The sequence below is a fragment of the Cnephaeus nilssonii genome (genome assembly GCF_951640355.1).
Source record: "Cnephaeus nilssonii genome assembly, chromosome: 8".
NCBI classification, from domain to species: Eukaryota; Metazoa; Chordata; class Mammalia; order Chiroptera; family Vespertilionidae; genus Cnephaeus; species Cnephaeus nilssonii.
Genome location: NC_137079.1, coordinates 10986507 through 11058595, shown reverse-complemented (window position 1 = coordinate 11058595; position 72089 = coordinate 10986507). Strand labels below are relative to the sequence as shown.

The following is a 72089-nucleotide window of genomic DNA, read 5'->3' as shown; positions in this document are numbered from 1 at the left end:
GCCATTGGCTATGGTACTACCAGATGGTGTCAGCACTTCCAATTGCCTTTGCTCTGGTCTGCAGTGAACCTGCCTCAGTCTCTGGAGCTAAGTTGGCACTCAGTGGGCAAATGTAATTGTAATCCTACTCTCAAGTCAGAAGTAAAGGCCTTTCCCTCTACTCCCCTTTCCCCTCTGCCTGTAACTTTAGCATATGTTAGTTTTCAATTACTGTTGTTACAAACCACCACAAACTAAGTGGCTTAAAACCACACAGATGTATTATCTTGCAGTTCTGGAACTCAGAAGTTTGAAATCTTTTTTCCTAGGTTAAAATTAAGGTGTAGAAAAGCCTGAGTTCCTACTGAAAGGTCTAGAGAAATTCTGTTTCCTCGCATTTTCCAACCTCTACAGGCATCCTACATTCCTTGGCTTATAGCCCCTTCCTCCACCTTTAAAGCCAGGAGAATACAGTCATGCCACACCTTACTACAAGGATGCGTTCTGAGAAATTCATCCTTAGGCAATTTTGTTGTGTGAACATCAGAGAGTGCACTCACACAAACCTTGATGGTATTAGCCTTCTACACAACTAGATTGCTGGTATAGTCTACTGCTTCTAGGTACAAGCCTGTACAGCATGTTACTGTACAAAACAACATGCAATTAAATCAAGCACAAGAGAAAAAGATGCAATCAAGAGATGTGTAAACACAAGATGTATGAGGCTGCTGCAAATGTAGCAGAGCATACTGTTTACAGCAAACGTTTTTTATATAAGTATAAAGTACACTCTAAAATAAGAATAAAAAGCATAGTATAGTGAAAACTAAATCAGCAACAGTCATTTATTATCATGTATTATGTACTGTACATAATTGTATGTGCTATACTTTTATACAATTGGCAGTGCAATCGGTTTGTGTACACCAGACTCACCATAAACATGAGCAATCTGACATCACAATGGCTATGACATCACAGGTGATTGCAATTTTCCGCTCCATTATAATTTACGGGACCACTGTGTATCTGTGGCCCATCACTGAGTGAAACATCCTTGTGCGGCCCATGAACAGTACCATTTCTTTCTTCTGTCCTTGCATCTTGTCTGCACTCCTCTGGGCCATCATCTCCATCTTCTCATGCCCAGAAACACCCCACTGGATAGTTTTTTTAAGCACAGGTAGCAGGATATACAGGAGTGAGTACTGCTCAGTGTTTTCAGACCACTTCAACCAGGCTGGAGGCTTTTCTTATCGGGCCTCAGGTTGACATCACTCCATTGTGTAATCTCGAACTCTGTGGATGCACATTTAGCTGCTTCAATGACCTGAAGTCTCTTTTATGGGGCATGAGATTAGAAGAAAGTAAGCTCTATCCTTCTCCCATAGAGAGGGGATCTAGGATCCCGAGGGCATGGATTAGTCTCTCCAAAGAAAGCCTCCAATTTCCAAAGAAACCTCCAGCTACTTTGACTTTAACATGGGTTCACCTAAAACAAGCGTAAAGGCAAAAGCTATATATATTTTTTACAACTCCTTTGCAAGTTTAACATAAGAAAAAAACGAGGTTGGCCCATAGATGATCTTGTTCCTCTGTGAAATCCTAAAGAGAGGAGTTTGAATTTAACATCCTGTCACATATAGTCAGTTCTGCTAGAATGCTACATATTTATTCCTAAAAATCACCGCGTTATGCAAAAATGTGCAATAAAAACCACAGGGCTTACGAGTTTATGAACCTAACACTTAAAAACTTTCTCAGTGACACACTAAAAAATAGGACCTAATAAATATAGGAGCACGGTTTTATACTTGTTAAATGGTTAAGAACTACATAAATGCTACAATAAATATGACACTTGCCAGCGATAAAGACCTGAATTTGCTTGTGGATATAGGCATCAGAAGGATTGAAACTTGTGAGTCATTGTGAGGTGGTGACAGGAGGGTAATCAGAAGGGGTAGGAAAGGGGGGAAATCAGAAGGAAGGTTGTAATGCCACACGTGGCTCTAAGTAAATTCTGTGAATGAAGACAGTGGGCAGATGTTGGTGATGGGGGTGGGGATGGAGGTGGGGGACATTGTGCATCCCTGTGTGACTAGGCTCAGATGAAAGCAGTTTTCTATGTCCACCTACTGCTTCTTGTGGATGAAATCCGACACTAGCAAAGGTGAGATTTTTGGTATGCTCAAATGAAATGGCACAAATTTGCATTTTCAAAGCAAGCTTTATAGCAAAACTGACTGCATTTTTATATGTGTTCTGATCAGATCCTCCTGATGGAGGAATACCAAAGGATGCTGGCTTATCAAGCTATTGATCATTATGCTGTTTTCAGTCGTCCGGCAACGTATGGTGAGAAATGGAAGTCATTCCCCTACATTAAAGGCAAAATGGAGAAGAAAGTGTGAATGTGTCTCAGAAAGACACAGGATAAAATGCAGGAAAGGAAGCAGGCAGTCATAGCATGAAGGGAAGGTCCACTAGTGGGGAGAATCCTGGGGTCAAGCTGAGGGAGGAGTCAGTTCTGGATGACAGAGCAATGGGATTTTTAGTGCCACTTATTGTCTACCTTCTCTTGCACTCATGCTGCTTCCTCCAAAGTCTTTTCCTCATCATCTTAATAACAATACTACCAATATATTCCTGTGGTTTTTTTTAAAGGAGCCGCTTTAGAAATGTTGTCCAGGGATCACAGGGACACCCCCCACTTCCTGTACCCCATCCTCTCTGCTTCCTTGCCATCACTTCCAACTTCCCTAGCTGGTTGATGCTGGGCATGGCACCTGTTTTAGCTATCTATCTCTGTAAAAGGAAAAAGGCAAAATAATCTTGTGTCTCTTTTTAAAAAGATCTTTTTAAAGGGCACTAAAAGTAGAAATTTATACAAAGTGTATTCTTATAAATTCTGGGGATTATTCTTTCTATTGATTTATTTCTTATGATTCCCCCAATTTCTAATCAGTTTGGCCGCAATCCACCAATTTTTATTAACATTCTAAAGGTAAACATGTGTGTCCCAAAATGTTGACACTTTATCCAATTATACCAGGTGGTCAAGAACATTCTGATGGACATTTCCATCTGCCAATGGGCAAATCCTCAGCCCTATTGAGAAACTATTGGTTGTTTCAGGATCCAGAGTTCTGATCTTTGGCTTGAAATGTCAGTGGTATCCTCTGGTTACTTAATAACCAAGAACATGACATTTTACTATAATACTTTGTTCTATAATTAAAATTTGCTGTCATTTTAAAATCTTACATTTTATGCCCCCAATAAGTAAAGTACATTTGTTTTACCTGAGTTGGTCAACCAAATGCAGAATGGAGAAAGAAAAGAAGGGAACTTAAACATGGGAAGAAAAAAAATGGAGTCTATTATAACATCTTATTCCTTCCCACCTATTTTTTTTCCTCATGGAAATTATTTATGAATGAATTTAATACAATAAAATACTAAAGTGGTCCAGTATTTCAATGACTTATCTTGAGTCAAATGAAATTTCAATAGACCCTTATTTGAAACTCTTCCTTTCTTCTGGTCTGCTGTTTTTTTAAGCTACACTGATTATTTTTTTTCTAAATCTCAGTACTTGACCCTATGTTCTTGATCTTCAGTCTTTACTAGAATAGAATGGTGCTGTCTTTACAACTTCAGTTATTATGTATGTGACAATTGCTTTAAAACTACTTCCTCCAGCCCCAACTTGTCAAAAGAACTGACTTTCTGTCTCTAACAGCCCAAGGATTCACTGTTCTTTCTACATTCATGTACCACAGTGTCACTCAAAGTCAAATGCTCCATTTAACAAACTGGACCTTCACCTAACTAATTTCTATTGAAGAATAATATAGAATGGTATTTAAAAAATAGGCTTTGGAGTTAGCAGAGCTGGGTATGTATCCAGTTCCCTTAAGTGTGTGGCATTAGGCGATGTCTTTAAATTTTCAAAAGTAGTGTAAATATTATGCACAGTACTTGGCCTATAATAAATGTTTAATAAATGGGAGAAATTATTTTCCACCTGGGACACATTATCCCAAAGAGTATAATCTTATTACAAAGAAAATACATATGCATAAAAAATCCTTCAAGTCAAAGGTGTTCTCTTTGCCTTGACCTCATAAACACTTCAAAGAAGGTTGAAAGCAGTGGCTCAGCATATCTCAGTGAGCTTGCTTATCTAAGCACTTAGCCCTGGTGATCACTGACTGGGTTAAGAGCCACATTACAGGCCCCAGAGGACCAAGCTTCCAGGAAAAGGGTAAGGCTCTGACCCCCCAATGCAGAGTCAAGATATTGTCCATAAAGTGAAAGGTAACTGGTAGAGATGAGAAGAGGTATATAACATGAAATCTGCTTCCAGCAGCAGAGTACTCAGGGACTATTAAGGAGATCCTGAGTCTTCCACAGATTCTTCTTTTTAAAGACTTATCCTTAGCCTCTCCCCTGTGGGCACTAATCCTATATAATAAAGAGGTAATATGCAAATCGACCCTCACGCCCTTGCACAAGATGGTCACCCCCATGTGGTCAAAGATGGCCGTCACAAGATGGCCGACAGGGGAGGGCAGTTGGGGGTGATCAGGATGGCAGGGGAGGGCAATTGGGGGTGACCAGGCCAGCAGGGGAGGGCAGTTAGGGGTGACCAGGCCGACAGGAGAGGGCAGTTATGTGTCAATCAGGCTGGCAGGGAAGTGGTTAGGGGGTTATCAGGCTGGCAAGCAGGCGAGTGGTTGGGAGCTAACAGTCCCGGATTGTGAGAGGGATGTCTGACTGCCGGATGTCCCCCGAGGGGTCCCAGATTGGAGAGGGTGGAGGCTGGGCTGAGGGACACACACACCCCAGTGCACAAATTTCATGCACCAGGCCTCTAGTAAGAAAAGAATCTAATTACTCATCCAATTCCTGAAGAGTTAACAAATACAGCTTTGTATATTCAGTATGTGAAGGATTTATTTTATTTTGTAACTAAAATAACAGTTAAAAATTGCACACATGGGCCAGACCACCTAGATTCAAATTTTATCTCTACTACTTGTTGGCTCTGTGAACCTGGTCAAGTTACTCAACTTCTCTGTACTTTACTTTCTCACCAGGAAATAGGAGGTAATAATGGTAACTATCTCTCTGGATCACCGTGTGGATAAAATGAGTACTTGTATTTAAGCATTTAGGACAGTCCCGAGCAAAAAGCGCTATAACGATTTGCTTTCACTGTTATTGCTATTATCATTGTATTGCAACACACCTCCTTTCTCAAAGCAATCATCTTGCTAAGGATAGCAGAAAACAATTTATATGTCAGGTATGGAGCCTGAGCAACCCTCTGCTTGATAGGATTCTTTGTTAGACAAGGAAGCTTGCTCTTTTCAGCTATTCGTATATCAATTGTATATACATATGTGTACAGAAGATGAGTCCTGAAGGGATGCCAACATTGGGCTGTAAAAGGTATCATTAAGAACCAAATTTCACTGCATCGATTTTTATTCTAAATTAGCTTACAAAGCTGCCCTGACCCACGGGGCAACAACGCAGACACCAGAGACGAACCTAAGAGAACGAGACAAACAAGGGACGCGAAGAATGGAGGCAAGACAAATGGGTTCTGATCAAGCCTCAAAATTTTATTCTTACAGCAGTGCCTTATATCCAAGTCAGGGAGTGGGAGGTGGGGCGCGGGGAGTGAACTGTGGACCTATCAGTGCTTGCCAGCAGGGGCTGCAGGCAGGGGAGGGGGTATGAGGAAGTAGCCGTGGGTGCACGTGGTTTCTGGAAGGGGAGATGTCTAGGAGGGATGGGGGCTGAGCGGGTCATGTGGAATTTGCTAAGGTCGTAAAGGGTGCTGACTATAGATAAAGGATGGGGCGGTTGAAGGGCAGGTGTGGTGGTTGAAGGGCAGCTATGCGAATGCTTTGTCCTCAGGCATGAGGAAGTAGGCCTATGGTGAGGACCAAGTTTCCATGAGGTTCTGTTTCATTAGCTTACTAAAATAATGTTAGAATTAATTTGTCATTGACTCTTGGCTCCTGACACAAAGCATATGCTATAAAGCACTTTAAAATACATCCATTAATAAATTAACTACCTAACTCACAGCAAAGCTTCCCTCTACTAACATATAGGCAGACATCTCATTGCAAAGAGGTGGATGGAATGGCCCAAGGTTAAACATTACTCCAATACTGGAAAAAAGTACAAAGGTTCCATTGGCTTGTACAAACTTTACTTTTATCATCCTTCCCTTTGTATGTATAATGAACATTATGTTATACAGGCAAAGCCAAACAGTATCAGAGGATGTTGCCATCAGATCTTAAATACAACCCCAAATGGTCGTCTTAGTTTGGAATATGGCATAGAGAGGGAATATATGGGACTGTATCTGTATTTACTCTTTGACAAAAAAGTGAATTTAAATGTATAATTAGGCATTTTTAAAACATATTTATGTTGCCTTATTACAGATAATTCAGGCCCTTTTAACTTATTTTCTCAGAACTGGAGTAGCTTTTCATTCCCTCTACCCTCCACCTTTAGGATGACTTAAAAGTCTGTAACATACACCCCAATAAACTCAAATCTAAGAAGATACATGGAGAAAAGACAGCCATTCTAACAAGCTTTTTTACCAGCTCAGAGGCTACAGGAATGGTCTTACTCCCAAATACTCTCAAGTCTCACGGAGCTAATAAAAAATAAGTCGAATAAGCTGGAGAAAGGGGGATATAAATGAGAGGATCAAATAATTTGCCAAAGGCTCTGATTTTTACCATGTAGACATAAATATCCAGTATTTTCATATATATCCATTTGTGGAATGAAGAGAAATATCTCTTTCTTTCTCTCTCGCTCACACACACACACTTGTTAGAATTAGTCTGTGCATCTCAAGGGTTGAGAAAAAGACTCAAGGGCCCAGCTGGCATGGCTCAGTGGTTGAGCACCAACCTATGAACCAGGAGGTCATGGTTTGATTCCTGGTTGAGGCACATGTCCAAGTTGCATGCTTGATCCCCAGTGGCTGCTGTGCAGGAGGCAGTTGATCAATGATTCTCTCCCATCATTGATGTTTTTATCTCTCCCTCCCTTTCCCTTTCTTTTTGAAATCAATAAAAATATTTTTTTAAAAAAAATGACTCAAGGGTAGAACAAAGGAGAAGGAGACTAAGTTGAGCAATTTCAGGGGCATCCTGGTCTAAAAAAGACAGCGGCCAAATCCCACTCCTGATACACACACACACACACACACACACACACACACACACGCACGCACGCACGCACAAAGACAGCAGCTTTGGAGGAGGAAGAGCATCTTTAGCTATTGCAAGCTTTTCAATTTGCTGAGTTACCCAGTGCTATCCAGGTTGCAGGAATTAAGAAAGAGTTAAAGGGCCAGAAGCAGTTGGCAAAAGACTTGGGGAGATATATATTATATATACTTCTGTTAAAGTTGTGAAATATTTAACAGAAAAAGAAAGCACATTTCATGAATTGACATGTACAGATTAGCTTAAAAAAATGCTGGAGAATTTCAAGAGCAGCGAAGAAGGGGTAAAAAATTCAGAAATAGAAGGAAATTGAGAAAGGGTTGGCCTGTGATGATAAGTGAAGTGAGGAAAGTGCAAAATACAGTTTAAGGAAAAAATAATTCCCATCTCAGTGAAACACTTATAGACAAGAGCCTGGAAACTAGGTCTGATGCGGAAGGTACTGGGGGCCACCACACCAGAAAAACTTTGCTACCTCAATCTTTGGAGTTATTTCTACTAAAAGGGAATATCCTAAGCATTAGTTCCTGAAGGCAAAGACTTAGCTTTGGCTGGTGATAATTTTCCTACTGGAGAAAGCAATTTTATTATGATGATCTTGAAGGGTCTCAAGATTTCTATCCACTGTCTCAACATGTCCCAAATTGATTTTATATTTTCTCCTCTCCCCTTTTATGTTAATCTGGGTATGCCCAGAAGCAGTTATCAGAGAGGATTAAATGTGCAGAAATTTTATGAGGTGAAATGCTGATAATTGTTCAACAACTAGGTCTTTACAGGGTAGAGAGCTGACTTAAAATGTTTGTAGATTGGTTGATGTGTGTACTCCCACCACGCCATTTCTAGCCATCAGCGTGCTGGGCACACCACTGTTTGTAAGGGGAACTGGGGGAGGGAGCTGGCCAAGGCTGCATCCAGGGGAAGGAGGGGAGAAAAGTTGGATGGAAGTTTGGATGACTGTTTTAGCAAACATTTCTGACACCTCAAAAAAAGACAACACATTTAACAGTTACTCTTTAAAATGTCCAATAAAAATTTAACTGAGTATACCATTTCTTTAGATATATGCCAAAGGAAGAAAAAGAGTCATTGAGTCAAATAAAAGGCAATATTTGAAATGCTCAAGAATTATTAGGAAAACTTCCTAAGAGATGAGGAGTGAGGATTAGAATTAGGAACTCAGAAGGATCAGCATTGTGTTTTGGGGCTATCGCAAAACTGGAGGCAGAGTTTCCATCAAAGATGGAAAACAGGACATGAGGGCAAGAGCAAGACTAAGAGAGGCTGTATTTCTGAACTCCATATAAGTTCATGGCCAGCACCGTGGAAAATACCACAGAAGGCAGTATGCAAAAATGCAGAGTCCTGCTAACGGTGTTGCTAAAGCTTAGTAAAGAACTATTAATAATTAACATCTGTTGAGCAGTTAACCTTAAATTAGGTGGTGTTCTATAGTAAGTGCAAGTGTTATGTCATTTGCTGCAACAATCCATGAGTCTGCATTATCTTCAACCACATTTTACCAATGAAGGAACTGAGATAGGAAGATTAAGCCCCTTGCCCAGTGCCATAGAGTTAGGGGGGAGCCAGGATTTGAACCTAGAGTTCTGGTTTTACTGCCCTGTCACCTCACCTTGCACCTGGCTGACGCATACGCAGATATACCACGAAACTAGTTAAACAAGTATCAGGCCCCTTAATTGTTTGAGACCCTCTAAATTCTGACCTAAGGTTAAAATTTGTAATTTTTAATTATTTTTCTTAACGATGACTCTCCTCATTTGCATAAGCTTGAATATGTTTTTGTTTTGTTTTTAATTTAGAGAGGAAGAACTAGGGAGAGAGATAGAAACATCAATGAGAGAGAAATATCCATCGGCTGCCTCCTGCACACTCCCTACTGGAGCCTGCGACCCAGGCATGTGCCCTGACCAGGAATCAAACCTGAGACCTCTTGGTGCACATGATGATGCTCCAAACAACTGAACTACACCAGCTGGGCTGAATAGCTTTAGGCCTCACAAAACTTGGTTCTGTGCTGCTGTCTATAAGAAAGCTATAATAGGACATCCCAGGTAAGTAATATATCAGATAGATAATGATGGATAGATAGATAGATAGATAGATAGATAGATAGATAGATAGATGATAGATAAATAGATAGATAGATAGATGATAGATAGATAGATAGATAGATAGATAGATAGATAGATAGATAGATAGATAATAGATAGATAGAGATGATAGATGGATAGATATAGATGATAGTCACCTATGGTGGGGGTTAGGGGTCAGTGCTTTCCCATCTGTCTTGTATTGTGGCCCATATCTAATATGGTTTATAACAGTGCTTGGCAAACTGCGGCTCGCGAGCCACATGCGGTTCACGAGCCTCAGGTTGCCACTCTGTTGACTAATGAGTTTGCCGACCACTGGGATAGGGGCATAATCACAAGGAACAACAACAGCCTGCAATTATTGGAATCGAGAGTCTAGGTCAGTGGTCGACAAACTCATTAGTCAACAGACCACTGTTATAAATCATATTAGATATGGGCCACAATAAAGGGAGGAAGAGGTTCACAGCTGGTGGTGGCCACCCAAGCCCCACCCAAAGGCTCATGGGGCGAATATCTCAGGTCCCCCAATCTACTTGAGCGCCACCAGCTGAGCCACAGAGGTTAATAAGGCTGCATCGCCATTCCTCTAGGGATCGCACTTAGAGTGCCAGCAGAGCGCATGGCCTGCAAAGTTCATACCACCTCCCAGAGCCCAGAGGAAGGTGTGAGATCACCAAGATAGAGGAATTAAAGTGAGGTTAACACATTAGACGTTTTCACTTTTATCTATCTCCTACTTATTATATTTATTTTTTATTAGGCAATGAGTTCCTCACAAGTGTGAAGGTCAAAAAGATTTCCATGAAAGATAGGAAAATGATCCATAAAGGTTTTTCGCTCTCCAACTAAATTTTGTGTTAATACTTTTCCTATACTAGTAAAATAATTACTACTTTGGAAATCTTTCAGAGATTTTGTTGCCTATGTTTTCTATATTCCTCATAAGCATTCTATGGCTTTTCGGTCCCCTAAAAAAATTGCAAAGCGCAGTCTCTAAGGTGGGGCAGGGGAGAAGTAACAAATCACCATGCACGTGAATCCACTGTTTTCTATGTTCTCACATACTCATCACACGTAGGCATTCTGCACAGTTTTTGAGAAGAGGGACCCAAGGCTCGGAGAGTTGAAATAATTTGTGAAAGTTGAAACAGTTATTTTGTGAAGATAAGTGTTCAGACCAAGGACTGTTTGATTTCAAAGCCCAAGCACCACTCCCCCGTTGCTCCCAGAGAGATTTCTTCGGAATAAATGCAGTGCTGCTGGCAAGACTGCAGGGCAGAGGAAAACATGTTCTTTCGTGTCTCCACGCTGTGCTTCTGCAGCTTCGGTGCAGAACTGCCGGGGAGTAAAGCCTTTTGGACTACCTGTGGAGCCAGAACACTTGTGGGCAGATGCACAACTACAAACATATGCCAGCGGGACCCACAAGAAACTGCTCTGCCCGAAGGAGAGAGACTTGAGGGATAATTATAAATACACCCAGAAGTTTACCTTCATGTCATTCATCAGTGTTGTTTATAGTGGCTACAAACGGGAAACAAGCTAAATGTCCCACCCTAGGGGAATAATTAAATGAGTTAGGGGAACCAAGAAATAAAATATTACTCCCATTAAAAATTATATTTTTCAATGCCCTGGCTGGTTTGGCTCAGTGGATAGAGTGTCGGCCTGTGGACTGAAGGGTCCCAGGTTTGATTCTGGTCAAGGGCACATGCCTGGGTTGCGGCCTTGATCCCCAGTGGGGATGTTCAGAAGGCAGCCAATCAATGTTTCTCTCTCATCATGGAGGTTTCTGTCTCTCTCTCATCATGGAGGTTTCTGTCTCTCTCTCCCTCTCCCTTCCTCTCTGAAATCAATAAAAATATATTTTTTAAAAATTATATTTTTTCAGACAATTACAGTTCCTGCATGATCCTATATTATTCCTGGATGCTGGAAGACTAAAGAACAGTACAACACTAACTGAGAAATTTTTAATATAAAATATTTATTAGATATCATTAAATAATATTATTTATTGAATATAAATTTTTGATATGATAAATGTAATTTAACAAAAGGCACTAACTCTTAGAAGGTACATGTTTATATATTTAGGGATTTAAAAAGTCATATTTTCAAGAAATATCTAATGATAAGAGTGATATTTAATTTTCAAAATATATGTTGGCAAGGATATGGAGAAAAGGGAATCCTTGTACACTATGGGTGGGAATGCAGATTGGTGCAGCCACTATGGAAATCAGTGTGGAGTTACCTCAAAAATTTAAATATGGAACTGCCTTCTGATCCAGCAATTGCACTTCTGGAAATATATTCGAGGAAACCCAAAACATTATTTTGAAAGAATATATGTACCTCTATGTTCATTGCAGTATTATTTACAACTATAGGCCCGGCGCACGAAATTCGTGCACAGGGAGTTGTGTCCCTCAGCCCAGCCTGCACCCTCTCCAATCTGGGACCCCTCGAGGGATGTCCAACTGCCCACCTAAACAGGCAGTCGGACATCCCTCTCACAATCCAGGACTGCTGGTTCCCAACTGCTCGCCTGCCTGCCTTCCTGATTGCCCCTAACTGCCCTCCCCTGCAGGCCTGGTCGCCCCCAACTTCCCTCCTCTGCTGGCCTGGTCACCCCTAACTGCCCTCCCCTGCAGGCTTGATCACCCCCAACTGCCCTCCCCTGCAGGCCTGGTCCCTTCAACTGCCCTTCCCTGCTGGCCATCTTGTGGGGGTCTACTTGTGTCCACATGGGGGCAGCCATCTTGTGTGTTGGAGTGATGATCGATTTGCATATTACTCTTTTATTAGGTAGGATAGAAGCCTGGTGCATGGTTGGGGACCAGCTGGTTTGCCCTGAAGAGTGTCCCAGATCAAGGTGGGGGTTCCCTTGGGGCATGGGGCGGCCTGGGCAAGGGGCCTGTGGTGGTTTGCAGGCCGGCCACGCCCCCTGGCAACCCAAGTGGAGGCCCTGGTATCTGGGATTTATTTATCTTATATAATTGAAACTTTGTAGCCTTGAGCAGAGGCCAGAGCAGGCCAGGGCTGCAGGAAGCTTGGCTTCCTCCATTGCTAGGGAAACCCAAGCCCCCTGCTCGCTCCATGGCTGCAGCCATCTTGATTGGGTTAATTTGCATACTTGCTCCTGATTGGCTGGTGGGTGTGGCTTGTGGGCGTAGCAGAGGTACGGTCAATTTGTATATTGCTCTTTTATTAGATAGGATAGCCAAGATTTGGAAGCAGCCCAAGTGTCCATCAGTAGATGAGTGGATAAAAAAGCCTTGGTACATTGACACAATGGAATACTACTTGGTTTTAAAAAAGGAGGAAACCTTACCCTTTGTGACAGCATGAATGGTCCTGGAGAGCATTACGCTAAGGGAAAAAGCCAATCTGAGATAGACAAGTGTCGTATGATTTCACTCATATGGGGAATCTAAGGAACAAAATTAACAAGTAAATAGAAACAGACTTATAGAGAACGGACTGACAACTGTCAGAGGAGTTGGGAGGTGTGGGGCTGGGTGAAAAAGGTGAAGGGATTAAGCAAAAAACAAAAATTATAGTTATAAGTAAAATATGCCATGTACATTTGAAACCTGTATAATTTTATTAACCAATGTCACCTGAATAAATTCAATAAAAAATTTTAAAAAGGCTTCTGCTCATTGCGAATAGCAAATGCACAGAAGATAACCTTACATAAAACTTAATAAGGTAACTTGGCACCCACAGCATTGATAGATTTATTGAGTAGAGACTTTGCTCTGTCATCTTTGAATGTGTTAGCAGATGTTTCAGCGTTTTGTGATTATGGAAGCATGAATGATACAATGACAGTCATGCACATATTTGCAGCATTCTGAACCCTCCCTGAGCATAAGTGCTCCAGGCCCCATGGGATGGAAAGAAAAGTGACTTTTCAGAGGAGGCTGTGCCGTGTGCCCCTCTCATCACCCCTGGAAGGGAGGACCCATGCATCCAGCCCCTGGGGGGTTAGGATTGCATTAGTATGCAGAGCTCTGCAAATGGAACAAAGACACATTCAAACAGCAGTGTTTTAGCATCAAATAAATAAATACACTTGAAAAAAATGATATATATTTATAAAACTGGCCTATGGCCGTGGGATTCAGGGTAATAGGGGCTAGTTCTAACTCTACATGTTTTGTGATCGGCGCATACATGGGACAGTCTAGATGATAAATTTAGTTAAAGACACGGGATAGGATTGGCTTTCTCCTATTTGTGTTAGAAGTTGATGGTCCAATTGGGCTGTTCATTGTAGGCTCAAGTCAATGGAAACTCTTTGGGGGTGGGGAGCTTTACTTTTAGATCACCTGATGTCAATACTATCAACACATTTGTCATCTTAATGAATAGTCATCTGTTGGTCTTAGACCTCATTCTCAGAGGAGACTCAGGGGCATCTCCCTCAATCATAGCTACTCAGTGAGCAGATGGTGAGGGGGCCTGTGTTTGTCCCTTCATTTGGGAGGCAAGGGGAAAATATAGGTCTGAGTGCCTCTTCGAAGGATTCTGGAGGGAAGCTGTAGATGAGAGACTCATCTGTCACATTGTAGAATGCTATGTGTCCAGACTCATAGTCTAAGAACACGCCGACCTTTTGCACAGGCTCTCTGACATGCTGACCTTTTAAAGGTGATGAGACCCAAAGGCTATAATCATCTCCAATTTTTAAGCCTATAAGTGAGAAGAGGTCTCCGGGTGGCTTGGGGAGATTCCCCTTTCTGCTCACGGAGTCCTTACAGATGCCCACTTCCCACTCCGTCTTGTTTCCGACTTCCACCTCCCAGTAGTGTCTCCCGCAGGTGAAGCTCTGAGCACCCAACACAGTTGCAGACTGGTCAAATCTCTCTGGGTTGTCAGGTAGCTTCTGTCGGATCCCTCCATATCTCACACTTTTCAGATCCTCAGACAAGACAAGGTAGGCGTTGGCTGTGTCTGGATCCAGAGTTATATCTGCTGCAAGAGGAGAAAAGAATGAATGCTCATTTGTATTCTTTTTTAAAATATTTGTATTAATTTTTTAGAGAGATGAAGGGAGAGGGATAGAGAGATAGAAACATCAATGAGACAGAAACATGGATCAGCTGCCTCCTGTACATGCCCTTGACTGGAATCAAACCTGGGACTCTTCAGTCAGCGGACCAATACTCTATCCACTGAGCAAAACCGATTAAGGCTCATTTATATTCTTGAAACACCACCCCCCACCCATGTATGTGGAATGTAAATTAAATTTTTAGTATTCAGTCCTACTTTTTAAAAATATAACTTAGGTGAGAATGGTGGGGATTTTTTTTTTTAGAAAATAATCTCTGAGCCCTTTTACTGTTTCACAAAAGAGAGAATGCATTTCTAAAAGGAAACAGAAGACAGTTGTGTGGAAAGTAATATTTAGCCTGTCGGAGAGGGAGAGAGGAATCTCTGGTAATGGAATGGAAGTTGTTTGTTCACAAGACAGTCTGAGCACTCAGAACTATTTATCCACACAGGGTGATGTACCCTTTGTCGTTTGTATTTGATTGCTTCTGGTTCGTCCATTGGACTGGGAGAGAAATATAGGCAGTTATCATTGACTGAACTCCTACTTAGATATCAAGCATTATCTGTACATTCTCTCATTTAATTGTGGCATGCATTATTGTTTTTCTATTTTTTTTATTAAAGAGAAAACTTAGGTTCATAAAGGTTTGAAAGCTGGACCAAGATTACAAAGTTACCTAGTGCTGGAATAGTAATTCCTAAAGAGCTTTCTTCATGATGTCATGCTTACGTGCATCTGCATAGGAGTTAGTTCAACCCCAGTGACCCTTTGATGAGGAGCACCAATGAGAGATTCCTCTTCCACTCTCTTGAAAGGATGTTACAGAAGAGGCCTCCAGCCCTAGCTGATATCTCAGTGGATAAGAGTGTCGGCCTGTGGACTGAAGGATCCCGGGTTGGATTCTGGTCAAGGGCACATACGGATCCCCCAGTGTGGGGCATGCAGGAGGCAGCTAATCAATGATTCTCTCTCATCATTGATGTTTCTATCTCTCCCTTCCTCTCTGACATCAATAAAAATATTTTTTAAAGAAGAGGCCTCCTACTTTCATCTACTCTCCAGACAAGATTAGGTCCCCTTTATCATACAATTTATACTTTTATTGATAGGTCAAATTTCAATCATCCATAAATATCTGTGATTATTAATGTCCATCTCCACAATTTCATTGGAAGTCCTACAAAAGCAAAGGCAAGTCTATCTTATTGTCATTATAAGTATGCTCAGAGCCTCACAGCCTAGTACCAGGCACATAGGAGGCACTTATCAAATATCTATGGAGTCCAGCATTAATTAGGCCTTCCTCTGAAAGTGAGATTGTCAAGATCAATGTTGAGAACTAACACTGACCTCTCTCATTCTTAGCCAGTCTAAATAGTTGGAGTATTCTAAAAGGATAGTTCTCTGAATGTTCTCTCATTGGGATTTAAATGTGTGAGCTTTTGTCCTCACAAAGACAGGGGTGGAAATGCAGAAACCCCTGAAGAGGTATGTGAGTATGTGTAAGAGGCTGAGACGGAAAAAAACAGAACAATGAAACAAAACAACAAAGGAAGGATCAGGAATCATTAAAAGACAAAGCCAGGCAGACATCAATTCTGCTGTGTCTGTCTACTCCAGCACAGAGATGCTCTGTGGCCCAGCCTTTGCTGGTGTTCCCTGCTGGCTCGGGATGCCTTTACTGAAAGCCTGGCACTCAGATGTTGAATATTCTGTTAGAGGAAGCTGAAGCTAACTCTGAAAATCAGGCTGACTTACCGTGGAATTTTCTTAGCATCTCCCTCATTCCGGTAATGCGACACAGACTCAGCTCTGTGCTGGTGGGCTCTGGACACTGAAGCAACAGTGGCTCACTCCTACAAGAGGGCAGAGTGTCACTCCATCTCCTCTGCATGACCTGCTCATTTTGTCCCAGCAGCATGGATACTCTCATCCCCACTCTGACCCCAACCTGTTTCATCAGTACCACATGCCTGTATCTGACATCACCGAACACAGGATGGAAACCTACCTTTCCAGTGCTTCTTTCATCTCCTAAGGGTATAACAGAAAGAAGGTTAGTATTTGTGTACTTTGATCAACAGCAAAAACTGAATCCATGTTGGATATAGTCCTTGAAAATTTCACAGAATCTGCTTCCTACAGCTCTAGGACACCCTGGGTGGGAATGCATATGGTAGAGAAAAGAAATCCCCTGCTTCTTCTAGGGAACATGAGACGTTTCTCAAATGACTAGAGACTACTTTGTCCTTTTCTTTTTTGTTTTCAATCCTCACCTGAGGATATTTTTTTCCATTGATTTTCAGAGAGAGTAGAAAGGAGGGAGGAGGAAGAAGAGAGAAAGAAACATTGATGTGAGAGAGTCACCTCCATTGGTTGCCTCCTGCACGCATCCTGACTGCGTAGGGATCTAACCTGCAACCCAGATACATGCCCTTGACTGGAATCGAACCTATGACCCTTTGTTGTGCAGGCCAACACTCTAACCACTGAGCAATGCCAGCCAGGGCATGTCCTTTCTTTTTTTTCATATCATCACTTTGTCAAGAGAACCTGTGGCTGAGAAAGGAGCCAGACTATTGGCTTCATTATCCAATGTCTTGAGGAGTCAGAGGTAACTACAGGAAAGTGGACAGTGAGAGCTGAGACTACACCTGTGTGTACAGTTGGAGTGGGTTGTTGGGAAGACCTGAAATTAGTAGCATTTTATGGAGCCAGTCCAGGAAAGAGATCTGAAGCTGGAGATAGCTCCCATAGCTTATGTTTGAGGAGGTCTGGAGAAGGCAGCAGCCTGGGAGAACAGTAGAGCAGAGATGGTGAGCAATGTGGGCTTAGTACATATATACCTGGGTTCTACCACCTACTAGCTATTTGACAGGCAAATTACCTAATTACCCTAGGTCTGAGTTAGTAAATAAGAGCTATTATAACCCCATTTAGTAGATAACAATCACCTATAGTACATATCATGATAGTATTTAACTTCATCAGGGCTCCGTGAAGATATTTAATATGTCCATATAGACCAATGGAATAGAATAGAGAACCCAGAAATCGACCCAAACCACTATGCTCAATTAATATTTGACAAAGGAGGCAAGAGCATACAATGGAGTCAAGACAGTCTCTTCAATAAATGTTGTTGGGAAAATTGGACAGATACATGCAAAAAATGAAACTAGACCACCAACTTACACCATACACAAAAATAAACTCAAAATGGATAAAGGACTTAAATGTAAGACGGGAAACCATAAAAATATTAGAGGAATCCACAGGCAGCAAAATCTCAGACATATGCCGAAGCAATTTCTTCACTGATACTGCTCCTAGGGCAATGGAAACTAAAGAGAAAATAAACAAATGACACTACATCAAAATAAAAAGCTTCTGCACAGCAAAGAAACCACCAACAAAACAACAAGAAATCCCACTTCATGGGAGAACATATTTGCCAATGTTATCACCGATAAGGGTTTAATCTCCAACATTTACAGGAAACTCATACAACTTAACAAAAGGAAGATAAACAACCCAATCAAAAAATGGGCAATGGATTTAAATAGACACTTTTCAAAAGAGGACATACAGAAGGCCAAGAGACTCATGAAAACATGCTCAAAGTCACTAATCATCCGAGAGATGCACATCAAAACAACAATGCAGTACCATCTCACACCTGTCAGAATGGCTATCATCAACAAATCAACAAATGACAAGTGCTGGTGAGGATGCGGAGAAAAAGGAACCCTCATGCACTGCTGGTGGGAATGCAGACTGGTGCAGCCACTGTGGAGAACAGTATGGAGTGTCCTCAAAAAATTAAAAATGGAACTCCCAGTGATCCCACTTCTAGGACTACATCCCAAGAAACTAGAAACACCAATCAGAAAGGATATATGCACCCCTATGTTCATAGCAGCACAATTTACCATAGCTAAGATTTGGACACAACCTAAGTGCCCATCAGCAGATGAGTGGATTAAAAAACTGAGGTACAGCTACACAATGGAATACTACATTGCGGTAAAAAAGGAATTCTTACCATTTGCAACAGTATGGATGGACTGGAGAGCATTATGCTAAGCAAAATAAGCCAATCAGAGAAAGATAAATATTACATGATCTCACTCATTTGTGGACTATAATGAACAACATAAACTGATGAACAAAAACAGATCCAGAGACAGAGAAGCATCGATCAGACCGTCAAACCTCAGAGGGAAAGTAGGGGAGGGTGGGGGTAAGGGGGCGAGATCAATCAAAGGACTTGTATGCATGCATAAAAGCCTAACCCAGTGGTTGGCAAACTCATTAGTCAACAGAGCCAAATATCAACAGTACAACGATTGAAATTTCTTTTGAGAGCCAATTTTTTTAAACTTAAACTTCTTCTAACGCCAGGTCTTCAAAATAGACTCGCCCAGGCCGTGGTATTTTGTGGAAGAGCCACATTCAAGGGGCCAAAAAGCCACATGTGGCTCACAAACCACAGTTTGCCGACCATGGGCCTAACCAATGGACCCAGACAACAGGGGGGTGAGGGCATGAGTGGGGGGGATGAGGGGGTAATGGTGGGATGAGGACACATATGAAATACCTTAATCAATAAAGAAAAAAAAAGATATTTAATGTGTCCAGCCCATGGCTGATGCTCACTAAACTTAGAATATTTGGCAAAGCCGAGGTTGCTGAGAGGCCGGCACAGGAGAAATTGGAGTCATCATCAAGCTTGGTTCAGGTGGGTACCCTCTGTGTTTTCTCTCCACCTCTTTATTTATACAAGATGGAATGTTAATTCTTTCAGAAAACTATTTTTGGATCAGAACTTAGTGTTTTAGGTTAATAAAGAACATTTTATCTCGTATGACTTGGACTATTACGTGTTACTACATACTTTTCCATTAATTTTCCCAATGTCCTTACCTCTAAAGATGCTGTACTCGAGTTCTGACACACGGACTCTATCTGACCAATCATTTTGCTCAGGCCCCTTACTTGCTGGGTCAGCTTGATCTCATTGTCCCTCAGTTTCTTCAGGTTCTCTCTCTCCTCCTTTTCCAGCAGCTGCACATGCAGCTGCTCCTCCTCTTTCAGGAACTGGTGCATTTTCACATATTCGGACACAACAACCTGTTTACAATTCTTTGTCTCTTCCTGCCATCACACACACACATACACACACACACACACACACACACACACACGACATAAGGTTAGTAACAGAATGTGCTTTTTCACCCTTATAAAGTAAGTCCTAGAGTTTCACTATGACAATTTTTGAAACTTGACATATATATATATATATATTTCGTGCACCGGGCTTCTAGTATATATATATATATATATATATATATATATATATATATATATGTAAAATCTATTGACTAGCTGGGTTGAACAAGTTGTATTTTAGTTGTGTGTACATAGAGTAGTAAATAAACCCCAAATTTTATATTCCTAGGAGGTTGTCATTCTACTGGAAAAAAAGCAAACAAACAAAAAATATATGACAGGTGATGATCAGTCCCATTATAAAAATAAGGCAGTACAAAATAAGGACAGAGTACTTTTAAAAGTGTGTTCATTTATTCAACAAATATTTACTCAAAGTAGTCATTGGCTCACATACTAGATATAGAAATGTCCATCACAAATACTCCCATTTAAGAACTTAAAGTTTAGTGGAGAATTAGATACACACATATTTTTAAAATATCTAAACATTTGGTACTCTGCATTGCTAGACAGCTAAAATTAAATCTGTGACTAACCTCGACAAACTAGCATTTGTGCAGGTGTACTAATCCTTACTAATATTTTGTCATATTTTCCCATTCTCTTTTGTTTTTAATTTGGAATTGTTTTGGACCCAAAGCACTTGAAATGTTTTTACTGATTTCCATTTTATGATATCTATCTATAAGTATACATTGTATTTTAGATAATTATAATAAGAGCTAAAATAGAGGTAGCTTCTGAGTTATATAGGTGCACCAAGGGGTGGAAGAAGCTGGCCTGGGGATAGGAAATTGAGCTGAATTTTGAGATTCCCAGGTGGACAAGCAAATGTAGGCCAGAGCAAGGATACTGCATACTGTAGATGGGGACTGGAAAATGTTGTCTTTTTTTCCCCTCTCATTTCACTAAGTATCCCTTTAGAAATGCCCCCCTCACAGAATCATATACAAGATGCACAAATAGGACAGTTACTGACCTTACACAATATCACTCTCTCCTTCTCGTGGGTTAACATAACCTGAGTTTCCTTTTTCTTTTTACACAAAAGATTTAGGATTTCCTGGAGTTTCTCCTGCAATAGAAACAAACACTCTGTGACAAATGAGCAGTGTCCTATAGGGGTCTCGAGGACCAATAACAACAAGATGACTGGGACCCTAAAAGAAAGGGTAAAGCAGAATCCAGGCCAAGTTTGTGGTCTGTGCCTGGAGATGGTTGTCGCCGGTAGACACACTATTGGAGTTAAGTGATGGAACCCGATCAGTGTTCTGAAATTTGTATTGAGCTGCTAATCTTACTTTGTGATGCTCCTCAGCCTCACTGGAGAGAGACATTCTGTTTATTCCATGACATTCGGTTGAGAAAGCGTTTACACCCTGATCATCCTCAGGGTACATCATAGTGGCCGCCAGCATTCTCCCATAGGGGCCTTGTTGGTCCTCACTCTGCAGCACCTGGGACCTCAGTTGCTTGCCGATGCCAGCCAGCCTCCCCAAACGCTCATTGGGCTGGAAGTGAGGGGCCTCCAAGGTCCTCCAGCACTCAGGACAAGATAAAGGAGTGTTATGTTGCTCCCAGCTCCTCAGGAGACACACCAGGCAAAAGCTGTGTCCACATTCAGTGGTCACTGGGCTGGTGAAATAGTCCAAGCAGATGAAACAGGTCAGTTCTTCCCTAAGGTTCTCCATCAAATCTGAAGTAGACATTTTCTCTAAGAAGGACATTTGAGTAAGGTCACGCCTCTGTTCTGGAATTAAATTCCTCTTTGAGGTTCTATTGTTTTGAGTAACAAGTGAATGATCAATTGCTACGTTGTTAGTACAAGAAACTCTTACTCTCCTCTGTGCCTGACTTCACCAATTGACATGTACTCTCTCAACACAAAGCCATTATGACTTAATGTGGAACTCCCGTACACTGGTTCATCATCAACCCCGAACTTTTCAGGAATCTCACTGGGTAAGCCACATGCTGAAACTGAGGATACTTGCTCCTAACAGAGTTTCCATTTTGAGAGTTGGTTATATCATATTAGCAGCACCATAAAACCATTTAAACACATTGGTCTTAGACTGGACATTTGGGTAATTTGGTATAAGCCAGTACAGCGACTTAAATCATGATGGTCTCTAATAATATCTGAATTGGACCTATGGTCCAAATCTTTTAGACTGTTGGGCTAACAGGATCTAGTTGAGAAACTGAAGGAAGAAAACTGTAATATCTATTTCTTCCATCATTAGGCCATTTTCTTTGCTTGACCAAAGTCTAAAACAGGGGTCCTCAAACTTTTTAAACAGGGGGCCAGTTCACTGCCCCTCAGACCGTTGGAGGGCCGGACTATAGTTTAAAAAAAAACTATGAACAAATTCCTATGCACACTGCACATATCTTATTTTGAAGTAAAAAAACAAAACGGCAAAAACACCCGCATGTGGCCCGCGGGCCGTAGTTTGAGGACGCCTGGTCTAAAAGCTCTTTGCTCCTTTATCAGGTACTGGGTCTTTTCATTTGATTTGCCCAATAAAATTAGAACAATTCCATTGTAGTATTCCCCAATTTTAGATGTACAATGAATTATCAGAGTTATGTTTATTGCTCTGCCCTGAAGACCATAGCACTCACCTCTTTGCCACCATAGACAGCATCTAAAGCATTGTTGTTATTGGAAGTTGCCTCAAGGATCTATTGCACTGTGGAGTGGGTAGAAAGAGTTTTAGTATAAATATAATTTTGCTCACTTATTTTCACTCTTTGAAAATGTCTTCTTAAGCCCCTATTAGTTCTTACGAGACAGAAATTAAATGTTCAGACATCATTTTTAGATATGACAAAATAAATGTACAGCATGGGGACTATGTACAATGACCACTGAGATTAGTGCCCATTTCTATAAATTCACTATGCCATCTGCTCATGAGCCAGTTCTTGCGTGGTCTATACTCTACTCACTGTATGCCAGAGAGTGGGACCTTCGAAGCTCTTTCTCAGGGCTAACCAGTTCCCTTTCACTAAGTGCATCACACCTTCTATTTTTATGCTGCCACTCTCCAGCTTGGCAACTTCCGATGGGTCTCCATCACTCATATTATTCCATTAACTACTTTCTGGCTTTTATGATTCAAACTGATCCTTCTTTCTCACTATCTCCAACAGGATGCTGTGCCTCAGAGGCCACGGTTCAATTCCTAGTCAGGGCACAAGCCCGGATTTTGGGCTCGATCCCCAGTAGGGGGCGTGCAGGAGGCAGCCGAGCAATGACTCTATCTCATCATTGATGTTTCTATCTCCCTCTCCCTTCCTCTCTGAACTTAATAAAAATATATATTTTAAAGGTCTTTCTGAAGTAATTAATTCCAAGTGTTTTAATCATATGTCCTTTGTATAGCATTTATGAATTACTAGGATGAAAGTTTATGCTAAAACAAACAAACAAACAACTTGATTTATGAGTTATACTAGTTTAAATAGAAAGAGAGGTAGCATCAGTTTGGGGTCATGAAACCTCTACTATTTAGATAGCTTCTAGGCTAGTAACTGGGTCAGAGCTTTAATATAAGGAGTAGTTTTAAGTGCCTTGAAAAAAAATTATACAAGCACTAACTGCCTTCATTGGAAAATATAAAGTACCATCTATATTCAGTGTGTTATTCCCACACAAACTCAGAGTCTTTAACATTGACCAGATTCATTAGAATAAGACTTGCAGTAGAGTTAGGGTACATCACAGAACCTGTATTCCAATTTGGAATGGGGAGACCAGCATATTCTAAATTGAAGCCACACTGACTTCTGTTCCATCCCACTTTCCCTGTTCCAAATAACTCCTTTCATAGACTCCTTAACACAATAAACATATCTTTACACATAGCAAGGGCTCAACTTGACTGTAAATAAGTATTAAATGAACAAATAGAAGAAACATATTATTATGGAATTACAGTTTCTATCTGGCCAGAAGTCAAGAGGTTACATAGTCCAACTACCTTCCATAAATGATGAAGAAAAGTGAGACTCAAATAGATTGAGTTTGCCCCTGAATACTTGCTCACTGCAAGAGTGAGGTCAGGAATTGGAACCTGGATCTCTTACCTCCCAGTCATTCTCTTTTGTCAACACACTGCACTGCAGATCAGTTGTCTGTGAGTGGATGAAAATTTTCAGTTATCTCAGTGAAATATAAGTACAGCTCAAGTGCTTTGAGAAGGAAATTGGACAGCTGTCATTATGGTGTGATGTTGTGACAGGTAGCTAAAATCACTGGCTACGTGCACTATTGGGAATGCAGACTTCTTTATCATCTCTCTGACAACATTGACTGGGATTACTTCATGGCTAAAAAAAATTATAGAGTGGACCAGATATCTCAAAGCACATTACACCAACCCTCAGGGCACTGCACTGCCAGACATGATTTCTGAGATCAACAACTCAAATAGCTTCTTCTTTGGATTGTCTCCTCCTGAGGAGGAGATAATAGAGATACCCCAAGAGGTCCACAGTCATAACTATCACCCACATGGAATTAGGTTTGAAGCACAAAGAACATAAAAACCTTAAAGATATAGTGAGGGGTTATTTACTGGTGACTATAGTAGGCTAGATAGGGACTTATTTGAAAAAATAATATCTTATTTGAAGGGCTGTGTCTGTCATTTCATATTGGTGTGGAAAAGATAGATTATCCAACAAATGGTTTAGGACAAGTGGGTGTAGCCATCTGGGGGAAAAAAAATTGGATCCCTACCTAACAACTTATACCAATGTGTATTCCAGATGTGTGTGTGTGTGTGTGTGTGTGTGTGTGTGTGTGTATTTTCCCCCACTCTGGTCATGAATTTCTACTCATTATTTTCCTTTGTATTATTTTTTCATTTATATATTTACTTACTTATGTGGTTTAGTACTGGATTACCCCACATCTTTTTAGCAAGTAAGGACCATATTTGTTAACCACGTGGCCAAGTATTGTGTCTAAAGAATGAAGCACATCATAAGAGGAGATAATTGGTAACACAGTAGAAATTTAAAATGTACTACTTCTGGAAGGTGTTTCAAAGTAGGATTCAGAAATTAGACATCACTATGAAAAATACAAACCAGACAGGCAGTTTAGTGTGGTGGTATTGGAGCATCAGAAGGTATCACTTTACTTCTTCATTGTATAATTTTTTTTGTATGAAATTGTATTTTTTTCTGACCTTTTTAATGTGTTTTCATCATTTTCCAGTAGAGAAACATTGGGGGATGGGGGTAGGAGCAAAGAAATGTGAGGCATGACTTGCAGTAAACCAAGTAATGAGGTAATTTTTTTTCAGGTTGAGGAGGGAAAGAAAAAATGTCATCTCAGATGATTAATTTCAGCTGTGACATAATAAATCTTTCTAAAAACGTTTTTGTGATTTTTTTTTCCAATTTTTTTATTAAGGTATTATATGTGTACATATCTTACCATTGCCCTCCCCACACCCCACTCCCATATATGCCCCCACCCCCCAGAGTTTTGCATCCATTGGTTATGCTTATATGCATGCATACAAGTCCTTTGATTGATCTCTTATCTCCCCCACCTCTCCCTAACCTTCCCCTTGTAATTTGACAGTCTGTTTGATGCTTTACTGTCTCTGTATCTATCTTTTTGTTCAAGTTTATAATGTTCTTTATTATCCATAAATGAGTGAGATCATGTGGTATTTTTCTTTCATTGACTGACTTATTTCACTTAACATAATGTTCTCCAATTCCTCCCAGGTTGCTGCAAATGATGAGAATTCCTTCTTTTTTATGGCAGCATAGTATTCCATTGTGTAGATGTACCACAGATTTCTGATCCAGTCATCTGCTGACAGGCACCTAGGCTGTTTCCAAATCTTAGCTATGGTGAATTGCGCTGCTATGAACATAGGGGTGCATATATCCTTTCTAATTGGTGTTTCTAGTTTCTTCGGATATATTCCCAGGAGTGGGATTACTGGGTCAAATGGGAGTTCCATTTTCAGTTTTTTGAGGGAACTCCATACTGTTCTCCACAGTGGCTGCACCAGTCTGCAATCCCACCAGCAGTGCACGAGGGTTCCTTTTTCTCCGCATCCTCGCCAACACTTGTCGTTTGTTGATTTGTTGATGATAGCCATTCTGACAGGTGTGAGATGGTACCGCATTGTTGTTTTGATTTGCATCTCTCGGATAATTAGTGACGTTGAGCATGTTTTCATGTGTCTCTTGGCCTTCCTTCTGTCTTCTTTTGAAAAGATTCTATTTAGGTCTGTTGCCCATTTTTTTATTGGATCATTTATCTTCCTTTTATTAAGTTGTATAAGCTGCCTGTAGATGTTGGAGATTAAACCTTTATCAGTGATGCCATTTGCAAATATGTTCTCCCATGCAGTGGGCCTTCTTGTTGTTTTGTTGATGGTTTCTTTTGCTGTGAAAAAGCTTTTTATTTTGATGTAGTCCCATTTGTTAATTTTCTCTTTAGCTTCCATTGCCCTAGGGGCAGTGTCAGTGAAGAATTTCTTTTGGCATATGTCTGACATTTTGCTGCCTGTGGATTGCTCTAGTATTTTTATGGTTTCCCGTCTTATGTTTAAGTCCTGTATCCATTTTGAGTTTATTTTTGTGTATGGCGTAAGTTGGTGATCAAGCTTCATTTTTTTGCATGTATCTGTCCAATTTTCCCAACACCATTTATTGAAGAGACTGTCTTTATTCCATTGTATGTTCATGCCTCCTTTGTCAAATATTAATTGAGCATAGTGGTTTGGGTCAATATCTGGATTCTCTATTCTGTTCCATTGATCTATATGTCTGTTCTTGTGCCAGTACCAGGCTGTTTTGAGAACAGTGGCTTTGTAATACAGCTTGAAATCTGGTATTGAGATCCCTCCTACTTTATTCTTCTTTCTCAGGATTGCTGTGGCTATTCGGGGTCTTTTTTTATTCCAGATGAATTTTTGGAGAGTTCTTTCAAGGTCTGTGAAATATGCCGTTGGTATTTTAATGGGGAGTGCATTGAATCTATAGATTGCTTTGGGTAGTATGGACATTTTAATGATGTTGATTCTACCAATCCATGAACATGGTATGTTCTTCCATCTGTTTAAGTCTTCCTCTATCTCTTTTTTCAGTGTCCTGTAGTTTTCCGTGTATAGGTCTTTTACCTCCTTAGTTAAGTTTATTCCTAGGTATCTTAATTTTTTTGGTGCGATGGTAAATGGGATTGCCTTTTTAGTCTCTCTGTCTGTAAGTTCACTATTGGTGTATAGAAAGGCCATAGATTTCTTGGCGTTAATTTTGTATCCTGCTACATTGCCGAATTCATTTATTAAGTCTATGAGTTTTTTGACGGAGTCTTTCGGATTTTTTATGTACAATATCATGTCGTCTGCAAATAAAGACAGCTTTACTTGTTCTTTTCCAATCTGGATGCCTTTTATTTCTTCTTCTTGTCTAATTGCAATGGCTAATACTTCCAGTACTATGTCAAACAGGAGTGGTGAGAGTGGGCATCCCTGTCTTGTTCCTGTTCTTAGGGGAAATGCCTTTAGTTTTTGTCCATTGAGTATGATGTTTGCTGTGGGTTTATCATATATAGCTTTTATTATGTTGAGGTATGAGCCATCTATTCCCACCTTGTTGAGAGCTTTTATCAAGAAAGGGTGTTGGATTTTGTCAAATGCTTTTTCTGCATCAATTGATATGACTATGTGATTTTTATCTTTCAATTTGTTTATGTGATGTATCACGTTTATTGATTTGCGGATATTGTACCATCCTTGCATTCCTGGGATAAATCCTACTTGGTCATGGTGTATGATCTTTCTGATGTACTGCTGGAGCCGATTTGCTAGAATTTTGTTGAGGATTTTGGCATCTATGTTCATGAGGGATATTGGTCTGTAATTCTCTTTCATTGTGTTGTCTTTATCTGGTTTTGGTATTAGGGTGATGCTGGCTTCATAGAAGGAGCTTGGAAGTGTTCCTTCCACTTGAATTTTTTGGAATAGTCTGAGGAGGATAGGTTTTAGTTCTTCCTTGAATGTTTGGTAAAACTCTCCTGTGAAGCCATCAGGCCCCGGGCTTTTGTTTGCTGGAAGCTTTTTGATGACTGCTTCAATTGCGTCCATAGTTATTGGCCTATTGAGCTGTTTAGATTCTTCTTGATTGATTTTTGGAAGGTTATATTTTTCTAGGAATATGTCCATTTCCTCCAGATTGTCCAGTTTGTTGGAATAGAGTTGTTCGTAGTATTTTGTAACAATCCTTTGTATCTCAGCGGGGTCTGTTGTTATTTCACCTCTTTCATTTCTGATTTTGTTTATTTGGGTCCTCTCTCTTTGCTTCTTGGTGAGCCTGGCTAGAGGTCCATCAATCTTGTTTATCCTTTCAAAGAACCAGCTCTTGGTTTTGTTGATCTTATGTATTGTTTCTTTGGTCTCTATGTCATTTATCTCCGCTCTGATCTTTGTTATTTCCTTCCTTCTGGTTACACTGGGCTTTTCTTGCTGCTCTTTTTCTAGCTCTTTGAGTTGTAGGGTTAAGTAATTTATTACCATTGTTTCTTGTTTTTTGCAATAGGCCTGTAGAGCTATGAACTTCCCTCTCAAGACTGCTTTCGCTGTGTCCCATAGATTTTGGATTGTTGTGTTTTCATTGTCATTTGTTGCCATGATGTTTTTTATTTCTTCCTTGATCTCTCTGGTGACCCAGTCCTTGTTTAATAGCATGCTGTTTAGTCTCCATGTGTTTGATTTCTTTGGATTGTTTTTATTGTAGTTGATTTCCAGTTTTATGCCACTGTGATCTGAGAAGATGCTTGATATAATTTCTATCTTCTTGAATTTGAAGAGACTTTGCCTGTGACCCAGCATATGGTCTATCTTTGAAAATGACCCATGTGCACTTGAGAAGAATGTATATTCTGTGGCTTTGGGGTGAAATGTTCTGAAGATGTCAATTAATTCCATCTGGTCTAGTGAGTCATTTAGGATTGCTGTTTCTTTGCTGATTTTTTGTTTAGAGGATTTGTCCAGTGGTGATAGTGGGGTATTAAAGTCTCCTACTATGATTGTGTTGCTATTAATCTCTCCCTTGATATCCTCCAGGAGTTTTTTTATGTATTTGGGTGCTCCTATATTGGGAGCGTATATGTTTACCAGAATTATTTCTTCTTGTTGGATTTATCCCTTTAGTATTATGAAGTGGCCTTCCTTATCTCTTGTTATGGCATTTACTTTGAGGTCTATTTTGTCAGATATAAGTATTGCTACCCCAGCTTTTTTTTCATTTCCATTTGCCTGAAAGATATTTTTCCATCCCTTCACTTTCAATCTGTGTGAGTCTCTTGTTCTGAGGTGGGTCTCTTGTAGACAGCATATATATGGGTCGTGTTTTTTTATCCATTCAGCTACTCGATGTCTTTTGATTGGAGCATTTAGTCCGTTTACATTTAAAGTTATTACTGAAAGGTATTTGTTTGCAGTCATATCTATTTTTGTGTCTGTATTCCTTCTTACCTGTTTATTTCTTCTTTTTACAGTATTCCCTTTAGCAATTCTTGCATTGCTGGTTTGGTGGTGATAAACTCCCTGAGGCTTTTTTTGTCTGCAAAGCTCCTGATTTCCCCTTCAATTTTGATTGATAGTCTTGCTGGATATAGTATTCTTGGATTCAGTCCTTTGCTTTGCAACACTTTGTATACCTCCTTCCATTCACTTCTAGCTTGTTGTGTTTCTGATGAGTAATCATTTGACAATCTGATGGGTGTTCCTTTGTAGGTAACTCTCTGTCTCTCTCTTGCCGCCTTTAGGATTCTCTCTTTATCATTTATATTTGCCATTGAAATTATGACATGTCTTGGTGTGGGTCTTTTGGGGTTGATCCTGCTTGGGACTCTCTTTACTTGCGTAACTTTTATCTTTCCCATATCCGGGAAGTTTTCTGTCATTATTTCTTCAAATAGATTTTCTAATCCCTGCTGCTCTTCTTGTCCTTCTGGCAGCCCTATTATACGCATGTTACTTCGTTTCATGTTGTCCCGAAGCTCCCTTAGGCTTTCCTCCTGCTTTTTAATTTTTTTCTCCAATTGCTGTTCAGCTTGAGCTTGTTTCTGTACCTGATCTTCTAACTCACTAATTCGGTCCTCTGCTTCTTGTAATCTACTGTTGAAACTTTCCATGGTGTTTTTGATTGTAGCTATATCACTTTTCATTTCTTCCTGATTCTTGCATAAGTTGTTGATTTTCTCATCCATCCGATGTATAAATTCCATGACCATTACTCTGAACTCCTTTTCGGTCATGTTGCAAGCTTCATTTTCACTAATTTCCTTTCTTGGCGACTCCACATTTTCTTTCCTCTGTGAGTTATTTCGTTTCCCCATTCTGGCTATTACCAGAAAGCTCAAGCTTCTGTTTGTGTGGACCTGGGTCGTGTGCTGTGGGGACTTCGCTCCACCCTAGTTTCACTGAAGTGCTCTGACACTAGGACGTGTGACTGTCTTTGGTTGGTGGGAACCAAACTTGCCCAGGATCAGTGTCCCCAGTGTTCCGTGTGGTCTCGTGTGCACATTTAGAATCAGGGGCCCTGTCTGCACCACACTGTTGGTATGTGCCGAGAATGAGATCCTTAGCATGTGCCAGGAGTCAGAGTTTCCCTGTGTCTGCACCAAGACTCGAGTGTCAAAGTCTCTGTTGCCTTGTGCGGTTTCTCGTTGAGAATCAGGGTCCCTGTGTGTGCACGCACCAACAATTGGGGTCGCTGGCTCTTAGTGTGAATGCGCTGTGAGTCAGGGATCCCAGGCAGCTGTGTCCGGTGTGCCAAATTCCCTGAAGTGGGGCTGCGTCCTGTGTGTGCTCTCTCTACTGAGCCAAACCGGCTAGAGCGCACATTCTTAAAAACCTGAAGGTGAGCCGGCTCAGTGCACTCTCCCAAAGTCCCAGAAGGGGGGCGGAGTCCGTCCTGCGCGCCAAATTCCCCAAAGGGAAGCCCCTCTGTGCACGTTTTTAAGAATCTCCGAAGGGGGAGCTGTGCCCCGCGAGCCAAATTCCCCCAAATTCCCCGAAGGGGAGCCCTCTGTGCGCACTGACAGATTTCCCCGACGGGGAGCTGCTTCTGTCCCGTGCGCGAGCGCGCGCCAAATTCCCTAAGAGGGAGCGCGTCCCTGCGCAAAGCTCGGCAGCTTGGGCGAGGGGCGCGTCTATCAGTTACTATGGCGCTTTCCGCACGCCTGTGGGCGCTCAGCAGCTTGGGCGAGGGGCGCGTCTATCAGTTACTATGGCGCTTTCCGCACGCCTGTGGGCGCTCAGCAGCTTGGGCAAGGGGCGCGTCTATCAGTTACTATGGTGCTTTCCGCACGCCTGTGGGCGCTCAGCAGCTTGGGGGAGGGGCGCGTCTATCAGTTACTATGGCGCTATCAGCGCCTGTGAGGAGGGGGATAGGCTCTTTGACTCACGGAAATCTGCCGGTAAGTCTGGATTCTTGTTTGTTTGTCTGAAGCTGTGATAGCAGTTCTCTGTCCCCAGTGGCTGCAGGGTCCTGGTTTGTGTCAGAAGCCAGGATCCGAGTCTCGGGCAGCTCTGTTTCCCAAGATGGCGTGGTCTCTGCGTCCGCACCAGCCGCCGAGAAGTGTCCGCTTTGTGCGCGGGGCTCCGCCGTCTAGGGCTGCCCTGTTCGGGAGCCCCTTGGAAGACCTGCAGAATCTAACTGACCCTATCTCATACACACACACACACCACACACATCTACACTCTCCTCTATGGGTTCCTCACTCACACTCTCTCTCTCCCTACCTTCCTGCCGGTCGCCATCTTTTTTTTTCGTTTTTGTGATTTTTGATACAGTTCTTTATTTAACTAAGTTATTGAGCCTTTCTTATACATAGAGCAATGAGTTCAGTGATGAAAGCAGAAGTTAGGTGTGCAAAAAGAAAAGCTACAAAATGTTAATAGATGCATACCTTAAGAGTGGTAGAATTTATACCTAGCCACTATGCTGTACACCTGAAACTAATACAAAAATAATACTGAATGTAAATACATTGAATGTGAACAAAAATAATATTGAATGTATTTGAAATTTTTTAATTTTAAAGAAGTTATAGAATTTAAATTTATTAACTGTTTTGACATTTTAGTGGAGAATATTAAATTCTTTCAGGGAAAACTTGGGAGAAATGGTATTTGATCTGAACCTTTAAACTAAGGCATGTTTCAAATGAAGGAATAGCTACTATTTAGAAGTGGGAAAACTTAAAATCTTTGAAGAATAAAATACATGATCTGAAAGTGGGTCAAATATTACAATAACAACAAAGTCTAGATTGTATCATTCTTCTTAATCTCAGAAATATTAAAAGACCAATTCAACTTGGAAATATTCATCTTTATTCTTCTTTATAGGTAGCACGTTGGTCCTACCAGCAACACCTGGAGGCCAGATCAGTGGGGCAAGGATCCAGGTGCTATAAATCCATAGACTCAGTCAGAAGCTGTAATGCAGCCACTCCTGCTGAGTTGCCAAAGTGGGTGGTGGAGTGTTGCCTTCCAGAGCATTAGCAACTTACACATCTTGAGACTTTAAGGTGAGGTGCTTTGTTTGTTTTTCTGGAGAATAAACCCTTTATGTTTCATCCCTTTGCTTCAAGAAAAGTTCAAACAAATATTGACAAATGAGAATAAAAAAGCACACTCTGAATTCAGGAGTTAACAGTCTAACGTTCTTTCCTCCCTTTCTAATGTGGGGCAGGGGATTTGAGTTTATTACAGAGAAATAACTTGAGTTAGTACAATGTGGATAGGGTTTAATGGAGTTAAGGATGATGTTAGATTAAAAAAAAAACAACTTAAAGAGCACAAAGGTTACTTGTTTGTATCTTGCTTCTATCACATGACACCCTTTATGAGATGCCATCACCTAATTCTACAGGAATTATTCAATATCTTTATGTTCTAGGTGGTGTAGTCCACCCAGTAGACTAGAAAAGCAAATGATCGCCCCATTTTAGACTAGTGTTCTATCAGTAAAGAAACAGATGCCTATGTGTATGTATACCTGTTGCCTCATCATCTTTTCAATGAGAAGATCCACTTTTTTTTCTTCTCGCAAGGAAATCTTAACACTTATTCATAAAACTATCTCTCATCATACAACAGCATCTTTAGGGGGGAACACGTGAGAATAGCCGGTAAAAATAGAGAGCACTGGCTCTGTGCCAAGCACCATTCTCAACACTTTTATATATTCCTCTAATCCTTCCGACAGCCCCACGAGGTAGCTATTAGTTCTAGCCCCACGTACAGATGAGAAAACAGACTGTAGTTCTGAAACTAGCCCTAGGTCCACAGAGGTGGGCGTGCTATAACCCACACAGCCATGCTGACATTCCCACGGGCTTGAATGAGCCACAGACGTTAAACTTAAGTTTACAACTGTGACCAAAACAGGTTTGCTGGTTGTGCAAGGTTCCAGCCAAGTTAAGCACTAATGGTGGAGGGGCTGTGTCTCCTCCGCCCCCAACTATCCAATAGTAATTGGTGTCATATACTGCCAGGGGGCGCTCCTGCCTTGTTTTATGTGTTGTTTGCAGCTACAGATAAGGTTGGAAGAGAGTGGTTCTAGGTAAGTGTATGATGTGCCTCTTGAGAAAAAAACAAATGGACACCCTCTTCGCTACCCTAGGTTTTTCTTGGATATTGCAGTGCAAAGACCTAAGAAAACGTCTGTGGGGCTAGGTTGCCAATATAGGTGGAGAGAACCCTCAGGAATGATAGCCTGCCCGGCTGGTGTGGCTCAGTGGTTGAGTGTTGACCTATGAACCAGGAGGTCACGGTTTCATTCCCATTCGGAGTACATGGCTGGGTTGTGGACTCGATTCCCAGTGTGAGACGTGCAGGAGACAGCCAATCAGTGATTCTCTCTTGTCATTGATATTTCTACCTCTCTGTCCCTCTGAAATAAATAAACTATTAAAAAAAAAACAAAAAGAATGAGAGCCCTAGGCATCGCTGGGAATGCAGCAATTATAGGAATCATGCTGATAACCAAGTACTGTGTACATGTCCTTGGGGGATTGTTGCAAGTATGCCTTAAGGAGCTGTAGCCCTGACCCCAGGGCCAGGCAACATTGCTTCCATCAAGACTGAAAGGAAGAGAGGCTAAAAAAAAGCCTTTAGAAATTTCTGGGGAAGAGCATTCCCAAAAGACTGGAAAGTTTGCTGGCCAAGCAGCTGGGGACACAATGCCTATTCTGTGGTCAGACTGAGCTAGGACATTGAGGTTTCCCATCTGCTGCCTTCTAGATACCCCGGAAAACCCTTCTAGTCTCTTCCGAGTCTCAAACTAACACCTGAGAAGTGAACCACCTGAAGCCTATGCCCTTCCAGATGGTTCTGATGTATCTCAAGTGTGGAAGCCACAGGTTTAGACATCACAGTTGTTATAGCTCTTCCGAGGATTCTAATATGCAGTGAAGTTTCAGAACAACGACTATAATGAACAAAACTACCCCACAGAGACTAGGTTCCAGGGCCACTGCAGGCTGGTTAGGTTTTTACCCTGCCTCTAACAAAACTACCTGTCTTCCTCCCGTGGTTAGAAACAGGAGTCTCCAGCCCAGCTGGGGTGCTAAATTATAGGACTGGCTGGGTGATGGTAGTTAGTGTCCAAGTCCTGGAGGGGAGATACGCCTGTGGCAAAACTAAAAGGTGAGTAAGAATATGCAGGTGAGCCCTGCTGGCATGGCTCAGTGGTTGAGTGTTGACCTATGAACCAGGTGGTCACTGTTCAGTTCCTGGTGGGGCACATGTCTGGGGCTCGATTCCCAGGGGGAGGTGTGCAAGAGGCAGCTGGTCAATGATTCTCTCTCATTTCTCTCTCCCTTTCCCTTCCTTCCTCCTTCTCTGAAATCAATAAATATATACACTGAGTGGCCAGATTATTATGATCTCTGAACGCATAATAATCTGGCCACTCAGTGTATATCCTATATAATAAAAGGCTAATATGCAAATTGTCCCCTCAACCAGGAGTTCTACCAGCAGGCAGGCTGGCCAACAGCCCATGTCCCCTCCCCCTGGCCAGGCTGGCCGGACCCCATCCATGCACGAATTCATTCACCGGGCCTCTAATATATATATACATACACTGAGTGGCCATATTATTACACGTTCCGAGATCATAATAATCTGGCCACTCAGTGTATATATCTTTTTAAATATATTTTTTATTGATTTCAGAGAGGAAGGGAGCGGTGGGGGGGGGAGAGAGAAACATTAATGATGAGAGAGAATCCTTGATTGGCTGCCTCCTGCACACTCCCTACTGGGGATCAAGCCTGGATCCTGGGTATGTGCCCTTGACTGGAATCGAACCCAGGACCTTCAGGCCGCAGACTGACACTCTATCCACTGATCCAAACCCTCTAGGGAAAAATGTATTTTTTTAAAAGGAAACAAGAGTCTCCAGCATGAATGTAGGTGGAGGATAACATTCTGAGAGTGGTATGATGTAGAGGACTTAAAGTTCAAGACAACTTCTCATGGGGTAAGAATGGTAATTGAAAGGATAGCTTTGAGTGACCACGAAGATGGAAGAATGTGACCATGAGCTGCTGAAGATAAATCTCTGATCCTGCAAAAGAACAGTTAAAATGAGTGATTTTTTGTTTTCTTCTTAGACCTTCTCTGCCTCCCTGGAAAGGGCCATGGCTGCCTCACATCCACCAGATTTTATGGAAGAGCTGAACCGTTCTATCTGTTTACACTACTTGAACGAACCTCTTGGAATCGGGTGTGAACACAAGTCTAGCTACGGGTGCCTCTGAGGAAATTGAAAGGAAAGGCCCGGTTGCAGCGCCTGTCTTATGTGGAAGGATATTTACAAGTTAGAGATCCAGGTGTAACCTGCAGCTGGGGATGATGGCTCAGATAGCAAAACCCTCACATGGCAAACTTAAAGAGTAGTGCATGTGAGACAAACCAAGAAAAACTAACGAGTTCTGTGTGATCAATCACATGCCCCTTTGTGAGATGTTTGCTGTCTTGAGAACATGAGTCTCACAGTATTTATCACTGAGAAGGCAAAAGAATCTTTAAGGTAAGATTATTTTTCCTTTCAAAATTCCAGGGATTCATTCTCAATCATTCTTTCCTTAATAGCTTGGGTCTTCAAAGTGGTATATATTCAAATCATTTTTTCATCCCTGACCCATCAACCAGGGAGGCTTGGGAGCCCCAAATGGCTCCATTTTGACAGGAAATAATTTTCACTTTGTAACTCATGCCAATTACGTCATTAATTTAGATTTCTGACTCTGAACTGAAGATCCAAATATATGAAAAAATTGTAATATTTTGCCTGGCCACTGTGGCTCAGTGGTTGAGCATCTGCTCAGGAACCAGGAGGTTATGGTTGGATTCCTGGTCAGGGCACATGCCCCAGTTGCATGCTCAATCCCCAGTAGGGGGCGTGCAGGAGGCAGCCAATTGATGATTCTCATCATTGATGTTTCTACCTCTCCCTCTCCCTTCCTCTGAGAAATCAATAGAAACATAAATAAATAATAAAGTTTAAAATTTTTGTATAAATGGGTGAGAAGATAGAGCAAAAACAAAAGTTATAATGCAAGAATCTCTCAATATTGCAGAAGACTTCTGTATGAGATACTCTTACAGAATCTAGTCAGAGAAAAGACTGCTGAAATCAACAGCAATTCACACTCATCTTACTGAACATGTGAATACATTTGGGTCACTCTTATTAGAATAGGAATAGAGATAAGTAGGGTGCCACTTTAGAAAATAAAAAATACATTATATTCTCTAATAATATTTTGGTTCAGGGACAGATTGTTGCTCCCTTCTAGGGGAAGTATAAATTGTATCCTTTTATTTTGTCATGAAAAAAATCTCAACAGAGAATTGTTTTGAAGGTTAAACTATCAAAGCTAAAGCTAATCTAAGTTCCTTGTTAGGCTCTCGTTCAGATTTAACAAGTTATCTTGGTTGAACAGAATTTTTGACCTGTTCTCCATTTCCAACATAAGATGTAGAAATTTCCTGGAAAAAAAAAATTTTTTTAGCCCTATTTGTTTCGCTAATCAGTCATCAAATGATAGTTCACTAAAGTGTCTGTATTAGTTTTATTGCTGTGTAACAAATTACCACAAATTTAGCAGCTTGAAACAGCATCCATTGACCTGGCCGGGTAGCTCAGTTGGTTAGAGTGCCATCCTGATATGCCAAGGTTGCAGGTTCAATACCTGGTCAGGGCACATGTAAGAATCAACCAATGAATGCATAAATAAGTAGAACAACAAAATCGATGTTTCTGTCTCTCTCCCTTCTTCTCTTTCTCTCTCTTTCAAATCAATAAATAAAAATATTTTCTTAAAGAAACCACCCAGCATCCATTTATGAACTTACAGTTCTGTAGGTGAAGGGTCCAGCATGCCATGGCTGGGTTCTCTGCTTGGGGTCTCATGAGGCTAAAATTAAGGTGTTATCTGGGGTGTGCTCTCACCTGAACACAGTTATGACTCTGAACTTCATTTCCTCAGAGTCAGAACTGTTCCCACTAAAGCCAGACCATTGCTGTTAAACCAAAGAGGGCTTGTTTCTGTGTTGGAATAAGCAGAGGTAAAAGTGACCTCTTTTCTTCTGTTGGGTTCTCACCTAGGAGATTATGTTCCTTTAGAAAAAGTAAAACCAAACTAATATGTTTGATTTAAATAAGCATTGACCTATTATTTACAATAACAAAAGAACAGTTGTATTATCATCGACATTAGCCATAAATGTTTATTCTTTTTTTTAATGATTGATTTTTTTGTGTGTATTTATTTTTGTATTTATTATTTTTTTAATCCTCACCTGAGGATATTTTTCCATTGATTTGTAGAGAGAGTGGAAAAGAGAGGGAAAGACAGAGAGAAACATCGATGTGAGAGAAACACATCGATTCCCCCAGCTCTGACCAGGGCCCAGGCTAGGGAAGAGCCTGCACCTGAGGTATGTGCCCTTGACGGGAATTGAACCTGGGACCCTTCAGTCCGATGCTCTATCCACTGAGCCAAACCGGTGAGGGCTGTTTATTCTTAAATATTAATGCTTTAAGCAAAATAGACTTATAAGTTGAACATATAGACTTATAAGTTTCTTAAAATTGTAGGAAGCAACTAATGGATACTAAGTCCCTGCTTTTAATTGAACAGCCTTGAAGGAAAGGAGCCAGGATAATAACATGCTCAGTCCCCACTGAGGCTGGTCAGACACACACCCCCTCCCCCCCACTACTCCTTTCTGAAATGGGATGAGGTAGTCTACTGGACAAAATGAGTCCAGAGTAACAAATACAACCTCATTTGGTGCCCTCCATGTCCATTCCACACAGAAGCTGGGCATGTGCTACCATGAAGCCACTGGTGAGACCTGCGGCTAATGAATGCCATAGGACTAGTAAAAATGCATGAAATAAGCTGTGAGAACCATGACTCATTGATAATTTTGTTCTTTGACAGTAGTGGAAGAAAACACATTTCCTCAGGAATTTTTTGAAATCAAGAGCTTTCCTATGTAAAATCTAACACTTGAAAGTGATCTGCACTCCCTCTAAGGTTGTTACTGTAGTCTAGGCCTATAAGTGTCTCATGATAAATTATAATGCAGACTTGAGATATTTTTTAATAAATTGGCAAAATATTTGGTTAACATTTAATAGAAATAAGGATGTGTCATGAAATTTGGCTGTGATTCAAATCCCAGATCTATAATTTTCTGTTCTGAGGGCCCTGGGTCAACTACTTAACCTCTAAATTATCATCTTTATCAACTGTAAAATGTAGTCTAATACCACAAAACACACTGGATTGTGGGAAATATATAGCAAGAGATAAAAAAAGAGCTTAGCATGCTATATAGCACTATTTCTAGAATTATCTTAAGTTAAAATATTTAGTCTTCTAGAATTAGTAATATTTACTTAAAATCTAAGAGGGGCTTTAAAAGACTCCAAGATGGGAGAATTTTGCTTGATATTTTATCAGAATTTTGCTCAATGTTTTACCCTTCATTTCAAAGATTATAAGGTTTTCCTGTCAAAATGAAATCATATAAATTATGAAAGTTCAGGATGGTGAGAATAAATGACTGAGTAATTGATACAAAAGTCTTCATAGAAATTAGCTGCATCAAGCCTTAGAAGAGAAAGGAGGATTGGGTAGAAAAAAATGTTGAGTAGAAGAGAAGGCTGCCCTGGCTATTTGAGGAGATAGGATTGAGAAGAGGGAGTAGGTATGGAGTGTTGAGTCAGATAAAGGGAAAGGATGTACTTAAGATTCCATAGGGTGGAACCAAGATTTGGAAGATCAGATAGCAGATAGAAGAATTTTCCCATTGTCCTAACCTCAGTAAATGGATCACTGTAGTTTGATTAGCAGATAATTGAATGAGGCAATAAAAACCTTCCAGAAGATAGAACTATAAAATTTGGGAAGCTCTGCAAATTCCTTCTTCAAGGAACTCAACTATGAACTATCTGAAATTGTTCCCTGCTGTCCCCTGACCTCCTATCTGTAAAACATTCCTTAAGCAGTTATTCTCTACTCTTGACTTACTTTTAAATTGATCTTCATTATTGAAAGTATTATAGATGTCCCCTTTTTCCTCCCCACTCACCCCCTCCACCCGGCTCCTACCCCCTTCCCAGGCCTTCACTGCACTGTTGTCTGTCCATGGGTTATGCATAGATCTACTCTTGCTATTTTTTATCTATAAATAATGTAATGACAACTTCCATCTGCAAACATCTAGAAACGAACAATGAAATCAGACATTGTTTTCTAGTAAAGTATTTAATGGCTTAAGCTAAAGTGATATGGCTAAGGAGAAAATACAATGACATTCTAGGGTAATAGCTTGTAGAAGGCTTCTTTCCTGTGAAATTGTTTATTAAATATGAGGTTTATTTAACATATATATATAAACATATATATATATATAAAATTGATTTCATAGAGGAAGAGAAAGATAGAAACATCAATGAGAATCATCCATCAGCTGCTTCCTGCATGCCCCCTACTGGGGATAAAACCTGCAACCTGGGCATGTGCCCTTGACTGGAATTGAACCAAAGACACTTCAGTCTGCAGGCCTATGCTCCATTCACTGAGCCAAACCAGCCAGGACTAAAAATCTTATTCACTATTATAAGACCTTGGAGAGAGAACACCAAATATTCACCCAACCAAAGAGGTTGGAACTCCTGACCAAGGTCAGCCATTCAGCATTCCCCAGGAGCTCATTACAATGTAAATTGACTCCACCCTGGTTTGTCAAATCAGAGCCTCTAGGGATGGGCCCAGAATCCCTTCAATAAACTACGAAGATTCTAATGCTTGCTTCAGCCTGATAACCCCTGTCCTAGATTTAGATTTATTATCCGGATATAACTTGAAATTTTACAGCTTTCCTACCTGATGATGAGAGAGCAGCTGAACTGGTAAAAGCTTTTCAATCTCCACTGTTTTCGACTGTTTCTCCTAAAGGAAATACTGAAGATTACAAGCAAAGGTGAGCTTCTCTCTGATCATTTTCTTAACCATGGCTTTTATTAATACTTAAACTTGACCTTGGTATTTATGGATGCCTTAAAATGTATACCTACGCAATGCAACAGTGTTAAAGAAAAAGTGAGAAAGCAAGGGCAAAGAAAAAATAAAATTAGGAAGAACAAGTTAAGAGTAGGTATGAGCTTAGACATAGACATACTAGGGAGACAAATTATTCTCCAACTTAACTTTCTCTTGGTTTCTGTAAAGGTATTTAATCTCTATCTGCCCTTCTCGGATTTCTCCTTTGTGCTGGTCTGATTTGAGATATATTTTTAAAAAATATTTATTGAACACCTAGTATGTCAGATATAGACAGGATGTTTGAGGAACTTAGTTTCTGGCAGATGGAGTGAGCAACAAATTTGTCATAGTGAATACAGTTAGAGTGAAAGGAAGTAAGATAATGTGATGTCTGGCCGGGATCCGAAGGGCCTCTAAGAAGTGGCCTTTGAATGGACAACTGAAGGAAAAGGAGCTTGAAAAACCCGAGAGAAAAGTATTGCTGGGTGTGGCAGCAGAAAGGACAGAGAAATTTGGGGGAAAGCCGTGGGTGAGATTAGATGTAGGGCATCTAGAACTCGGTTAGCATCTAGAACTCGGTTAGCCATTAGGATTTTATCTTAAATGCAAAGGAAAGTTATTAGAAACCTGATTTAGGTTTTAAAATAGTACTCTGGTTATTGAGGTAAGAGGAATTGGACAAGAGATTGGGGCAGGGCTGAATGTAAACGAGTCGAAATGATGAAATGATGGCGGTTTAATGACTTAACTTTAAAGTAAGTTGGAGGAAGGAAGGCTTAGGTTGAAACCCAAAACTTGTTTTAGATATGTTAATTTGGGGTAGTTATTAGACATTTAATTGCAAATGAGCTGTCAGTGCTGTCTATAGGTAAAAGGTTATTACTTTGCAGAGTGGTACTTGAAGTTTTGGAAATGAATGTGATTACCTAGGGGAGACACTGTAGAATTTGAATAAGAAACTAGGACTGACCAAAGAAGCACCCCAAAACTTAGAAGTTCAAGAGGATATGAAACCAAAGAAGGGTGCTGAGAAACTGACCAGTAAAGTGGGATGTCAGAGATGTGACCTTGATAGCAAAGCAAAGAAAACAATGACAGGAGGGCCATTGCTCTGCTACATTCACTGCTACTAAGGGCTCCAATAAATAAAGCCAGCCGTGAGGTCAGGATTTAGAAACTTGTTCATTTTTGGGACTGATCATTTCTTTTTAGTGGCATATAACACGTTCAGAGAATCAAGACAAGATAATTGAAGGACCCAGGCGGTAAAAAAAAAAAAAAAGAATTGGAGCAAATTCAGAGCCAAATCATAAGTAGAAAGAAATATTGCAGTTTGCATAATAACAGGGAGCTGGTGCTTTCAATGTGTAAGTATCTCTTGAAATTAATTTAAAAAAGACCAAAAACCAGGTAGTAGGAAGTGGGTTAAAAAAAAAAACCCAAAACTTAAACATATGGTTCACAGAAAAAGAAATGAAAATGTTTTTTGAGAATTTGAAAATAATAGCTTATTCATGATAAAATAAATGCAAACTGAAAATATATCAAGATATAATTTCTTAATTTCTGTTTTTTTCAGAATGTGGCTATTATATCTTCTCCAGCATTCCACTTCTCAGAATGTTATTTTAATTTAAGTATATGAATAAAATCTGTCCTCACACAAATACATATTTGGAAAAGTGGAGAGCATTCTAATAGCTCCTTAGATAATTGATTTTTTATTCTGAAATCATATCAATAAACATTTTGTCCTCTGTTAAAATCCATTGGTCTGGTCTGTCTTACACATTGAATGCATTTTGTCCTTGCATAATTTGTATTGGTCTTTTGAAAAATTTGGTTCAATAAATTTACAGTTTTATAGTTGTCATATTTCATTAATAGCACCCCCTATTTTATCAAAAAATAAGAATTGGGAAGCTGTCAAGCTTAAAATAGTGGATGCAAGTTTTCCAAAACTTGAATAGTAGATAGGACTTTACCAAAACTAATTTTTGCTTAAAAGCTCAAATTTAATACTCACTTGTTTACCTTGAAATGACAGGGTCACTTTGTTAGTATTTGAGAAAATGTCTTCCAAGTCATTACATCTAAATAAAACCACAGTCTGTCCCATTAGCTTCTTCAACTAAAAATGTTCTATGAAAACACATGTCTAGTATGGCTTGCGACTCACATAATCATAGAAAATGCTTTTTCTTGAGATAACCATTTCATTTCTATATGCAGCATAAATGCCTTTGCCACATTTTTCTATTTTGTCACCTAGAATATTAAAATAAATCCTGCACTCAAGGATTGAGATTTAATAGTGTTCTACTTCATCAAGAAATAATTAAGTAAAACAGGCCTTTTATTTTAAGTAAGGATACAAGTATATAGAGATTTAAAAGTACAATAAATGACCACAGTACTATTTGTTCTACTTCCTTGACTAATGGTAGGACACCAATAGTTTTAACCTACCATCAATTCAGATGTCAACACAGTGAAAAGGCAAATCAAGTCTTGGGAACCACACTTAAAACTGCTGCTTTCAGATGTACCCTAAAGGAAACACAAAACAAAAAATATCACATATGTAGAAGTAATCAACTTCAGGATTCTAAAAATAATTTACATATCTTAAAAATTAAAAAAACGAGAGAGAGAATGAAAGGACAGGAGGTCATGTTGATGTTCAAAAACATTTGTGCAGCCCAGCTGTTGTGGCTCAGTGGTTGAGCGTGGACCTATGAACCAGGAGGTCACGGATCCGATTCTCAGTCAGGGCACAAGCCTGGGTTGCAGGCTCCATCCCCAGTGTAGGGCATATAGGAGGCAGCCAATAAATGATTCTCTGTCATCATTGATGTTTCTCTCTCTCTCTTCCTCTCCCTTCCTCTCTGAAATCAATAATATATATAAAGTTTATATTTAAAAAAAACAAACAAAAAACATTTGCACGGGAGAAGTGGAGGGTGGAAGAAGCTTAGTAAATCCAGAAATGGGACTTTGGGAGTTCTGAGATCTGTGAGGCTGGTTCATGTCTGAAGATAGTGTCAAAAAAGCTGGTTACAAAGGTGGAATGAGGACAGATGTAAAGAACAAGAGGCTTCTGAGATATTAATACTTGGTGCTATGGTGTCACCTGACAATGGCTGGGGATAGGGTTAGACAGGGAAGGGTTTCCCCAAATTCAGTAGGCAATACACTTTAAAATGTAATTAAAGAAAGACACATATGTAACACCTTAATCAATAAAGAAATTAAAAATATATATATAATTAAAATGTTTCCAGGGAAAAGACAGAATTGCTGCTCAATGGTAATCAGAGGATTGTCTAGAAACGGGAATGGCAGCGATTATTGATTTGTTCTATTTTCCTTAATAAAAAAAAAAGAACATATAGTTCCCCTTTGGTATCTGGGCAAAAATTTTATCTAGTTATTTATTTGGGGGGTCATTTTATATATTTTTTTAAACCAACGTCTTTTGAAGGCTGGTTCTCAGGCGGGCCATGTCTTGGGCTTTCGGCGCAAAAAATTCAGAGGCCTCACTTCCGGGAGCAGAGGCCTCACTTCCGGGAGCCTGCGCAAGTAGGGGAGCTTGAGAGCCCGCGCCTCCCTGCACGTGAGACACGTGCGCACCCATTTAAGGAGGCACTGAAAGAGGCCCTCGCTTTCTGGCTCCTCCCGGCGTTGAGCGGGTGGTTCCTTAAATTGGTCCCAGAATGCCTAGCGCCAGACCATGCCACACCCTAGTCCCGGAAGTTCCTCCATTGCTTATTGTAAAGCACTCTGCCCTTCGATAAGCACCCAACCCCCTTTTTAAAATTCCTTACAGTGAAACGCTTTGGTTTGTTCTGATTTGTGGTTAATTATTAGCCAAGGGCTCAGAATTCCCAGAAAAGTGGAGAGAGCCCTTGGATCGAGAACACTGGAGTCACCCTGTGTCTCCTTCGGAAGGTGTGCGCCATCGAGGGCTCCAGGCCATGACCTGCTCTGACGCTTGACTGTGGGCGCTGAGGGGGACCCGCTGTCTGACCAGAACTCTGCCGTTCTGCTCCTGTCCCGGGCGGGCAGTACTCCACATCGGAAACAGCCCCACCTTCGCCCAGGAACACCCGCCGGCATGTCCAAGAGGGCCGGGATGTCCAAGAGGCGCGACCTCCAGCGACGGCGGAGCATCCCCGGAGATGCCGCCTGCAGGGACCACCTGGAACCCCTGCTGCTGTTCTGTGAGGACGACCAGGTCCCACTCTGCCGCCAGTGTTTCCTGTCCCAGGAGCATCGCAGCCACGTGGTGCGCGGAGTGCATGAAGCTGCGGAGGGTTTCAGGGTAAGCTTCCTCCAGATCCCAGGGCCACTCTGGCCCTCTGGCCGCCGCCTCTGATTGATTAACTTACTTGTTTGGGCCACAGACAATAGGAGCCTCTAAGACCGTTCCCTTGGTTAATACTCATCAAAAAATGCTAGACAAATGCCATGTTTGGACCATCCACGTCAAGGCTAAGAAAACATATAGCCAGGGCTGCTGGCCTTTCGGTTGTCTACGGTTGGGGATCTAACTGTCCTAAAGCAATTGCTTCACCTGGAATTCTGTGATCGATTTCCCGGCAGAAGTTATTTCGGGAGCTGTTGAGCACATTGAAGCAGAAACTTGAAGCTGCCAAAAGCCTATTGGCCGAAGAGCAAGAAAATATGGGGCTGGTTCAGGTCAGTGCTTGTCTTGGTCCTTAGGGGGAAAACACCTATAATGTTGGTATTTAATATAGGCAAATAATATAAACAAAGTCAAAAGACAAATGGCAAAGCAAGAGAAAATATTTGAAATCCATAGGTAGGAAAAGTATTAATTTCTTAGCTTAAAAGTCAATATGTGGCCCTGGCCCGTGTGGCCCCCTACACGGAAGGGTTGTGGTTTCGGTTCCGGTAAAAGGGCACATACCTGGGTTGCAGGTTTGCTCCCCACCCCACACTCCCACCACCCTCACCCTCTCGGTTGGGGTGCTTGTGGGAGCAACTAGTTGATGTGTCTCTCTCACATGTTTAGATGATTCTCTTTCTTCCTCTCTCCCTTCCACTGAAAAGCAATGGAAAAAAAATATCCTCGGGTGAGGATTAACAAACAAAAAAACAATGAAAGACTAGAAACTTAATAGATATATTTCCATTGATTTTTTAGAGAGAATGGAAGGGAAAGGGAGAGATAGAAACATCGATGTGAGAGAGACACATTGATTGGTTGCCTCCTGTACGTGCCCAAACCAGGGCCAGGGATGGAGCCTGCAACCAGGTCCATGCCCTTGACCAGAATCAAACCCGGAACCCTTCAGTCCTTGTGCTGACACTCCAACCACTGAGCCAAACCAGCTAGGGGTCCTTGTCTTTATTTTTTATTATTTTTTTAAATATATTTTATTGATTTTTTACAGAGAGGAAGGGAGAGGGAGAGGGATAGAAAGTTAGAAACATCGATGAGAGAGAAACATCGATCAGCTGCCTCCTGCACACCTCCTACTGGGGATGTGCCCGCAACCGAGGTACATGCCCTTGACTGGAATCGAACCTGGGACCTTTCAGTCCGCAGGCCGACACTCTATCCACTGAGCCAAACCGGTTTCGGCTTTTTTTATTTTTTTTATTTTTCTTTGGGTTAGGGTTAGGGCTAGGGCTAGGGCTAGGGCTAGGATTACAGTTAGGTTTAGGGTTAGGGTAAGGGTTAGGGTTAGAGTTAGAGTTAGAGTTCAGGGGTCCTTGTCTTTATATTGAAGTTAAAGGTGGAAAAGATTTATGGTCCATCTGTGGTGTTTAACCTGAAGTCCATCATCTGTATCTGTGTTGCAGGCAGAGGAGCAGAATTTTAAAGAGATTGTTAAATCTGAATATAAGATGATGATCCGGTTGGTGACTGAAGAGAATGAGATGAACTTCCAAAACCTGCAAGGGTACACATTCAACCCACACTTGAGAGAAGCCAATTGGAGTCCGCTGGTGAAGTTGACTGCAGAGTTAGAGGAGAAGTACCAGGAAACATTACAGGTGAGATGTTGAAAGTGGCATCCTTAAAATATTAGGGAAATGACAGACAGAAGAGCTGAGCATGTCAATTCCAGAATAAGACATCCAGTGATGTATGAAAAGGTTGTATATATTCACCCAGCAATTCTGTTTCTGAGAATGTACTGCAAATATACTTACATGGGTATAAACAGACACATGGGTACGGGAAGGCTGTAAAATGATTTCCGTCTAGAGCCTGGTTTAGAGGTAGTCTTTGAAGTCAGGTTGATGAGGTTCCTATCTGGGGTCTGCTGTTTTACCGGCCACTATATGTCCTTGGAAGTTATTCAACCTCGGACTTGGTTTTCTTAGCTGTAAAGTGAGGATAATAATGGCCCTTGGTTGACAACACTGATGTGAGGATTGAGTGTGTGACAGTTTACATGAGCTTTTAAAATAGTGTTTGTACTTTTTGTGCACTGGATAAGTGTTAGGTATTATTACTGCTATAATATTTATTGACAGCAACAGATTAGATGCAACCTGTATCAGTATTGGACTTAGGAAATAAATGTATATACATAAAAAGGAATGCTCTTTAGCATTTAGAAAAGATACCATGTCTCTGTGTATGGATAAGGAATTCCCTCCAAGAACATACTAATCAGGAAAAAGCAAGTTGTCAGGTCAGCAATACATGATTTGTGTTCTTTAAGAAAAATAGCAGGCGCGTGTGCTTTGTCCCTAGGTGGAGTATCTTTGCAGGGATAAAAAGGAAACTGATATCAGTTGCTTGATTAATTCTTATTGATATTTGATTTTTTATTCATATCTTAATTTTAATTAGAAGGAAATAGGAAATTTTCAGACAAAACGGCAGAGTAAAAAATAATCTGTTTTATGTCCAGGTTGTTATCTGAATAAGTGGACGACACACACACTTTCCATGTCAACATAAATGTATTGTGTTAAAGAGTGAAGTTTCTATCAAAGTGTCCTGCTTGACCCAGGGATGTCCTGGGGCGGCAGGCAGGAAAGTGTGGGTTTTAAAAGATGGTTGACTGAGCAAGTAAGAGAAATCACTGGTTGTCAAGTAGTAATAAGGAGTTGCTTCTGCAGAGACTGAACCGTCTGGGGAGAGAGAACGTGAATAAACTGCAGGAGAGTGAAGTCAGGCTCTATGAACAGATCGTCAGCCTCCACAGTGTCACCGCCGAGCTGGAGAAGAAATGTGGGGAACCCTCCTTAGTGTTGCTCAAGGTAAGAGTTTAGAAGGAACCTTCATTGCAGTGTTTGAGAAATGAGAAGTGAGCTGCACTCATTAGGGGTCAGTTCTAGATCACAATGTCCAGTGATTTGCAACCGCTGAAAGCTGTTGAGCGATTTTCCATTCATCAAAAGCATTATGAATCGTCATAAAATCAGAGTATAGCATAGAGCTACTTCATAACATGAATTCTCCCCTTAAAATTATTAATAGTAAGTTTGAATTGAGATGTCTCTTAAATATATAAATAATTGGTTAGTCAAATTATGATATACCTATACAATGGAATGTTCTGCCACCATAAAAAAAAAGAATGAAGAAGCTCTATGGCCACTAAAAAATTATCTTCAAGATACCTGGTTAAGTGAAAAAAAGGCAGAACCGCTTTTTGTTTGGTTTTAGAGAATATGTATATACATATAGACTTATGCTCATTAACATTCAGACTATCTCTGGCAAAATAAACACCCACTTTAATCAGTGGTAACCTTGGGAAATGAGAGTGATATTTATTTGTATAGTACATTTTTAATTTTGTATGGTAACCTGCATTACCTTTTCAACACATACTATCTTTTGAAGACTACCCATATTTCCCTGCCAGGCCCATATTTGCAATGTAGGTGCTCTTATTTGAGAAGCCCTTACACATAAACCCTCAGGTTCCATTCTAGAGCCAAGCTAGTTCCAAAGAGCACAGGTAGGTGTGACTCAGTTTTGCTCAGTTCCTGACCTGGCTCCAACCACCCTCCCTAGCCTAGCAGACCTGTTCACATGTTCCACCCTGGCCACCCCCAGCATAGAAAGCAAATACATAAGCTGAATTGAGATGAGTATCCTGTATAATAATACTAGTGACCCGGTGCACGAAATTCAGTTCCTCAGCCCAGCCTGCACCCTCTCCAATCTGGGACCCCTCGAAGGATGTCCTACTGCCGGTTTGCAGGGATCGGGCCTAAACCAGCAGTCAGACATCTCTCTCGCAATCTGGGACTGCTGGCTCCTAACCGCTCGCCTGCCTGCCTGCCTGCCTGCCTGCCTGATTGTCCCTAACCACTCTGCCTGCCAGCCTGCTTGCCCCCAACTGCCCACCACCGCCAGCCTGCTCGCCCCCAAATACCACCCCCCACCAGCCTGATCACCCCCAGCTCCTTCCCTCCCCGCCCGTGCCAGTGTGCTCACCCCCAACTGCCCCCCCTGCTGGCCTGCTCGCCCCCACCTCCCCTCCCCACTGGCCTGCTCGCTCCAAACTGCCCACCCCCTGCTGTCCTGATCACCTCCAACTAACCCCACTGACGGCCTGCTCGCCCCCAACTGGCCCCCCTATGGGTCTGCTTACTCCCAACGGCCCCGCCCCCCCACCAGCCTGATCACCCACAACTGCCCTCCCCTCTTGGCCTCTAACCGCCTCTACCTCGGCCCCACCACCATGGCTTTGTCCAGAAGAACGTCCTGAAGATCTCCCAGTCTCATTAGCATATTACCCTTTTATTAGTATAGATAATAAAAGGTTAATATGCAAATTGTCCCCTCAGGGGTTCGATCAGGAGACACCGAGTTCTATTGCTCGCTATGATGTGCGCTGACCACCAGGGGTCTGTGCAGAACATGGCAGGCGACCAGCAGCGGCAGTGGGGCACCTAGGAAAGGAGGAGGCAAGGAGGCTAGGAACTGGGGAACTGGGGAACCAACCAGGGAACCACATGGTGGCAGCACTCAGGTGGCGAAGAAGGAGTAGGCAGGGAGGCAGGGAACCTGATCCTCCCTGATCACCAGCCAGGCCTAGGGACCCTACCCTTGCAGTTCTGAATAAGATGGCTGAGTTGAGGTATAGAAAATATTTCTCTTGGGAATATAGCAATAAAGAGTTTTTTCTGACTTTTCCTTTTCAATGTTAAAATTTGATATCTGAGAATTAGCATAATGAAACTGAAGAAACTACATGGAAATGGGTCTCATTATTAAAAGATATTTTCATGGGCATAACTCACAGAGTGCTTAGCTCAAATACTCACTAGTGTCTCCTTTTTCCCCCACAGGATGCACGAGCTTTGGAATTGTAAGTTTTCATTTTGGAAAAATATATTTGGGTCAGAATCAGGGACTAATGTGTGAGCACACGTGGGTAGAGATGTTGGGGAAGGAACAGGGAGGTCATGTAATCATGTAATGAGATCATTCTCTGGGTGCAAGGCCCCGGGGTCCCCCACATAACTGAGATTGTCCTTTCTTTATAGGAGTGGTGTTTCACTACTGTGTCAGGGCCTAGCGCCCGCGCGAATCACACACCCGAGTTTATGCCGAACGCCAGGACCGAGCAAAATGCTGGAACTGTTTCAAAGTAAGTTGATGCATCTGTTATTACATCCTACTATAAATAAAAGTAAATTCCAGAGAGCTTAAGGATATAAAAGATTGGAGAGTTTAATATGCTTACACACATTAGATAACTATCAAAATAATTGCAGACAGATTCTACTACTTAAATTTTTTTAACTTCTAGTGGGGGGAAATGTCAACATATCTCCTATCTCCATAGTTCTGTCTTTTCCTGAATGTCCTGTCAATGGATTCATACTGTATGTGGCCTTTTGAGTCTGGCTTCTTTTCACTTAATGTAATGCATTTGAGGCACATCCTAGTTTGTTATGTGTATCTACATGTATCAGTGGTTTGTTCCTTTTTGTTGTCGTGTGATATTCCATTGTATGAATATACCACAGTTTATTCATGGATGCTTAAGTTGTTTCTAACTTTATGCTATAAAAAATTGCTTACAGATTTTTGTGTGGCTATGACTTCATTTCTTTTAGTTGAATATCTATGTCATTTTGCATTCTTACTAGTAAAGTATGAGAGATTCAATTGCTCTACATCCTTGCCAGGATTTGGTTGTTGTTTTTTTAAGAGCTAACCTAATAAGCATATACCAGTATATCACTGATTTAATTTGCATTTCTGAACTGACTAATGATATTGAGCATATTTATATATGTTTATCAACCCTTTATCATTGCTCTTTTTTGAAGTATACTATATTTATTAACATTTTTCGCATTTTAAAAATTATGTTGTGTGGTTTTTTTTACCGAGTTTTGTGATGTCTTTATATATTCTGATCATGAGTCTTTAATCGGGTGTGCTTTGCAAAGATTTCTCCTAGTCTGTGGTGTATATTTTCTAATAGTGTCTTTCTAATAGTGTATATTTACCTAATAGTGTCTTTCAAAGAGAAGTTTTAGGAGTAAAGACAGTCTCTTCAACAAATGGTGTTGGGAAAACTGGACAGACACATGCAAATAGATGAAACTAGACCACCAACTTACACCATACACAAGAATAAACTCAAGATGGGTAAAATACTTAAATGTAAGGCATGAAACCACAAAAATCTTAGAAGAAAACATTGGCAGTAAATTCTCAGACACCTCACGTTAGCAGAATTTTTGCAGATACATCTCCTAGGACAAGAGAAACAAAGGGGGAAAAAAAACCAAAGGACTCATACAACTCAACAAAAGGAAGACAGACAATCCATTTAAATGGGCAGATGACCTGAAAAGACATTTTTCCAAAGAGGACGTACAAATAAATGGTCAAGAGACATGAAAAAAATGCTCAGTCACTAATCACCGAGAAATGCAAATTAAAATCACAATGAGATATCACCTCACACCTGTCAGAATGGCTATCATCAAAAAAATCAACAAACAAGTGCTGGGGAGCATGTGGAGAAAGGGGAACACTAGTTCAAAGCTGGTGGGAATGCAGACTGGTGCAGCCACTATGGCAAACAGTATGGGGTTTCCTCAAAAAATTAAAAATGAAACTATCTTATGATCTGGTGAGTCCACTTCTGGTAATATACCCTAAGCAAAAGTTACTTTAGAGTCTGTTCCTGGTCATTTTTTTTTTTTAATTCACATTTTATTTAGAGTGCCTTAGTTTTTCCTTAATGTCCTTTTTCTTTTTTTTATATATTTTTTATTTCAGAGAGTGGGGAGAGAGAGAGAAACATCAACGATGAGAGAGAATCATTGATAGACTGCCTCCTGGATGCCCCCTACTGGGGGTTGAGCCTGCAACCCAGGCATGTGCCCTTGACCGGAATCAAACCCGGGACCCTTCAGACTGCAGGCCAACGCTCTGTGGACTGAGTCAAGCCAGCTAGGGCTGTTCCTGGTAATTTTAATATTTGATTTGAGTTCTTCAGATTTATTTCTGCTAGTCTCACTCAATAGTGCTCCCTTACTTCTTAAGTATGTATTTAATGATTTTTTAATAGGTAAGCTTTCTTTTTTCCTTAGATATTAATTTTAGAAATTTTTTGAGAACAAGGGTGTGCATTCTTCCAGAAAGAATTTGCCTTGGTTTCTGCCAGTCTTCTGGAAATGCTAAGAGCCTGGGGCAACTTGAAACTTAAAATTCAAGGTTTTGTGGCTTTTAAGACCACCCTAATAATGACATGCATTGGGGCTTCAAGTCTAGAGATTTAAGTTCATTTGGCCATAAAACTTGCTACTGGATTAGATGTTAAAGACATTAAGAAGTAAAGAACTATTCCAGGTTTATGGCTTGAGCAACTAAAGTATTAAGTATGCTATTAACTGAAAAAGTAGAACGGGGACAGGGAGAGGTTTGGGAGTTCCATTTTGGTTGTAGTATGTTTGAAAGGCCTGTGTATGTTCAACTGGTATTTGGCAACTAATATATGGAGTAAGTCATGGACTTAGAGAAGATATTTAAAAGTGAGGCTAGATGAAGTCACATTGGGGGAAAGAGTACAAGAAGTAAAAAGGGAGAACCAGGACTAAGCCATGAGAAATTACTATATTTTAGAGTCTGAACAGAGAAAGATAAGAGAAGGAACAGAGATATGAAAGCAAGTATCACTGTCATTCAAGTAAAAGAAATCATATTGAGTTTTCTTATTCTCAGCTTGATTTTTCTGGCAGAGTCTCACAGGTTTTCTAGCCCCTGCTAATACCTTCTCTTTTGATTTACTCACCAACAAGGGCCAGTTGGCAGCAATTTCTAGGCATCCATATCACTCTGCTGATATGTAAATGAGGAGGGCAATTCAGTCACAGAAATCAGCTGTTTTATTAGGAGACTCCTGTGCCTCTGGTTGTTCTGGACTTGGAGAAGATCTGTAGGGGACTAGAGTTGGGTCCTAGGTGGTATCTGGCTCGGAATGGATGCCAGGACATTTAGTCCATTATCATTTCTTTGTTCTACCTCCACAGATACATTGCATCTCCTCCCATTGTCTTGTTGTTTTTCCTCTGTGATGTCCTTTCTTGAAACAAAGCTTAGAGGTTCCTTTTCCTGGACTCTCCTAGATTTCCTCTCCCATATCTGTCTCTGGAACTTGTACCCACTCATTGAGAAGCCCCTGCATGTTAGAAATGATCATTTTCTGGCATTGGCTTTGATGAACCCCTATGTTACCCAAATTTCTCTCTCCCTGTAGGACCTATAACTTTGGATCCCAAAACAGCTAATTCCTGTCTTGTCCTATCTGAGGATCTGAGAAGTGTAAGACTCGGAAATGTCCAGCAGGAGGTACCTGGCAACCCAGAGATATTTGACTTCAGTGCTTCTGTGTTGGGTGTGGAGAGCTTTACCTCAGGGAGGCATTACTGGGAGGTGGATGTGGAAAAGGCAGCAAACTGGCAGTTGGGTATATTTGAAGACTCTGCCGCCAGACTCATGCACAAAGGTAAAATCTTACTCATGGGATCCATGATGGGAACCAAATATACCTTCTGGGTCTTTCCTCCTTTAAAAGGGATCTACTTGGAAGAGCAGATACACAAAGTTGGAGTTTTTCTAGACTATAAGTATGGCCAGATATCATTCTATGATGTGACAAAGAGACTCCTCATTTATAATTTCTCTGGTCTTGTCTTCAAAGGAGCTCTCAGGCCTGTTTTTTCTCTTTGTTCCCCAAATGAAGGCACAAATTCAGACTCTCTTAGCATCTGCCTCCCTGATGTTTTCATGGTGTGAAATCTAAAACCACAAGATGCTCAAAAGTGTAGGGTTTGACTTGGTAAAATAATTTATATTAACTAATATAATAAAAGATTTATTGTGCTTAAGCTGGACCACAGTTCAATACCCTAGAGCTTTTGCATTCATTGTGCTTTTCATATCTCTTTACTGTAAGAGGCTACCTTCAAGCTGAGTCTTAACTTAAAGACCCCATACTAATTAGAACAACAAAGGCATAGACAGTATAAGATTGGGAAATTAGAGAAGTAATATAGTCTGGTATCCTTAGGATTAGGTTGAAGACTCTAGAGATATTTTTGAAAATAGCATTAGATATAATTAGGACTTTAGGTTTGAGGATATCATCATAGTTACTTGTTACCTAATACTGACATTGAGGCATCCTATTACTGACAGTGTGAAGACTATAACACTTATTCCAAATGGAGAACAACTTAATTTTCCTGAATATTTTATATGGGGGAGGAGGAGGCATTGCTAAGAAATGTGAATATTTTTACAATTATTTTGCTTTTATATATATATTTTATTGATTTCTGAGAGGAAGAGAGAGGGAGAGCTAGCTGATCAATGAGAGAGAATCATTGATCAGCTGCCTCCTGCATGCCTCATACTGGGATTGAGCCTGCAAGCAGAGCATGTGCCCTGACAAGGAATCAAACCATGACCTCCTGGTTCATAAATCTATGTTCAACCACTGAACCACACTGGCCGGCCTAGTAATCTACATTTTTACAAAAATATTAGATTTTGCAAAAGAAGCCTGATAGTTCAATGCTTTGAAACTCATTTGTGGTATTGTCTTATAATGCTCTCATCTTTTCTATTTGACAATCCATTGAAAAACATTTTTTGTACAGCCTTGTCAGGGATGCTTATACAGTTCTTAGAAGGGTGTGACAACAAATTTATAGGGAGACTTTTATGTAAAAAACTTAATATTGTATATCCCTTAATATTTTATATCCCTTAATATTTTTAACAACCTGTAAGTATGTATCAATCTTATTAAAGCTATGTAGCTGTTAGGTATTTAGTAAGTAACAAGGGTAAGGAACTCAATCTGGATCATCCTGTCAAAAATCAAGCTCTGTCTTGAATCCTGTTGCATAGGAACCTGTTATGTAAGCATGACAAGTAGGACGATGGTCCCATTTTATTGACATTTCCTAAAAATGCAAACCAATTTCTACAGGAAGTGAAGGAAACATATTAGTTATACTTCTCTCTGGATAAATAAAAGGAACAAAAGGCAATTATAAGAAAATTGCTTCTGTTGGGATATGTATGGGAAGGCATAAAGTCTTAATTACTTGTGTTTTGGGGACAAATTTTTAATCAACCTTTGGAATTCTCAATTTTTCTTTTTAAATATTTGGATTGTGCGCGCGCGCGCGCGCACGTGTGTGTGTGTGTGTGTGTGTGTGTGTGTGTGTGTGTGTGTGTGTGTATAAAGATGTAGCTTTAGAAAATGCATTTGTACATCTTCACACCCAATCACAAGAAGACATGGGGGTAAAGTAGCCCTGATCTGAGGATTGGGGGTTGGGTCAGCTGAGTGAGTTTGAAGTGAGATAATTACTATGATCACTAAGATTAAAAACTCATACAAGGCCCTTTATTTAAATCTGCAATATTTTCATATTGAAGTGGCACATGATTCCAAAATACATAAGAGGTGTTAGGGGTACTGAAAATATCAGGCAGAAAACTGTAAAGTTTGTCTAATCACTATGTTCTACACCTGAAATTAAAACAAAATAAAATTAAATGTAAACTATAATAATAATTTAAAAAAAAACTCAAAGCATGCCCTGCCTGGTTTGGCTCAATGGATGGAACATAGGCCTTTGGACTAAGGGTCCTGGGTTCAATTCCCATAGGGAGTGTGGAGAAGGCAGCCAATCAGTGATTCTCTGTCATCATTGATGTTTCTACCTCTCCCTCTCCCTTCCTCTCTGAAATCAATAAAAAAATATATTTTAAAAAGTTTTAAGGAAAAAACACACCACAAAACAATGGCTCTCAGACCCTTTTCTAATTTCCTAAGGAAAAAGAAACTGATGATTTACTATATAGAGCAATGTAAAAAATTTGTGATAATTGTCTGTATGGTACTAAATCTTTACCCTCATTTTATATCAAAATTTCTCCTGCCTTTGCAACTTGACTGTTAACTATTTTCCCCAACTCAGAAACCTAAAGAGAATGCAGCCTGCCCTTTCAATGTCAATCTAGGACATTGTCTAACAAACAAAGATTACTTAAATTTTCTACGAAACTGTACTTGCGTTTGACTTTGGTATTTACCATTTGATGAGAACCCTCGCACTGTGATGTTAACTTGAAGAATTAACTGTAGAGAAAAATATTCCCAAAGGTTTTGTTTTTTATTTTGCCCTGTCGGGTATTAACCAGTTTTGTATCTAACCTATGAAATCTTATTTTAACATTCTTTTATAGTCCTGATGATCTGAATAAACTGCTTGTCATTATTCTTGAAACCAATTTTATTCCTTGCCTGGATCCCTAGCTAATTCCTGAGTTGAATAAAATCTTTGACACATGTTCATCTTATTTGTATGAGGATTGTTTTTAAGCCTTTGAAAATAATATTTTGACACAGCCTACTGACCTATTGAATGATGATATCCATTGCATCCTTCCAGTCAAAGACTTTGCACATGCAGTTCCCTGTGCTTTAGTTATCACTCCTCTTTTTGCTACTTCTGGTTCATTCTGTAGGTCTTCCTTTAAGTGTCAGTCCTCCTTGGCATCCTTAACAAGAGTGAGTCCTGGGTGATCATTGCAGTGATTGCAGCTTCTTGTTACTCAAAGCACAGTTGCAGTTTTACACCAGTATTTGGGTGCGCACTTGATTGCTTTCCCCATTAGACTATAAATCAATGAGAGTATGAACTGTGCCTGTTTTTGTTTTTTATCTTCTGATGTTAAATAGTCCCTAGCACATACTTCCTTTCAATATGTACTCATTAAGAATTGGGGGTTGGGGGGAGCAGTAAGTGTGGTAAATTATAGGACTGGGCAGGTGATGGTAGAGTATCCAAGTCCTGCAGGGGAGATATGCTAAGGTGAGTAAGACTATGCAGATGAGCCTGGCTGGCATGGCTCAGTGGTTTGAGTATCAACCTATGAACCAAGAGGTCAAGGTTCGATTCCTGGTTAGGGCACATTCTTTTGGTTATGGGTTCAGTCTCCAGTGGGGGCATGCAGGGGCAGCCAATCAGTGATTCTCTCTCAGTGATGTTTCTATTTCTCCCTCTCCCTCTCTCTGAAATCAATAAAAAAGACCAAATACTGAAACAACATCAGTGTTTGTTAGCTTAAAAACAAAACAAAACCCTTTGCATGTGATGTTTTTTGGCCAAGGCACATTTAAGTAAAACTAGTTTCATTCTGTAGTTATAACTTGGAAATAGTGCTCTACAAATGTGAAGTGAAGTCAAGTTGTGAGAGTCTTGATAGCTGAAGTACTGATGCACCTCTGGGTTAAGAACTGAGGGAAACCCATCGCAGGTTTGGCTCAGTGGAGTAGAGCGTCGGCCTGTGGACTGAAGGGTCTCAGGTTTGATTCCAGTCAAGGGTATATTCCTGGGTTGCAGGCTTGATTCCCAGTGTGCGGCATGCAGGAGGCAGCTGATCAATGATTGCTCATCATTGATTCTATCTCTCCCTTTCTGAAATCAATAAAAATATATTAAAAAGAATTGAGGGAAGGCTCAAAGCTCCTACCCATCTGGACTCATACCTTCATTTAAGAATCAGACCAATCTGTCTGAAATTGGTGAAGAGAAGGAAAGGTAAGTGACCTCACTGCAGTTGATTTTTTGATCTTTTGTAAAGCAAGAAAGATAAAGAGGAAGGATTTACGGGGAAGTACATTATTTGAAGCTTTGATTTCTTGGATTTTCTGAGTTCCTGGTACAGTGAAGCACATAGATGGGGGTGGGGAGAAGATGCAGAAGGTTGCATTTTAGTTGTCTTGACAATTCGGGAAGTATGCAAGAGAACAGGGACATTTGCCCTGGAGAGAACCAATGTGAGATGGGAATTTACTCCACTTGAGAGGAAGGAATGCTCTGCAGTAATAGATGAATGCAGTAAAATTACAAAAATACTCCACATTAAAATAATCTGTGCTTCTGCTGTCTGCAAGGTAAGGTTCCAAATGCATGTTATGAATGACCTCACTACCTAACTCTTTTCATTCTAAGAGGTATATGCTTTTTATTTTTAATTTACCAAGACAAACATGCTAAAAGTCACTGGGTAGTGATACAAACTCGTGAACAAACAGGCTATTTATTCTTTCTACCTACATGGATTGTATCCCCCCCGAAGGTATGCAAGCTGTGAGATAACAGGTTGACTGGGGGGAAAGGTGGGGGAAGTTGAGGCCTGGTATGGATGTGAAAGTTAAATTCACATTTTTCAAAAGAAGAGGTTGATGGAGACAATGTGAAATTATTTTCATGAAATATCTTTTATGTATTTGTATAAAAAAACCCTCTTAGTTAAAAGTTTAAAATCTTATGTGAATGTCTTTTCTAAATGAGTATTTTAATCAGCTCTGTGTTCATCCTAACAAACACTCCAATCAGCTACAGATTACTGCACTGTGTTTCTTGTTTCAGATAGGAGAACTATGTGGTCCTTCCAGGTGCTTAGTAGATGCTAGTAGATCTTCTCATTGAAAAAGGGGGTGGATATGAGGGTCTAAGGTTACTGATTGCAGTTCCTCTTTTGTCCTTTGGCCTGTGAAATTTCTGAAGCTAAAAGCTATTGCTGTTGAGATTCAGAACTTGCATTTTCATCCAGGGACTATGAATGTGCATTTTCCTCTGAGAATATACTATCCTTTATTCATTGTGGACTTAGAGTGATTGTTCTGGAGAGAAAGGCATAGATACTAGCTTCCTGAGTCTATAGTAATTTGAGGAACTGGAGATGTGTGACACACTTTATCTCTTTTAGGCCAGACCCTCTTTGTAAAAACTTAGGAAAAAACTTGCGGCTATCCATCAAGAATGTCTTCCTCACCCCTAATCTGAGCCAATTACATTTCTAAATGTGCCAACCTTTTAGGCGTCCCATTTTTTGTATAAGCTTCATGGGTTCACTTTATTTGAATTTACTTTAGAATCATCATTGACCCCTTTATTTTTCTCTCATTCTACATTCAATCCATTAGCAAGTACTGTTAACTCTACCTTCAATGTATATCAAAATCCAAACTTTTTTTTTTACTATCTTTCCTCTTTCTTATCACACTAGTCCAATCCCCTGTCTTTAATTTAGACTACTGTGGCAGCCTTCTCTCTGGTTTTGCTTCTCCCCTAGTCCCCCACAATCTACTCTCCACAAAGAAAGTCCTTTCCAGAACATTCTATCCAAACCTATCCTCACTTTCATTCCTTTAACTCTTACCCTACAGTATTTTCTATATAGCATACATTATTACCTGAATTAGTATTACACAACTAATACTGTTTGTCTTCCCTCTCTGGAATGTAAACTCCATGATGGTAAGGGCTTTTAATAAATGGTGAACAAGCAACCAAAAAGTATTAAGTGGTCACTATATGCCAGGTATTTTACATCAGAACAAAACAAAGATTCCTGACAACCCAGCTGGTATGGCTTAGTGGTTGAGCATCAACCCATGAAGATTCCTCACATCAGTGAGCAGATGAGGGATGAGACAGTTTGGAGCTTTGGAGTACAAACTTGTCTAAGGAACTCTTAAATTTTTTTTTTGTTTGTTTTAAGATAGCAGCTGCTAGTGAAAGACTTCTCTAGTGTCATTTTGTCATGATCCAGTGGCCAAGTTTTGCCAAATATATATGATTTCAAAAATCAGAACTGAATATTTTCTAACTCAAGAGCAGACTAGCTTTCTGCCTCAGATATAAATCCTGAGATGTATTCACAGGAGGTGGATGTTTAGCCTAGTTTACTTGCTTCAAATAAAAGGGAAGACAATCCACTGGTGTGATGAGGGTTAAACCTTTTCAGTCATCAAGAACAGATTATATTTGTTTACACATGCACAGCAATTATTCTAGTTGCATGGATGGAATAGAGTAATGCTGTCCTTAGGAGTGAAGGTGATATAAAACATCTGGTAAAGAGAAGGCTCTAGATACTCAGATAAACATAAACCACTACAGGTTAAGCTTGTGTACTAACTGGAAATCCCAAGAGCAATTTTCCCACTAGCTGGTGATGGTTGCTCTGGGAAATTTCCTGTGGCTCTATGTGAGGATGGAAATCCAAGGAGTTCTTGAAAGCCGTGTTTTGTGTAATGGTTTCTCAGCCTTGAAGCATTTACAGTTCCTTTTAGGTCCACTTCTCTTAGAATTCTTGCACGAGGATTGACATTTTTCTCATTTAAAAATCTAGTGGCTAGATTTTTTTTTTAATATATTTTATTGATTTTCTACAGAGAGGAAAGAAGAGGGACAGAGAGCTAGAAACATCGATGAGGGAGAAACATCGACCAGCTGCCTCTTGCACACCCCCTACCGGGGATGTGCCCGCAACCAATGTACATGCCCTTGACCGGAATCGAACCTGGGACTTTTCAGTCCACAGACCGACGCTCTATCCACTGAGCCAAACCGGTTTCGGCTCTAGTGGCTAGATTTTTAATTTGCACTACCACTGGTTAGTTGAGAACATGATGGGTTTTGTTCCCCCAGCGGAAGGTCAGACAGTGCAGCCATATTTTTGTAGAGTTTGCAGTTTCCATTTGCCTTCTGGAAAAGATATCTTATTTACTCTGTCTTTCACTTAAACAATGTGAAAGTCCAGCAGTAGTCACTCATTAAATATTTGGTGAATGGACTTTGTTAAAAATTAAGGGGCTTTTTCTTCATGTGTTGGTTGATAGTGCGATACTCTACTGAAAAGAAAATAAGATAAGGCTTGCCTACTGAAGAGTGAGACTCAGACTCCTACCCCCTCTTGGCTTCTAGAATGCTGGCAATCAGGTTTATCCCTTGCCGCAAGACAGACTCTTAATCCAAGACGAAGACTGCCCAAGAGAAAAAGACCTGGTATTTGGCGTCCCACATAGTTTCAAGCCACTTGTCAAGCCTACTCATAGATAAAAATGGACAACAAATTATCATTCATATTTCATATTTTTCTTAAATGATAAAGACACAGTAGGAAGTAGAATTTGGAGTAAAACCTCAAAACTATCGTTAACATTATTAGAGAGATGAAAAGACATTCTAGCAATAGTGTGTAATTTGAAATATCCTAGAAAGGAGAGCAAGAAGATGAAAACTGAAAAGTTCAAAGGCATGTCACTGGAAATGCTATCCCTCTGCAGTGACTGCATAAAGTGACAAAGCAGCACTGAACACTCCGGAACTGATAAACGGGGCAGGAAGACTGGAGGGAAATGCATCCGAGACCGATTGGTCAGCTCAATGATCCAAAGACCGGATCCATAATCTTTCCATATTTTTTTTTATTGATTTTTTTACAGAGAGGAGGGGATAGGGATAGAGTTAGAAACATCGATGAGAGAGAAACATTGATCAGCTGCCTCCTGCACACACCCTACTGGGGATGTGCCCGCAACCAAGGTACATGCCTTTGACTGGAATCGAACCTGGGACCCTTCAGTCCGCAGGCCGATGCTCTATCCACTGAGCCAAACTGGTTAGGGCAGTCTTGCCATCTTGCCACTCTCTATCCATTCTTCCCTCAATATTTTGCCCCTTGTCCTCGCAGTGACCTTCACTCATCACAGATGGTTCTTGTAGTTCTAGGCATTACCCCCATCCAAGCAAGAACATCCAAAATGGGGCAGGGAGGAGACTTTTAATTTGAGATTCTCTCATGTCTAGCATAACTGCCTACTCTCACAATAAGACTTCCAGAAATCTAACCTATGTTTATTAGACAGTGCAATAAGGGAAAACACACTTGACAGACTCTAAGGAGGGTCAAAAATGGGGAAATGAGTGAAGGATAATTATATGGGTTTAGAGTCTCTGTCAGATAATTTCCAAGGTGGTTTTTGCTAGGCAGAGAGCTGATAGAGGCCTAGCCAAGTTTATGGCATCATCGCAGAGGATCCGTGATTACAGGGAGGCAGGGGGCTAAGCAAGTATGGATGAGCACGCTGTTGTTCAAGCTGTTTGAGGTGATTCATAGTCTCATCCTTCAGGAGTGAATTGCCTAAAGCAGTGGTAGATTTATTTTTGTTCGGTCTTAGTATTATTTAACATAGGGATAGAGCATTATGTTGGTTTCAGTTCTCCTTCCTTAGGCAAGAGAATTTGTCCTGTTTTCCAGGAGACTGCCTCTTACCTGGGTCTCGTACAGAAACAAGGAAAGCCACACACTGTGAAATGTTCCTCTGTGTATCTGGAAGGGTGGCGAGATATAGTCATAAAATTGGGATCATGTTCAAGATCCCATTTTTTTTTCTCTCTTATATTACTGAGGTCGTTAGTCTAATTTGATTGAATTATTCAGCCTCTTCGAATTTCTGTATCTTCCTGATGCCCAGCGGCACCTGGGAATGCCTCAACCCAATCCTAAATAAGAGAGACTTAGCAAAGAACAGTAGATTTATTAAAGCAACAGGACACACTCAAGCAGTGAGAGCGGGCGACCTTGGAGAACAAGATGCACAGGTGGGGTCTGGGTTAAATGTGGGCAAGTGGGGGGATAGGGTGGTCCTCTGCTCTGAAACTGGTGGGTGACTGCCCGTGAGGCTCATCCTTCTCTCCCCTCTCCAGCTAGCGGTTTCCCTTTGGTCTTCTCTAGAGGGAAAAGGGGAGGGGTGGGGCTTGAGGAAGGAGGGAGGGAGGGAGGGGAAAGAAAGTCACTGATTTTATCACGTGACTACAGATAAATGAAACGGGAGTTTTAGTATGACCATTGTTTAGCAAAAGATAGTTTTCCCAAGGCTTCCCCAGCACATAATTTGGCTTTGGGAGGTCCTTGTGAAATGGTTTTCCTTCCAGGTGATCACCAGTGGAGAAAGCACTCAAGCAGGGTTTGAATGTAAATCCTTTAAAGCCTCAAGAACACAATTTTAATTCAAATCTGAGTGCTCTTGTCAATGCATAGACATGCCTGACAGACAAAGAAAGCCAAGCTTCACTTCCTCGCTTAGGAAGGAACCATGCCAGAGCAGCTGAAGGTACACTGTCAGCAGGATTAGACACCCATGTTGTTGCGTGTTCCATTTGCCTATCTATCTACACCACTTTTAGGTCTCTGATAATGGAAAATGGCTGTCTTAGGGAACTTTATATCAGAAGTTTGCAGTGTTAGAAAAGGCTTTCTGGCCTTAAATGTATTGGGAAGACATTAATTATTAAAATTATATAGGTTTCAAGAATACAATTTTATGCCCTAGTTGGTTTGGCTCAGCGGATAGAGCATTGGCCTGTGGACTGAAGGGTCCCGGGTTCAATTCTGGTTAAGGGCACATGCCTGGGTTGCAGGCTCGGTCCCCAGTCAGGGGCGGGCAGGAGGCAGCCAATCAATGATTCTCTCTCTCACCGTTGATGTTTCTATCTCTCCTTTCCTTTCCTCTCCAAAATCAGTAAAAATATATGTATTAAAAAAATAAAAGAATACAATTTTATGACACATCATCTCTATATTGCATTGTGTGCCCACCACCCAGAGTCAAATCTTCTGTCACCATATATTTGACCCTCTTTACCCTCCCCCCAGTACCACCCTACTGTTGTCTGTGTCTACGAGGTGGTTTTTTTTTCTTGTTTGTTCATTTGTTGCCTTCACCCCACATATAAGTGACATCGTATGGTTCTTGACTTTTCCTTCTTTACCTCAAATTTTTATTTGGGAAAAAAAAATCGCCTACAGAGGGGTTGAAAATGAATTCCAGGGAATAGCTATACACCTTCATGTTTTGCCACATTTGGTTTACCACCCAGTCTTTTTCTCCACTCAGATACACATTCAGACTTTGGTTTTGATTGGGCAGAAATCAAATAACTCTGTGTAGTCCTGGGGAGGTGGGGAGTGGAGACCGCATTTCAGGTATTTTCAGAGGGCCTACAAACCGTCTGGACCCTGGTGTTCAAGAAAACACAAGTCCTAACACCTCCTCCTTCTCATCTCCTCCCTCCCCCAAAGAAGGAAGTGAGTCACTGGAGAAGTTTGCATTTCCTCTGTTCTCCTAGAGAGGGTTTGGGAAAGACTTGTATGGTTCCAGTAAACTGAGGAGGTATCTTTTTGTTAGTTCACTGGTCTGCTGATGCTATGAGCTGGGAGTCTGGCCTTTGTTGAATGACTTGTGAGAGTAATGGGAGGTTTCCCCTATACAGGAGGAAGGAAGAGATATGTAATCTTCAAGTTTGTCAGGAGCAACTTCTCATGAGAACTTAGGAAAAACACTGAGAATATTTGTGAGCTGTCATTATGAAAATAGAGAAGTATGAACTAGCCCCCCAAGCTCTATTGCACAAATACAAATATAATTAATTTGATATAGACTATTTCTTGCAATTCCCTTCCTTTATTAAAGTTTTAATTTGTGTAACTGGACTCATACTATGTATGATTCTAAAATCACTTAATTTGCTTTGATGACTAATTTATAAGGCTATGTGGAGACTTGTTTTTAAAATTTAATTTTTGAATAGGTAATACACTTCCCAACATCTGCTTCTCCATCCAATCAGATACCCCTCTCCAGAGAGTTTGTAAATTAGCAAGCATATATATATTTATTTGTAACAAAGTAATTATGGCATACTTTTTTCACAAAGTAATATATTATGGAATTTATATTTTTCCTTTGTTTTGTTGTTAATGTGGCATGTATATTCAAAAGCATACTACTGTGTTTTATATATTAGCTGTCCTGCTAATAATTTATCTTCATATTTTCACTGTTACTCATGATGGTCCAATAAATAGCCTTGAATAATATAACTTTATATAATGCATGTTCAATTATATATTTAGAGTTAATTTCATGTAAGTAGAAATAGTGGGTCACAAATTATGTACCTTGTAATTTTTATATATGTCACAGTTCTTTTATCAGTAGTTATTTTATTATAGTTGTTATTGCTATGTAGTTCCCATGGTATAAACAAATCACATTTTGTTTACTATCTATTCTGTTGGCAGAAATTTGTATTGTTCCTAGTTTTTAGGTATTCTGAACACAATTGCTGTAAATATACCTGTAAACATTTTTTGGTGGACACATGCATTAATTTCACTTGGTTAAGTATCTAGAAAGGTAATTGCTGAGCCACTGAGTTGTGAAACATGAAAATAATGCATCTAAAAGTTAGTATACACCTACATCTTGGCATGTTATTACTTGTATCATGGCAGTTGTGTGTGTCTGTGTATGCATGTGCACATGTAGGTGCATAGTATTTTGTAGATGGAACATTAGTAATAGCTAAATAAGTGGAATGACAAAAATAAATCTTATTTATTAAAAGAAAAAAAATCCTCAAATTTATAAAATACCTAGGGCAGTGATGGGCAACCATTTGAGCTTGGTGTGTCAAACTTTGCCAAAAAACTGAGCATAACTCGGGTAGTGTGTCACTTGGAGGAAAAAACATTATTTCGCAAATGTTTCATCGTCGGCATGCGGCCGCCTTAGCGGCCGTGTGTCATCAGAAATAGCTACGCGTGTCAGTGCTGACACGAGTGTCATAGGTTCACCATCACTGGTCCTAGGGATTAACAAGGAATGTGAAAGACTTATGGAAAACTTAATGATAAAGTTTATTTAGAGACCTTAAAAGTAGGAAGGCCAAAACCAGTTTGGCTCAGTGGATAGAGCGTTGGCCTGTGGACTGAAGAGTCCCAGGTTCAATTCTGGTCAAGGGCATGTACCTTGGTTGCGGGCACATCCCCAGTAGGAGGTGTGCAGGAGGCAGCTGATCGATGTTTCTCTCTCATTGATGTTTCTAACTCTCTATCCCTCTCCCTTCCTCTCTGTAAAAAATCAATAAAATATATTTTAAAAAAAAGGTAGGAAGGCACATTATGCTTCTAATGGAACACTTAGTATTATACAAATGCCAATTATTACCTAATTTCTAAAGTGATTCCATGAAGTCCCTTCAAGATTTCCTTGGAATATGACAAATGGTTCTAAAGTATAAATAGAATAATAAATGTGTGAAAAGAGCCAATAAAAAGTATCCAAAGGAAAAATAGAGGGTGGGGATTCCCCGTGAGATATAGACAATAAATTATTTAGTAAACAGTTTGAGACAGTTGGCTCTGGTTTTAGGAATAAAATGCATATCCTTACCTCAAACTCAATAATAAATTCCAGATGGATTAGAGACACAAGTGCAAACAAATTAATCTAACATTGTGAAAGAGACTACAGAAAAAATAGTTTCATAATTTTGGAATAGAAAGGCTTTTCTAAGCATGCCATAAATCCTAGATACAATAAAATAAAGATTAAAATATTTAAAACTACATAAAGTTAAAGATGAATGGCAAACTAGGGAAACTGTTATGCGACATCTATGACAAAGTATTGATAGTTTTAATATCAACAGCTCCAACAGATCAATAAAAGACAAAGAGTCCAATAGAAAATAAGTAAAGAACAATAAAAGGTATTTCACAATGGCAAAGATAAAAGTAGACAATAAATATGCATTTACCTTCACTAATAATGCATGGAATACCAATTCAGGCATTAAGAAGAGGATGATTTTTTACATGTGCAAATATTTATAGCACTTTTTTTTTTTTTTTTTTTTTTGGCCAAGGTTATGAGAAACAGATACTCTCATATTTGCTTGGAGTTGGTATGTGTGAATTCCATCTCTTTATAGGCAACCTGGAAAAATCCTGTTTAAATGCATTGGTTGGGATACATCAAGTCCACTTCTAGGACTTACCCAATGAAAATCATTGGACAGGAACATGAAGATGAATTCCAAGACATTTATTGTAACACTGTTATAGAGGGGACAATGTCAATAGGGGAATAAGTAAATAAATTATGAATCATTTAACGTGTTAAACAGGAGATAGAAGGATGGATGGAAAAGATGCCTGAATTATACTCTGAGTGATGAAAGCAACATTCAGGGAAACTTTTAGGTTTTTATGTAACTGCTTCTTAGTGTTCTAGAGTATGTATACAGCAGATTTTTAAAACAACCACTTCCTTATTATTTTTTAATGTTTTTTTATTGATTTTAGAGAGAGAGTAAGGGAGACATGGAGAGAGGGAATGAGAAACATTGATGAGAGAGAGAAACATCAATTGGTTGTCTCCCATACAGTCCAGAACTGAATCTGCACCTGGCATGTGCCCTGACAGAGAAGCGAACCGGTGACCTTTTGGTGTGTGGGACAACGCTCAACCAACTGAGCCACACCAGCCAGGGCTACTATTTCCTTATTAATGTGCATTTCAGTCTCTGTCATTTTTTTCAGTGTAACAAAGAGTATTGCAATAAATATCTTTGCACAATGCTTTTCCTCTCCCCTCCCCCCGCCACATATGTTTGAATGTCTCTTTCCGATAGATACCCAAATATTATCTAGCTGGATATTTAGCAGATACCCAAAGTAAAATGCTTTTGCATGTGAGACTTTTATGTTCTATATATGCCCTAAATCTTCCAGTGACTTCTTCAGACTAAAAGCCAAAGTCTTTTTTTCTTTTTGATATATTTTTATTGAATTCAGAGAGGAAGGGAGAGTGAGAGAGATAGAAACATCAATGATGAGAGATGATCACTGATTGGCTGCCTCTTGCACTCCCCCTACTGGGGATCGAGCCTGCAACCTGGGCTTGTGCCCTTGACTGGAATCGAACCCGGGACCTTTCAGTCCACAGGCTGATGCTCTATCCACTGAGCCAAATCAGCTAGGGCACCAAAGTCTTTTTAATGACCTATAAAGATCAGCATGGTCTGCTCTCTCATGTCCCACTCCCATAACCACCATTACCTCTGTCGCCCCTGACTCATCTCTCTGCTGAAATAGTACCAGTTTTATTTCTCTTCTTTAAATGCCTGAGGGACACTCCCACTCAATGCCCTGACACATTCTTTTTGGCCTAGAATTCTCTCCCTAAAATAGTTCCATAGCTCACTCCATCTAAGTGTCAGTACAAATTTTAATTTAAAAAGTTAAATTAGAAATCTGATTTCAAAGTGCTTATTGAAAAATAAATGAATAGGAAAAAAGGCTAGAAAATTTTTTAAATAGAAGAATATGCAAGTGATTGCCTACAAAATGAGATAATATAACAATAAAACATGGTATTACTAGTGAAAGACTATATATTTGGGAAATGATTGATTATTCAACAAAAGGTGTTGCAGCAAGTGGAAATATTTTAGGAAAAAAATCTGTATCCCTACCTCGTACTTTATACCACAATAAATCCCAATGATTATGTATTTACACTTGAAAACAGACACAAAAATAATAGTAAAAGAAAATGGAAGAATATGTTTATAAAATTGTATAAGATTCCTTAGATGACATTAAACTCAAAAACCACTAAAAATAGACTGCTTTGACTTAAAAAATAATTGAAACTTTCTTCATAACTAAAATTTTAAAATAATAACAATGGAAGACAAGTGGGAAGTTAGAAAACAAATATATACCTCACATCACAGAGAAAAGACAAATGTAGTTAATATTTAAGAATTTTCTTCAAATAAATGGGGTAAAAATAGGAAAATATGTAAAGAATACTATAGTTTATAGGAAGAGAAATGTCAGTAGTTTTTAAACTCGTGAAAAGATGTTCAGAGTAATGGAAATTAAGTCTATCTTGAGGTACTATTTCTTACTCATGAAATTGGCAAAAATCCAACATTTTGACAACCTACTCTTGGCAGGACTATGGAAATGTGGGTACTCTCCGATCATTGTGGGTCTGGGAAGTTCTCTATACCCAACCACACCGGCCTTGTATATCCTTCCTCAGGATCTTCCCCCTGAAGTTTCCTTTGTGTGGTGCCCAGTTAACGCCTCTGCATTAAAGCAAAGCTAAACATCACATCCTGAAGGAAGTCTCCTCTGACCTTCTCCCCCCAGTTGTTCTCCTGCCCTAAGTGCACAGCCTACCCTTTCCTGCCACCTCTCATAAACGGTGTGCATCCATCTAGTATTTGTTTTCCCCACTCAAATTAAAAATTGATGAGGTCAGAAATCTCAGCTGTCATTTCCTTCAGTACTTGGCACCTAGTAGTACAATTGTATTGCAATTAAGGAATTAACTTTTGAGTCGTGCATGCCTTTTAATTAACCTCTCTCACCCTCAAGAAAATACACATCTCTTTGGGAAATTGCTACTATTAGATGGATACCATAAAGTATATAATATAATACTTAATATAAGGAAAACTCTCAAACTATAATATTTAATTATCATTGCCATCACATCTGAAAGATCAACATTTGCCAAACCTCAGTCATCCCTGTCACTGCTTCACTAGTATTGCAATGTTCTAAACTCTTATTTACTTAATATTTTTCTTCATAATGATTGACTTCTTAAAATTAAATGTCTACTGTAACCTCATCTAAATTAATATCCATGAAATTATTAGTTTTTGTAATATATTTCCTGCAATAAATCATTATCTAATAAAAAATGTTTCTGGTGATCAACTAAAATCATCATGAGAAGGTGCTACTTGACTCAATCTTTGAAAAATGCTAAGATAGATAATCACTTCCCCTTCTTCGTATGTCTCAGTTGAACCTATTAAAGTTATTTATCTCCGTGTTTATCTTCATCATTAACTGGAATCTCTAAGGGCAAGGATTGTGACTGTAAATTCTATTGCCGGTGATTACCAAGATACTTTTCCAGAACAGCAGCTCAGTAAATGTTTGTGAAATGAATTATACAGCTTTTAAGTACCTACATTGATTAAATAATGTGCTAGGCACGTTGACAGAATTCAAGGAATAATCAGACACGGAATCCCAATCATGAAGATAACAAGGTACAGAAAAAAAGTACTTTTTTTTTCTATAAAAATGTATATGTTATATGTTTTATATTCATATATGCATTTATAGTTCATTTTTAGGAGTATTACTAATGTTAAGATAAGTAACTTTCAGCCTAAAAGACAAGGATGCGAATTATTCATATGTGTGTATTACTGTGTGTGTCTGCTTGCATGTAAGCTTTGTATGATATTCAAAAGTACAAAAGGTACTTACTTGCCGTGATAGTTCTGGGTGAATAGAAATCATCCCTTGGCCCTGGCTGGGGAGTTCAGTGGGTTAAAGCATTGTCCCAATTCACCAAGGTTGCAGGTTCCATCTCCAGTCAATGCATATACAAGAATCAACCAATGAATGCATAAACAAGTGGAACAACAAATCAATCTCTCTCTCTCTCTCTCTCTCTCTCCCAAAGTCATTTTATAAAAGTAGAAATGGGCCCTGTTACCAGTTTCTTTTACTCAACCACCACCTGGAGATATGCTGTGCATATAGAGTTACAATTCCAATTTAAGACTTAAGGAAATACTGAAGAAGGCAACTCAAGAAGAGAAAATTGCAAATGCAAAGCCAGTGAGGTGGGAAAGTGAGGAAAATGTAATGACAAATTTAGAGTAGAAAGTAGTAAAAATATGTTAGCGTTTCTGACAAATCACAGAAGTTAAAATACAAATGTCTTTAAAATGTGGGATTAATTTTTTAAATTTCCTTTATACCTAAAGAAAAGAACATGGAAGTTACAATGTGATATAATTTTTTTAACTCAAAGTTGCAATGATCTCAATATTTGATAACGTGTTGGCCAGTGTGAAGGAAAATGATGCCCCTAGACACTGTTGATGGAAATATAAATCAGTGTAGTGTCTTAGAAGAAAATTTGCCAATATCCATTAAAATTTTTAAAGCATTTACTCTTTGATCCAGCAATTCCATTTTTAGGATATTATCCTCCAGATACTTGCATATATGAGCAATGATATCCATTCAAAGACATTTATTGCAACATTGTTTAAAGTCACAAAATCCTAAATAATCCCAATAACAGACTGGTGTAATAAAGTGAGGACATATCCAAGGGATACTAGGCCATCTATGTAAAGAAGAGTTTTCCAAAAATTAATATGAAATGATCCCCAAAATATAGTAGATGCAAAAGAGAAGGTACAGCAATTATGTATAGATTGTTCCTATTTAAGGGAAGAAAAAAAAAAAAGGAAGACAATGGTGTGTACATACATACACTCACAAACAAACACACATAGATGCCCCTCTACATAAATGTACACATGCTTAGCTGGACTTATAATATCTCTAGAAAAATACAAATGACACTGGTAAAATGGTGATTGCCTCTGAGGATACAAACTGGGTGTCTGAAGAGATAGAAGGAAAATTTTACTACCCTTTTGTAGCAGTTGAATTTTATAATTGTTGAGCCAGCAAATATTTGTTGAGTACCTACTAAATGTGTGTCATTTTTGTAATTGCTAGAGATAAAGGACTAACTTTCAATGAGTTTACATTGCACATGTACATATTATAAAAAATGTGAAGCTCATAGCGCAAATATGATTAATATAGTTCAACATAATTTTTAATTTGATTTCTGTACATAAATAATAATTGTTTTAACCATTGCTCTCTTCCCCATCTAAAACTTTGTTTATACAATAAAACATAAGCATTAAAAATTTATTATTCTTTTCCCATCAACTTTAAGTGAGACAGCCAAACCTTAAAGTTAAATTAAAAAGTTAGGCATCAGCCCTAGCCGCCATGGTTCAGTAGATAGAACGGCAGCCTGCAGACTGAAGGGTCCCGGTTTCAATTCCGATCAAGGGCATGTACCTTGGTTTCAGCCTCCTCCCTGGTTAGGGTGCGTGCAAGAGGCAACCAATTGATGTGTTTCTCTAAGGAAAGACAGCAAGAAAGTAAGTGCAAATATATAGACTATTATGAGGTCAACAGAGAAATGACATAGGGATGTTTGTTTCACAAATTGCAGATCAGTTAACTGAAGCCATTAAATAAAGTGCCTTCACTGGAATGTGTTGTGGTGTACCAGGAGGCTTGCAATTGCTGGGATAATATACCGCACACTGCACCCTCATACTGCATTTAATGTGATTGTTGTTCTTGTTCGCTAGATTGAATTAAATTCCTTTTATTTTATTGAGCTAATTACTCCATCATAACTTTTATGTGTTCCCCCAAAGACTAGTTTCCTTATGATAGAATACAATGAAATAGCCCACAGAGATAAGCCAAGTGTAAGCATGTTATCCTCCTTTTAGTTGGAGTAGAAATGTGTTTGTTTTTGTGCTAAAATTAGATTGGAGAGGGAGGTGAATTCTATTAAATTAAACCACAGAGAGCTTACATGAATATGGACGGAACTTGGGTGACTTTGCAATTCTATGCTGAAATCTTGAGTAGGTGAGATGCATAGCAAAACTTGGGGGAAGTGCCATGATGGGGTGTGAGT

General features: G+C 40.0%; 2 protein-coding genes across 2 annotated transcripts; one reads left to right on the top strand and one right to left on the bottom strand.

Moving 5' to 3' along the window:
* Nucleotides 1–13817: 13817 nt before the first annotated feature.
* On the bottom strand, nucleotides 13818–21418 carry TRIML1 (tripartite motif family like 1; the record flags this gene model as incomplete). Its single annotated transcript, XM_079779366.1, has 6 exons — nucleotides 13818–14368; nucleotides 16212–16309; nucleotides 16465–16487; nucleotides 19380–19610; nucleotides 20671–20766; nucleotides 20993–21418. The coding sequence occupies 6 exons, from the start codon at nucleotides 21416–21418 to the stop codon at nucleotides 13818–13820; spliced, it is 1425 nt and encodes a 474-aa protein (XP_079635492.1).
* A 23019-nt stretch (nucleotides 21419–44437) lies between these two features.
* On the top strand, nucleotides 44438–53587 carry TRIML2 (tripartite motif family like 2; the record flags this gene model as incomplete). Its single annotated transcript, XM_079779365.1, has 7 exons — nucleotides 44438–44644; nucleotides 44926–45021; nucleotides 46153–46347; nucleotides 47428–47568; nucleotides 49615–49634; nucleotides 49813–49916; nucleotides 53049–53587. 7 exons carry the CDS (start codon nucleotides 44438–44440, stop codon nucleotides 53585–53587), a joined length of 1302 nt encoding a protein of 433 aa, XP_079635491.1.
* Between the last annotated feature and the right edge of the window lie 18502 nt (nucleotides 53588–72089).